At 33.0% G+C, this 72,089-nt stretch overlaps 1 protein-coding gene and 1 non-coding gene across 2 annotated transcripts; one reads left to right on the plus strand and one right to left on the minus strand.

Annotated features, from left to right (window-relative positions):
* Positions 1-3,800: 3,800 nt before the first annotated feature.
* On the plus strand, positions 3,801-3,872 carry TRNAC-GCA (transfer RNA cysteine (anticodon GCA)). The gene has a single exon. It is a non-coding gene; the product is annotated as a tRNA-Cys (tRNA).
* A 12,806-nt stretch (positions 3,873-16,678) lies between these two features.
* LOC142226428 (uncharacterized) lies at positions 16,679-56,936 on the minus strand. Its single transcript, XM_075296446.1, has 3 exons — positions 56,521-56,936; positions 17,582-18,259; positions 16,679-17,507 (listed from the first exon to the last, which is right to left on the minus strand). Exons 1-3 carry the CDS (start codon positions 56,573-56,575, stop codon positions 17,299-17,301), a joined length of 942 nt encoding a protein of 313 aa, XP_075152561.1. The 5' UTR covers positions 56,576-56,936; the 3' UTR covers positions 16,679-17,298.
* Between the last annotated feature and the right edge of the window lie 15,153 nt (positions 56,937-72,089).

The following is a 72,089-nucleotide window of genomic DNA, read 5'->3' on the forward strand; positions in this document are numbered from 1 at the left end:
CAATTTCCTCGATAGGAAACGACCGCTGAGCCACTGTGGTACCGCCAGAACCTGGTTCAACAGTCTGATTTCCAGGAAGATGTGTGTCCAATAGTACCTCCAGCGTCTCCTCATTGGACAAGCACATGGTGGTGAATTTTTCTCTTATTAATGAGTGCTACCCGATTCTATATTTAGCTCAATGACAAGGAATCTTCTTCTTATAGCTGAAGAGAAACTATGAAATATAAAGGAATGTCAGCATCATTACTGAGAGGGATAAACTACCACTGAAAAACTTTTTTGGTGCTCGGTTGAAGCGGTAATCTAGCGTTGAGAGTACATCTATGCCGACAGGAGCAGCAGAGTAATGGTGTATGTAGGACTTTTTAGGAAGATCTTTTGAATCTAACCTAACCTCGATTTATCAAGTTCATAAGTTTTAAAGGATTATTCAAATGGTGCCAACAGGTTCAACCCCTGGTCGGACCGAAAAGGTTTTTTCAAATTGAAAAATTAGATAATTAGAATACAAAAAGTGCAATAAAAATTGATATTGATAAAAATAATATGTGAAATTGGCAAACATGTTTTTTGTCGTATTTTAAATTTCTTCAGTGAAATGAACTTCCAAGGAACAACTTCTAAGGTAATGCAAAAGATCCGCAAACGAAGTACTTCCGTCCTATGACAAACCTATGTAAAATTCATTGGAGATCATCCTAATGTACACTGCTTCCGAATCACAAGGTGGGGACACAAACTGCTTTTATGGATTTTTTTGCTGGGTATACACACCAATTTTTGGTCCTAAAATACCTCTAAATTCTGAATTTCAAGCAAAACGGATAAAAATTGCGGTGTCTAAAACCTCAAGAAGTTAAATTGTGGACCGAATCACACCATATTCGGTACACGTATTTATGCACCTAAAATACCTCTAGATTTCCAATTTCAGGCAAATCGGATACAAAATGAGCTGTCTACAATCCACAGAAGTCAAATCGGGAGGTAAGACAATAGCAAACCATAGATCGATTCACACTACACCTACTTGTAGTCCTAAAATATCTTCAGATTTCCAATTTCAGGCCAATTGGATACCAACTACGGTTTATGGAAGCCCATGAAGTCAAATCGGGAGATCAGGCTATATGGCGCCTATACCATAACATGGACCTAATTTGCACCAAATTTCATGATGATAGCGTCATTATTGATGGATATTGCGTATTTACAATGTGCGGACAGACGGAACTGGGTATATCTTCGCAGATTTTTCCCCCGATCAAAAATATGTATTACATTCTTGATCGGGGTTTCCCGGTTGCCACTTGAGCCATAACTAATCTACCAAAAATTTCAGAAAATGTTACCAAACAAAAAATTTTTTTACAACGCTATATTTCTATAGGTTTTTTTGTTATAGAAAATTTTGTCAAAATTTTATATTTCTATAGAAAACTTTTTTAAAATTTTAATTTCCATAGAAAATTTTGTCATTTCTATTAAAATTTTATTTCTATAGAAAATTTTGTTAAAATTTTATTTCTATAGAAAATTTTGTCAAAAATTTTTATACAGTGCACTCGCGGTAACGTGGACTAATTAAAATCAAGATAGTTCACGTTAGCGAAAATGTTCACGTTAGCGAATTTCAGAACAAAACAAAGCCATATTCGGGAGGTTTACACGTTCTAGCGTGATAGTCTTTTATTTTTGTTATTAGTAATATTAAAAACTTAATTAAATTTTATGAAAAAATTAAAAAAAAAGAAATCGGAAAAATATCAGTGGGTATGGAATTATAAAGAAAATTTAAAGAAGTAATTAAAATTCACGAAAAAAGCCAAACTAGATCACTAAAAAATTCCGCATATGTATTTGAAATTATACTTGGGATTATGAATCTGCCAGTAACGTCAAATTTCATGTTTTCAGCGTTACGGAGTAGTTAGTGTAAGAAAAAGCATATTCACGCTAAGCGGTGTTCACGTTACCGCGAGTGCACTGTATATTGAAAATTTTGTCAAAATTTTATTTTTATACACAATTTGCTCAAAACCTTATTGCTATAGAAAATTTTTCAAAATGTTATTTCTAAAGAAAAGTATGTCAAATATTTATTTCTATAGAAAATTAAATTAAACAAGTATATACGGACGTAAGTTCGGCCAGGCCGACAACATTTTCTATAGAAGTACAATTTGGAAAAAATTTTCTATAGAAATAAAATTTGGAAAAAATTTTCTATAGAAATAAAATTTTGACAAACTTGTCCATAGAAATAAAATTTTGACAAAATATATATAATATATATAATTAAGGGCCGATATGGACCAATTTTTGCATGGTCATTAGAGAACATATACCAACACCATGTACCAAATTTCAGCCGGATCGGATGAAATTTGGTTCTCTTAGAGGCTTCGCAAGCCAAATCGGGGGATCGGTTTATATGGAGGCTATATGTAATTATGGACCGATATGGACCAATTTTTGCATAATTGTTAGAGACCATATATTAACACCATGTACCAAATTTCAGCCGAATCGGATGAAATTTACTTCTCTTAGAGCAATCGCAAGCCAAATTTGGGGGTCCGTTTATATGGCGGCTATACGTAAAAGTGGACCAATATGGACCAATTTGTGCATGGTTGTTAGAGACCATATACTAACACCATGTACCAAATTTCAGCCGGATCGGATGAAATTTGCTTCTCTTAGAGCAATTGAAAGCCAAATTTGGGGGTCCGTTTATATGGGGGCTATACGTAAAAGTGGACCGATATGGCCCATTTGCAATACCATCCGATCTACATCAATAACAACTACTTGTGCCAAGTTTCAAGTCGATAGCTTGTTTCGTTCGGAAATTAGCGTGATTTCAACAGACGGACGGACGGACGGACGGACATGCTCAGATCTACTCAGAATTTCACCACGACCCAGAATATATATACTTTATTGGGTCTTAGAGCAATATTTCGATGTGTTACAAACGGAATGACAAACTTAATATACCCCCATCCTATGGTGGAGGGTATAAAAATTTTGTTCAATTTTTATTTCTATAGAGTATTATGTCAAAATTTTATTTCTATATAAATTATTATGTCAAATAGACATAACAGTTTATTATGTCTAGACATTTTATATCTATAGAAAATTTTGTCAACATTTTATTTCTATAGAAAATTTTGTCAAAATGTTATATCTATGAGAAATTTGTGAAGTACCTCGTAATTGAACAGGTATATTTTGGAAAATCTATGAAAACATCAAGAATTCTATCGATCTACCAAACAGAAAAAAATCAAAAATTTGAGGTAGAATTCTACCAACTGTGGTAACCGCGATTACAAACGGAATGACAAACTTATTATACCTCCATCAGCATTCTATGGTGGGTGGGTATAAAACTCAAATATGAAATAACTTCCGCCTAGAAGTATACAATATTTATTGTATATGTATTGAATTATTCAAATTCGAAATCTAACTCGTGAAATCTAACTACATCCTGAATATATGCTTTAGTTTATTTTTATATTTAATGTGATTTTCGCCGCTATTATTGTAAGCAGTTATCTTTCCATTCCATTCCAAAAAATTGTGTGTGCGGATGAGTGTGTTTTGTCTTCGATATTGGCTTGGAAGAGTAATGTTCAGCGGATGTTCTGACTCATAATAATATGTGCACCCTATAAATGTGGCGAAAAACGAAACAAAAGCAAAGAATGAATAAACATAGAAAGTGTGCGTGTGTATATGATGGCGTGTATGTTATAAAACTATATTGGCCTAGCTTTGAATATGGGGATATAGCTCAGTGGTAGAGCATTCGACTGCAGATCGAGAGGTCCCCGGTTCAAACCCGGGTGTCCCCTTAGGATTTTTTTATTATTTATTTATATAATAGAAAAATATTTACAATTTTATTTAAATTAAATTAATTCACATTTTATACAAACGGGTAATTGTATATGCATATTGGAGTTAAAAATACAAAGCAGAGCAGGAATTAAAATTTACGAAAATCTAAGACGGGTATGGCCAGAAACACTAGGGTTGGTTCACAGAAAGTGAAAAATGCACTATTTCATATCATTTTACAAAGCCCAATCTATCAGTTCAACGGTAATTTTATGGACTATCCAAAAGTCAGCAGATACTATCAGTTTGATGGACATCTGTTAATGAACCCGGAGACTTTGGCCCGTATAAGAGACTCAAACTTTATTTGTTTGAAAACATTTTTTTTTTCTTTTTTTAAGTAAAAGTGGCTACAACGTTTGGAATTCTAGCCGAAAACAAGCTTATTTTGGTTTCCATATACATACATATATTTTTGCATTTTTAATTTAGAGTTTTGATGGAAAAATCGAAAATAAAATCAACCATAACCATTAGCGTAGCTAGACAATTTTCCTAGGGGGGCTATAGCCCCCCTAGCTAAAAATTTATATGAAATAAAACAATTTTATGAAATAAAACAATTAATGTTTTATTTCATAAAATTGAATAAAAAATTAGACATCAAAATAACTCGACAATTAATTTATAATAAAGCAACTAAAAGTAGTTCCACACTTTTCCCAGCAAAAAAAATTGTGAGTTGTTCTAAAGGCAAAACTTTAAAAGTACTTCCAAAAATGTCCTCAATTATTTTAACTACACAGGAAGTTTTTTTACTTCATTTTTTTCATATTTTAATGTGTAATTTTTTGTTTTCTTTTTTTTTCAAATAATTAAAAAAAAAGAGTAAGAATAAATAAATTGGTACAAATTATTCAAATTTTGCCACAAAACTGCTAAACCCATTATAGAAAAATCGTTAATTTTTGAAATTATTCGAGGAAAAACGTTTCAAACAAGCGTCAGAATGCATTAAAAATCATAAAAACAATATAAAAATTATTTATTTGGGAAAATATCACAAAATTTTTTAATTCACATTCAAAACACTGAATTCGGATCTCACCTTAAGAAGTGATGCATATTCATTGCAACGGCTGTTGAAACGGTGGACATTTGTCCTATGACAAGCTCATATTACATACATTGCTTCTCCGCCAATTTTGCACCACTTCTAGACCCAAAAAGAACATTTTCACTTCTTTTTTGGCAATGCTTTTTCGCAGCATTATTAAGATATTACTTTATGGAAGAATAGTTTTAATATCAATTACTATTTTTTTAATTAAATTGACTAAACTAAATCAATCATAAGTTCAACCACAGCTTTATTTCATAAATATCTGACTTCAAACATTGCCATCGGCAACTGCTACCACAACCCAAGTAATTCGATTGTTCATGAAAGTCTTTAGCGGAACTTTGTGCGATTGTATATACTTGTTTAATTTTTATAAATAGAGTTTCAAATTCTGGGGGGGCTAAAATTTTTCTGGGGGGGGGTCTAAGCCCCCTCCCCAGAGGCCTTCCTACGCTTATGACCATAACTGGCGAAAACTACTGTCCAGCCCGGGTCTAAAGTCATTACATTAAAAAGTTTAAGTTTGAATAAAACTTTCTTATAGTGGGGATTTTCCATCTCCAAAATAAATGATTTTCAATGTGAAAAACTCTTATCAGGACAAAGCAAGTAAACTTTTTGTGCGAAATAATATACACAAAGCTGAAACTTTGAAATTGCCCAATTCATACAAAAGTGAACATTCAAATTTCGCGATTTTGTTTTAAATTTTTATATGATTCAAAACGTACTTATGATGTTGATTGCCAAACTCAATTATTATACCCTCCACCATAGGATGGGGGTATATTAACTTTGTCATTCCGTTTGTAACACATCGAAATATTGCTCTAAGACCCCATAAAGTATATATATTCTGGGTCGTGGTGAAATTCTGAGTCGATCTGAGCATGTCCGTCCGTCCGTCCGTCTGTTGAAATCACGCTAACTTCCGAACGAAACAAGCTATCGACTTGAAACTTGGCACAAGTAGTTGTTATTGATGTAGGTCGGTATCGGTCCACTTTTACATATAGCCCCCATATAAACGGACCCCCAAATTTGGCTTGCGATTGCTCTAAGAGAAGCAAATTTCATCCGATCCGGCTGAAATTTGGTACATGGTGTAAGTATATGGTCTCTAACAACCATGCAAAAATTGGTCCATATCAGTCCATTTTTACGTATAGCCCCCATATAAACGGACCCCCAAATTTGGCTTGCGATTGCTCTAAGAGAAGCAAATTTCATCCGATCCGGCTGAAATTTGGTACATGGTGTTAATATATGGTCTCTAACAACCATGCAAAAATTGGTCCACATCGGTCTATAATTATATAGCCCCCATATAAACCGATCCCCAGATTTGCCTTGCGGAACGTCAAACAGAAGCAAATTTCATCCGATACGGCTGAAATTTGGTACATGGTATTAGTATATAGTATCTAACAACCATGCAAAAATTGGTCCATATCGGTCCATAATTATATATAGCCCCCATATAAACCGATCTCCAGATTTGAACTACGGATAGAGAAGCAAAATTCATCCGATCCGGTTGAAATTTGGTACGTGGTGTAAGTATATGGTCTCTAACAACCATGCAAAAATTAGTCCATATCGGTCCATAATTATATATAGCCCCCATATAAACCGATTCCCAGATTTGGTTTGCGGATCTTCTAAGAGAAGTAAATTTCATCCGATCCGGCTAAAATTTGGTACATGGTATTAGTATATAGTCTCTAAGAACCATTCAAAAATTGGTCCATATCAGTCCATAATTATATATAGCCCCTATATAAACCGATCCCCAGATTTGAACTCCGTGCCCACTTGGACGAGCAAAATTCATCCGATCCGGTTGAAATTTGCAACGTGGTGTTAATATATGGCCGCTAATAACCATGCCAAAATTGGTCCATATCTTTCTATAGATATATTTAGCCGATCCCTAATCACACAAAAATTGGTCCATATCGGTTCATAATCATGCTTGCCACTCGAGCAAAAATAATCTAGCAAAATTTTATTTCTATGGAAAATTTTGTCAAAATTTTATTTCTATAGAAAATGTTGTCGAAATTTTATTCCTATAGAAAATTTTGTCAAATTTTATTTCTATAGAAAATTTTGTCAAAATTTTATTTCTATAGAAAATGTTGTCAAAATTTTAATTCTATAGATAATGTTGTCAAAATTTTAAATCATTTGAAAGTTTTGTAAAAATTTTATTTCTATAGAAAATTTTGTCAAAATGTTATTTCTATAGAAAATTTTGTTAAAGTGGTATTTCTATAGAAAATTTTGTCCAAATTTTACTTCTATAGAAAATGTTGTCAAAATTTTATTTCTATAGAAAATTTTGTCAATCTTAATTATATACGTATTTAATGGACCATTTTAAGTTTAATATATGCCACGTATGGACTACGTGGTATATATTACGGTATTAGGAAGTTTTAAGATACCATGTCGTCAGCAAAAGTTACCGCAACTAAAGTAATTCGCTTGTGGATGACAGTCTTCAGTAGGAGTTTCTACGCAATCCATGGTGGAGGGTACATAAGCTTCGGCCTGGCCGAACTTACGGCCGTATATACTTGTTTCTTCTTCATATGGGGCCGTTTTGCCGCGATTTCGACCTTCAAACGCTCCAATAACGCCATATAATAGTCACTGTTAATGGTTTTTCCCTTCTCAAGATAATCGATAAAAATTATTCCATGCGCATCCCAAAAAACAGAGGCCATTACTTTGACAGCGGACTTTTGAGTCTTTCCACGCTTCGGAGACGGTTCACCGGTCGCTGTCCACTCAGCCGACTGTCGATTGGGCTCAGGAGTGTAGTGATGGAGCCATGTTTCTTCCATTGTCATATATCGACGGAAAAACTCGGGTGTATTACGAGCAGGGATGGAAAATGCAGTACTATAGTACTTTTTTCAATACTTTTTCACCCCGGTCAGTACCGTAGTACCCCCGCGAATGATTTAGTACCTTTTGTGTAGAATATCTTTGACAAAATATTTTAATATTTTGAGAAAGTCTTTATCAACCTTATTTGCTAATAGTCTTTTACAAATATGGCAAAACAGACATGTTCATGTGGGAAGAAAATCTCGATTTTGTAAAAGACATAGTCAAAAACAGGATTTTATTGATCTTCAAGAATGTTTTAGTCGAAAAAAGAATGCGATTCTATATTATCGATTTTTTATTTCGGTAGAAAATGTTGTCAAAATTTTATTTCAATTGCAAATTTTGTAAAAATTTTATTTCTATAGGAAATTGTTGCAAAATTTTATTTCTATAGAAAATTTTTGCAAAATTTTATTTATATAGAAAATTTTGTCAAAATTTTATTTATATAGAAAATTTAGTCAAAATTTTATTTTCTTTAAAATTTAGTCTCTTGACAATAATTTTCCAGTGATATTTTTGTAAAAAGTACCTTTCCGCTCAAAAAATACCTTTTTTGTACTTTCTTAAAAATTGTATTTTCCATCCCTGATTACGAGTTAACAGCTGGAAACACCTCTCAGAATCATGAACACGTTGTTGTTTTTGGTCAAATGTGAGCTCGCGCGGCACCCATTTTGCGCAGAACTTCCGCATATCCAAATATTGATGAATGATATGACCACCACGTTCCTTTGATATCTTTAAGGCCTCTGCTATCTCGATCAACTTCATTTTACGGTCAAAATTCAAAATCATTTTGTGGATTTTTTTGATGTTTTCGTCGGTAACCACCTCTTTCGGGTTTCTACTGCGTTCACCGTCCTCCGTGCTCATTTCACCACGCTTGAATTTTGCATACCAATCAATTATTGTGGATTTCCCTGGAGCAGAGTCCGGAAACTCATTATCAAGCCAAGTTTATGCTTCCACCGTATTTTTTTCCCTTCAGAAAACAGTATGTTATCAAAACACGAAATTCCTTTTTTTCCATTTTTTTTTTCACAATAACAAAAGTTGCTTCACAAAAGACGCTCTATCTCACAAACTAATTGACTTACAGACGTCAAATTTACTATATGCATTTAATACTAGCGACGCCATCTGTGTCAGACCAACCTGTTAGACATATATCGTTTTAAAATAAAATTAAAAAAATCAAATTATCAAAATTAAATTAAAATTAAATTACAAATAAAGGGTGATTCTTTTGAGGTTAGGATTTTCATGCATTAGTATTTGACAGATCACGTGGGATTTCAGACATGGTGTCAAAGAGAAAGATGCTCAGTATGCTTTGACATTTCATCATGAATAGACTTACGATCTGCCACAACGTCGAATTTTCAGTGAATGGGCCCTAGAAAAGTTGGCAGAAAATCCGCTTTTTTATCGACAAATTTTGTTCAGCGATGAGGCTCATTTCTGGTTGAATGGCTACGTAAATAAGCAAAATTGCCGCATTTGGAGTGAAGAGCAACCAGAAGCCGTTCAAGAACTGCCCATGCATCCCGAAAAATGCACTGTTTGGTGTGGTTTGTACGCTGGTGGAATCATTGGACCGTATTTTTTCAAAGATGCTGTTGGACGCAACGTTACGGTGAATGGCGATCGCTATCGTTCGATGCTAACAAACTTTTTGTTGCCAAAAATGGAAGAACTGAACTTGGTTGACATGTGGTTTCAACAAGATGGCGCTACATGCCACACAGCTCGCGATTCTATGGCCATTTTGAGGGAAAACTTCGGAGAACAATTCATCTCAAGAAATGGACCGGTAAGTTGGCCACCAAGATCATGCGATTTGACGCCTTTAGACTATTTTTTGTGGGGCTACGTCAAGTCTAAAGTCTACAGAAATAAGCCAGCAACTATTCCAGCTTTGGAAGACAACATTTCCGAAGAAATTCGGGCTATTCCGGCCGAAATGCTCGAAAAAGTTGCCCAAAATTGGACTTTCCGAATGGACCACCTAAGACGCAGCCGCGGTCAACATTTAAATGAAATTATCTTCAAAAAGTAAATGTAATGGACCAATCTAACGTTTCAAATAAAGAACCGATGAGATTTTGCAAATTTTATGCGTTTTTTTTTTTAAAAAAAGTTATCAAGCTCTTAACAAATCACCCTTTAGAAGTTTATTGCGGTGGGCATTAAAATGGATCGATTTAGCCTATCTTCTTGTCTTACATTTTACAAAACATAGAGTAATCTCCATCATTGGAATTTGCAGTCATTGATCGATTGAATGCCAATTACTAATTTTATTTCTTTTTGTTTTACAAATGGAATAAAAAGACTCTAAGAATTAAAAAATTGGTACAAATTATTTAAATTTTACCGAAAATTCTAAAAAATTACAATTTTTTTTAAATATATGAGGTTTACCCAGCAAAAACTCTCATTACCTGGTAATCTTGTAGGTAAGCCTATTTAAAAATTAATAACCACTTATTAATTGGCATCGCTTCAGATTACATTTACATACGCATGTCCTAGAAGGAAAGTACTTCTCCCCAGGCATACTTTAGGCCATAAAATAAGTAGTGCATTTAAAGCATATAATCACCTAATATGTAATGACTTATTCGTAGATACACCAAAGCTAGCAAAATAGCCACTTATTGTCTCAGGCAACCAAATCTCGAAAATATTGATTTCTATCGCCGATTACAATGGATCAAAATATGGCGAGTGATGCTGTAATAGAAGAACTACTTGACTAGAAACGAATATTGTATAAACAAAAAATCTAATAAATAATCTAAATAAGATGCAAATTAATTTCACACTTAAAATAGAAATAAATGTAGGTTGTTTAAGGGAGTTGGATTCGTGAATTACGTTATAATATATGCAATAGCCAATTCACATAAGGTTCGAAATCTACTAAAAGTGGATTTTAAGTCTCTTTTTCATTTGAAATTTAGTTTAAGCGCATTTTGGAAGTGTAATGTGAATGAGGTATAAAAAAGCATTTATTTAAAACATAATATGATAATGTCATTAAACACAATTATTATGAAATATTTGTGACAAAAATTTCTTAAGGGAAAACTTTTCAGAATTACCGTTACATTAAATATTCTTTTTGATTTTTTATGTAAGTGCTCGATTATGTGAACAATTATACCTAATGGTACCATCATTTATTCTATTTTATTAATTCGTTAACTACAACTGCCTAAAAATTTGAGAATAACAATTCGAAAATTACCGAGAAGTATTTATTTTTGTCATTACAAGTTAGTCATTATAACTCGCCGCAATGTAATGCAACGTGTAATGACAGCTTTACTCCTGGTAATGTCAATTGTAATGAGATGTGGTTACCTAGTTTTTGCTGGGTATCGTTTCAGACCAGCATTAGAAATCATAAAACATCATAAAAAAATTATAAAAATAAATGGCAAAATATCAAAAAAAAAAAATAAAATAAATTCACTTCCAAAACACTGAATTCGTATCACACCTTAAAAAGAAATGCAAATTCAGTGCAACGGCTGTCGAAATGGTGGCCATCCATCCTATGACAGAAAAGAACATTTTCACTACTTTTTTGACGAAGTTTTTTTGCAGAGATGTTATTTTTGGATCCGTAAGCGGTGAAAAATTGGCTTAGAAGCAATGAATTTTATATGGGCTAGTCATCGGAAAGTCATCTTTTTAAGCATCCGCAACATTTATTTCGCATTAGCTCTTCAAGTATGATAATATTTCAGTATTTCGGATTTCATTAAAAAAAATAATAAGGAACTTTTTCTGAACTTTTTCTACTTGTGTCTCTACGTAGATTCATTCTGAATAATCCTAGCAAATATTTGATTGCAAATTCCACGTCTGTGCAAAACTGGATTAGTAAATATCCATTACTATTTTGTTTGTCCTTACTGTGCTTTATACCTGGTAAAGTTCCGAAAATTTCTTGTGAAAACTGAGTAAATTAAATGAATTTTATATAACACCCAAAAGAACTTCTGATGAAGTGAAAATAAAGTCCATCTCTAGCAGAGCTGTTTTGGATGTATATTAAAAGTAATGACTTAGCAAGAGTTTCCAAATTTGTATGCTGGGTTATTGTAACATTAATTGTAAGCTATCATGCTATCAATTTAGTTACTCGTCATATCGAAAAGAAAACAAGTATATACAGAAGGAAGTTCGGCCCGGCCGAATCTTAAATACCCACCACCATGAATCATATATAATAGTTTCCTTTGAAAATTTCAGAGGGGGTCGATGACAGATATTTTCCCAAACAGATCAGTTCAACCAGTAGGCTTCCCACCAGCGTTGCCAGAATTGTTTCACCAAAAACCGCTAGATTTGTCCAAAAAACTAGCCAAAAAAAGCTAAAAAATATTAAAAAATAGCTAGAAAAAAAGCTAAATTTTTTTGTATCAAAAGTCACATTTTGGATTGAAATTTAACAAACTTAAAGGCTTTATTTCACTTAAAATGCATATTATTTTAATTGTATTCATTTTATTTCCATTTCTGTGAGACTGTAAGAAAATCTATGTCATATTAGCTCTGTTTGTGTACTCGATACATTTTGATTACTATCACAAATTTTTACTGGAAGTCCTTCATTTATATTTCCTAGTAAAACCTTTTTTCCCGGTAAACTTGCAATTATCAGCTGGTTAATCATCAACAAGTCCAATGTCACATAGAACTGCATTAGAAAATATCAATATATTTCGTTTTAACTGAATTAATGATAAATTCGTGAACGTGTACACTTTTCCTAATATTACCCAAGAGAATAAAACACATTCTAACTGTCTTGCTAGTTTATACTGAATAACTTTTATTCGAAAATTTCCCATACAAACCTATTGTTCAATTTTCGTAAATGTAAATCCATTCCATTAATAAATAGCAGATTTGTTTTGATCCTATCACTACGAATTTTTTATTGCATTTTTTTGATGTTAAAAAAAAAATAATACCACATTCAAAACTTTATTTCCTTAATTATTTCTATGTTCGGTTCCAAAGATTTTGTACACTAATGATTTTGGTATTGATTCAGAGTCAAATTTGAATATATTCGTTTTTTCAGCTTTTTCTTCATGAGCTATCACAGTCAGAGATGGTCTGTATCAAACTTTTTTAGGTTTGCGACTGTCGTAAAGTTGTAAACGTCGTAAATGTAGAAAAAGTAAAAAAAGTCGCAAACTGAAAATACTTTAGTCGCGTCAGCTAGGCAGCGAATGCGATGATATTCAAGACGATGGTATGTGCGAAGAAGTTTCAATTCTTAGGAATATTCACAATTTTCGGTTTTAGTCCCCGCATTTTCCCTATTGCCTTTTGCACGAGTACAGGGTAACCGTGGATTTTCTCGTCCTTTCTTAGCTTTCAAGTTCAGTCTCCTGTCTAATATAACCCCAAGGTATTTTGCACACTTACCAATGGGAATTTCGATACCACCTAAGAAAATAGGTTTGACCATGGGAAAACTTTCACAAATTTCTGCAGAAACTCACAGCGAATGCTGTCAAACTAAATTAAAAAATGTTCAGGATTTCTTCTATTCAAAATTTGGTTTTCTACAGTAGGTTTACGACTTTTGCGACATACGTATTATACCGTCGCAAATGTATGTCGCAAAAGTCACAGTTTGTGACAGGCCAACCCTGATCACAGTGCTTTAAAAATGTGCTAACGACAACTTAAATTTCCAAATTCAGACTCGACTTTAAGTAGAAATTATTCTGTGTATACGTTTTTAAAATAAAATGTTAGAAAACCTCTTCTATTTTTGAACGCTATTTTGGTTTGTGGTCAAGATACAAAAACTCCACAAATTAAAAGACTATTTAATTAATTTTAAGAATTTTTTAGAATTGACCCTAGCCTTCTTTCATGAAAAGATACCCATTTTTACGTTGAATCACTTAACTATAAGGACAAAACGATTTTATCGGCTTTTGGACAAGGAAAACAGTTTATAACATATAAGAGAAATTCACAAATGCTATTATAACCAAAATTCGTGTTCGTATTTTAAAAACATGAAATCTTTGGCCTCATGACAATATTTTTTCAGTATACAAAGCAATTCACATCTACTATTTTAATTTAGTAATATCATAATAACTTTAGAATACGTATTATAATAACATAAAAAGGATAAACGAGTCAAATGCTATTAAACCTAATAATTTACTGACAGTTTATAAGGAATTTGTATGGTAATAGTAGATTTAAAGTTTACGATAACTTTTATGAATACGAGGAAAAAACTTTACAACAAGGTGTATTTTCTGCAAAAATGCCCGCATAATGGCTGGAATAATTATTAAGGCTTCAATTGAGCTTTGAAATATGCGGAAAACCTTATTCTGGCAGCAAGACTTAGATAAAAACGAAGTTTTATCCATATTTAAATAGGAACATGTCGAAAATAAAAAAGCCAAAAATAGCTAAAAGGGTCATGAAAAAAAGCCAGAAAAAAAGCCAAAAGCTAAATGCATTTTTTTCCCGCTAAATGTCTTCAAAAAAAGCCAAATCTAGCGGGAAAAAAGCTAAATTGGCAACGCTGCTTCCCACAGATAAATGTAAAGATTTTACCTATGAAGACTAGATCAGATTCCGAATTTAAAAGAACCATTTTTTGTTTGAGTTTTAGAGGAATCATAAACATCTCTTGTAAGTGTGCAAGAAAATTATGAAATAACGCCTTGATTTGAAATCTATAATCTGTGGATTTTCATCCCAATTATTTAAATGACTAAGAGAAGTAAAATCTGGCAATTTTGCATTCAGTTTCAAGCAATTTTCATGATCAGTGCGCCTTCTATACCCTCAGTAAGTGAAATCGGTCTATATGGAGGCCTTACCAAATGGACCGATAAAACTAAATCATATACACTTTGTTTTGGGTCTAACATGCCAGTATATTTACAATTTGTGGCAAATGGGATAAAAACTACAATTTGTAGAAACTCTAGGTTAGCTTAGATAAGGTGGCAGCCCGATGTATCAGGCTCACTTAGACTATTCAGTCCATTGTGATACCACATTGGTGAACTTCAGTTAAGCTCAATGACAAGGGACCTCCGTTTTATAGCCGAGTCCGAACGGCGTTCCACATTGCAGTGAAACCACTTAGAGAAATTTTGAAACCCTCAGAAATGTCACCATCATTGCTGAGGTGGTATAATCCACCGCTGAAAAACTTTTTGGTGTTCGGTCGAAGCAGGAATCGAACCCATGACCTTGTGTATGCAAGGCGGGCATGCTAACCATTGCACCACGGTGGCTCCCTACCCTAGGAGTTAAATCGGGAGTTCGGTGTAATGGGGGCTATACCAAAACATGGAAAGATACACACAGTATTCAGCACATTTAATTGTAGTTCCAGAATCTAGACCCTAAATCGGAGGGCCGGTTTATAAGGGGGCTATATATATAAAACTGTACCGATACTCAGTACATTCGGCACACCCCCTTTATGGTCCTAGAAAACCCTGTAGATTTCCAATTTCAGGCAAATTGGATAAAAACTACGGATTCTAGAAGCCCAAGAAGTAAATCTGGATATCGGTCTATATGGGGGTTATATCGAAACATGGCCCGATAATCACCATTTTCGGCACATCTCTTTATTTTCCTAGAATATCTCTAGATTTCCAATTTCAGGCAAATTGGATAAAAACTACGGATTCTAGAAGTCCAAGAAATAAAATGGGGAGATCGGTCTATATGGGGGCTATATCAAAACATGGACCGCTACCCACCACTTTCGGCACACGTCTTTAGGGTCCTAGAGTACCTCTAGATTTCAAATTTCAGGTAAATTTGATTAAAACTACGGATTCTAGGCTAGGTTAGGTTAGGTGGCAGCCCGATGTATCAGGCTCACTTAGACTATTCAGTCCATTGTGATACCACATTGGTGAACTTCTCTCTTATCACTGAGTGCTGCCCGATTCCATGTTAAGCTGAATGACAAGGGACCTCCTTTTTATAGCCGAGTCCGAACGGCGTTCCACATTGCCGTGAAACCACTTAGAGAAGCTTTGAAACCCTCAGAAATGTCACCAGCATTACTGAGGTGGGATAATCGACCGCTGAAAAACTTTTTGGTGTTCGGTCGAAGCAGGAATCGAACCCACGACCTTGTGTATGCAAGGCGGGCATGCTAACCATTGCACCACGGTGGCTCCCTACGGATTCTAGAAGTCCAAGAAATAAAATCGGGAAATCGGTCCATATGGGGGCTATACCAAAACATGGACCGATAGGCACCATTTTCGGTACACTTTTTGATGGTCCTAAAATACCTATAGATTTTGCCTGAAATTGCAAAAATTGCAAAATTGATAAAAAACTACAGTTTTTATAAGCCCAAAACCCCAAATCGGGAGGTCGGTTTATATGGGGACTATATCAAAACTTGGACCGATATAGCCCATCTTCGAACTTGACCTGCGTGCAAACAAAAGACGAATCTGTGCCAAATTTCAGGTCGACAGCGCCATTATTGAGGTTGTGGCGTGATTACAACAGACAGACAGACGGACAGACGGACATGCTTATATCGTCTTAGAATATTATACCCCCGTCACCATTCTATGATGGTGGGTATAATGAAATGAAAATTAAATAAAAAAGAAAAGAAAAGCTCACATTATTAAAGTGTTCTTACAACAAACCTGGAACAACAAACCACAAAACCACTATAATAATCAATTTCAGCATTTTCTTATCCCAGAAGGCTCGTAGATAATCGATAATAATATATAGGATTTTTCTTCGTAAGTTTATTATTTAATTTATTTAAACATAATACTTAAATCAATAAATGTTACAACTAAATTTTTACATAAACAATTTAAAGTTAATAAAAACAAATTCATACACATCTAAGTTGATAAGGTTATACATGTATGTATGGGCAAATTAGATTGATAGATATAGACAAGATACTTATGAACGAGTATGTAGGTATGTATGAAACTATTAAGTATATAATTCGAATTGGTTTGATTGTGTTTGTTTTGTTTAGATTTTCTCTGTGTCGGTATAATTGTACAAAAGTGTTAGCTAATTAGTTAACATAAGCCAATTTGTTCAGTATTTCCATCCATCCCCGAATAAAAGAGCTATGATAGAAGTCGAAGGACCATTTTGAATGCAAAAAATCACTATAAGACACCATTGCCTTTTTCTAAAGGGAAATGGTGTAAAATGTATATAGGAATGGGAAGGACTTTTCTTTAAGCAGCAAGGAATATACAATTCAATTTATCTTAAGATGAAACGAATACTTTGTATTAAAGCTTTTGGATTTGATGTCTTCCGATTTGAACTCTCTCTCTCTTTCATCTTATCGCTTATATTAAAACTACTTAAGGTGATTTCTAATGCCGTTGCAGCAGACCAGCTATAAGGACCATTAAAATTGCAGATATTGAGACATTAAGAGTCGCACTACCATTACACTTTGTATTGGAGCAAGGATAACATTTGTTAAGCTCTTCCTCGGGATGTTGTTCTTTCCAGAGACCACAAACGGATTCCATGGTTTTGACACGGGAACAACCACGGTTGGTTATCATGGTGCCATTGACTAAAGGGAAAATTAGAAAAATAAAAGTAAAAATTAAGAAAAATTCGGAAAGCTTCTTCCCTTCTTATACTCACTATTCGCTAAAACCTTATAGCAGTGATAGGTATACTCTGATACAGCTCGCATTTGTCGTACTCTGAATTCCGAAGAGGTAACATAGTTCTTAGATGTTGATCTCTCCTTGACTGTTTCATTGGTTAAATCATCAATGGGATTAGCTGCTCCGGGTGTGGGTGGAGTTGGTACTGAAGATGTAGAAATTGTTGGAGGTGTGGGTGGTGATGGTGGAAGATCTTCGACAGTGGTACTGGTGGTACTAACTGTTGTGGTACTGGCTTCTGTGCTTAGAGTGGGCGTGGGCGTGGGCGTGGGTGCAGTTTCTGTTGTTGATGTACTATCTTCTTCTGTAGTAATGGTAGTATCTTCTGTGCTTTCAGTAGTACTATCTTCTTCAGTAGTGGTGATCATCTCTGTGGTGGTGGTGGTATCAGTTTCTGTACTAGACTCTGTAGAGGAAGGGCTTTCAGTAGTAGTAACAGTGGTTGATGTGGACTCCGTTGTCATAGGAGTTGTTGTAGAAGATGATGACATTGTTGTAGTTGTACTTTTTGTTGTTGTCGTCATCGTCGTCGATGTTGTTGTTGTTGTAGTACTATCGAAGAAACTTTCATCACAAGTTTCAATTGGCATTTCTGCCATTCTGGGATCTGGACAATTTTCACATACATAACACATTAATTGGCCATGGCTCACTGAAAATTGAAAAAGAAATGAGGATTAATAAGATTCGAATTTTTTTTTTTTCAAATATTAAAAGTTAAGAGAGAAACAATGTGTTCCAAGTACTAACAACTCTATCTTAGAGTCTTTAACTTTTCTATATAATTGTTTAACTGATAAATTCTTACAATAACAATTTATATGGATTTTCCGTAGTTTCCATAATTTTAAATGAAAGTGGTGTAAAAGAGCATGTCTTTAATTGTAGCTCCTAAAATTATGCTTGAGTATTTTAACTATAACTGAAATGTATTTCGTTCATCCTAAAAGCATGCTGCATTAATTTGTAAATACACGAATGTTAAGGCACATTCACATTATGTTATGAACTATTACATTACGTTAAGAACTAAAATTTATTGATTGTACTTAACAGAGTAACAGTAAAATCGAGGAGGCAGTGATTTGTCGTGTAAGTCGACGCAAATACATCACGGATCGCCCCGCTGATTTTTGCCACCCACCAGTTTTTGACTGTCGCCGAATATGTCAGCTCATCTCGATTCAAATTTAGCCGAAATTATTCAAAAATATTGATTTACACCAGGAAAATTTATTAATAATTGTTATAGTTTTTGCCAAAATTATGAATTATTTCACCTACAATGAAAATTTAGCTCAGAAAATTTGAACGAAATGTAAATTTTATTCCAAGATTGGTTGTACAACTAATCTCACTAAAATTCGGAAAACTTCAAATGGATTTTATAATGAATAATTGTGCGCCGCCGAATAGACAATTTTATATCGGTTTAGCCGTCAAGCCGCCGCCGCCGGAGGCATACATATAGTGTCAGTCGCCACCAGAGAATGAAGCCGCCGAGTCGCGCCGCCGATTTCAGTCTCTGCCGACCATTTTTTGCCAGTCGACGCCGCCGCCGAATATGTCGACTCATCTCGATTCAAATTTAGCCGCCAATTAATCAAAAATGTCGATTGAAATCAGAAAAATTTATATATAATTGTCGTATTTTTTCCAAAATTTTGAACACAACCAATCATATTTAAGCTGCTATAATAATTTAGCAAAAATTTATCTCCGAAAATTTGAACGAAAAGTAAATTTGTTTGTAAGATAGGTTGTACAACTAATCTGATTAATATTCGATTAACTTCAAATTGATTTTATAATGGATAATTGTCCGCCGACGAGTGAACAAATTTATATCGGCTCAGCCGTCCAGTCGCCGCCGCCGGAGGCAAAAATTTAGTGTCCGCCGCCGCCGACAAAAATTGGTCGGCTTCATTCTCTGGTCGCCACCGACAAACATGTATCCGAACCTCTATAAGATAAATCGTACACCTTATCTATGAAATTTAAATTATTTTCATTCTTGTTCTGCAAAGAATTTTATTAATTAATTTTAGCCACCGCCGACTCATGTCGGCTCATCTCGACTCAGATTTAGCTGCCAATTAATCAAAAATATCGATTTAAATCAGAAAAATGTATTATATGTATATGACAATTGTCATATTTTTGCCACAATTTTGAATAATAATATTGTAAAAATTTATCTCAGAAAATTTTAATGATACGTAAATTTGATTTTAAGATTGGTTGTACAACTTATCACTTTATCATGATTTTTCCAAATTTATTAGAGAATTGTGGCCACCGCCGACCAGTTTTTGCCAATCGAATCCGCCGCCGATATGTCGATTCATCTCGACTCAAAATTAGCCACCAACGAATCAAAAAATATTGTTTTAAATCAGAAAAATTTATTAATAAATTGTTTTAAAACTGAAAAATTTATTAATACGTCAGTATCAAGGCATATTAAAGATGTAAAGTCATGCAATCAGGTGACTAATATCGACATTCATCTTGTCAAAGGCTTTGTTTACGTTTAGTAGGTTTGTTTACATTCTTTGTGTACATAAATATTACAATACAACAACACTACACATACACAAAATGTCAACTGAAGTGACCTGCCATTTTAGTTTGACTTTCTAAATATCATGGGGTGTACACACGTTTGCTCGTGACTTTACCTTTAATTAATATGCCTTGCGTCAGTATCAAGTTGCTATAATAATTTTGCAAAAATTTAGCTCAGAAAATTTGAGTGCAATGTAAATGTGATTTTGAAATTGGTTGTACAACTAATCTCATTACACTTCACTACACTAACTTCAACTTGATTTCATAATGGATAATTGTCCGTCGCCGAATAGACAAACTTATATAGGTTTAGCCGTCAAGCCGCCGGAGGCAAGAAATTGGTGTCAGCCGTCGTCGAAAAAAATGGTTGTGGTATTGAACAAGTTTGGATGAAAGATTTATTTTTTGTAGCAGGAAATGGGAGGTTTGAAGGTTTTTTAAATTTTAGGGATGAACCGACTTAATCGGTTGCGCCAATGGTTAGTGTGTTGGCATACAAAACGAACGGTGTCTGGCTCGATTTTCCGTCCGGGCCAAATGCAAAAATTGTAAAATCTGCTATTTGCTTTTACATTCTTTGCATTAAAGAAGAGAAGTAGGTGAGAGCTAAATAAATCATTCCCTAGAAAGAGAAATGTTAAAGAATGGCATACGCAGATGATGTGGCTCTAGCAGTCAGGGGAAAATTTCCATCCACAATTAAAGATATTATACAGAGTGGTCTAGGGTGAAATTCTGTAGATAGGAATAGTCATGTACTGCAAAGAACACAAAATTCACACGGTTAAGCCCATTTTCTTGCAGAATATTAAAATTTCGATTCCTAAGTGTGTAAAAAACTTTAGGGTTATATTGGACAGAAGGCTGAACTTTAAGCTTAATATTGAAGAATGAGCGATAAAAGCCACGTTAGCCTTGTACCCGTGCAAAAAGGCAATAGGTATTAAGTGGGGACTAAAACCGAAAATTGGGCATTGGCTGTAGAGGGGATTAGTTAGACATATAATGTTATTTGATGTTATATGATTGTCTGGCTGGTAGCTGACAAGTTGAAATAAAGTTCAGTAAACGGCGTGCTTGTGTACCTCAGGTGCTTTCAGTAAGACTGTGACAGGTTCCCTTAGGTTAGGTATAGCGGAAGCCCGAGATTTCAGGCTCACTTAGACTATTCAGTCCATTGTGATACCACAGTGGTGAAATTCTCTCTTATCACTGAGTGCTGCCCGATTCCATGTTAAGCTCAATGACAAGGGACCTCCTTTTTATAGCCAAGGCCGGACGGCGTTCCACATTGCAGTGAAACCACTTAGAGAAGCATTGAAACACTCAGAAATGTCACCAGTATTACTGAGGTTGGATAATCCACCGCTGAAAAACTTTTTAGTGTTCGGTCGAAGCAGGAATCGAACCCACGACCTTGTGTATGCAAGGCGGGCATGCTAACCATTGCACTACGGTGGCTCCCAATTCCCTTAATGTTATGATGCATCTAACAGATTGGCTGATAAGTCCCCGGTCTGACACATGGATGGCATCGTTAGTATTAAATGCATATTATTTTTATATAGTACCAACCTTCAAATGATTCGTGTCAAAATTTGACGTTTGTAAGTCAATTAGTTTGTGAGATAGAGCGTCTTTTGTGAAGCAACTTTTGTTATTGTGAAAAAAAAAATGGAAAAAAGGGAATTTCGTGTTTTGATAAAATACTGTTTTCTGAAGGGAAAATACGATGGCAGAAAAAACTTGGCTTGATAATGGGTTTCCGGACTCTGCCCCTGGGAAATCAACAATAATTGATTGGTATGCAAAGTTCAAGCGTGGTGAAATGAGCACGGAGGACGATGAACGCAGTGGACGCCCGAAAGAGGTGGTTACCGACAAAAACATCAAATAAATCCACAAAATGATTTTGAATGACCGTAAAATGAAGTTGATCGAGATAGCAGAGGCCTTAAAGATATCAAAGGAACATGTTGGTCATATCATTCATCAATATGTGGATATGCGGAAGCTCTGTGCAAAATGGGTGCCGAGCGAGCTGACATTTGACCAAAAACAACAACGTGTTGATGATTCTGAGCGGTGTTTGCAGCTGTTATCTCGTAATACATCCGAGTTTTTCCGTCGATATGTGACAATGGATGAAACATGGCTCCATCACTACACTCCTGAGTCCAATCGATAGTCGGCTGAGTGGACAGCGACCGGTGAACCGTCTCCGAAGCGTGGAAAGACTCAAAAGTCCGCTGGCAAAGTAATGGCCTCTGCTTTTTGGGATGCGCATGGAATAATTTTTTATCGATTATCTTGAGAAGGGAAAAACCATCAACAGTGACTATTATATGGCGTTATTGGAGCGTTTGAAGGTCGAAATCGCGGCAAAACGGTCCCATATGAAGAAGCAAAAAGTGTTGTTCCACCAAGACAACGCACCGTGCCACAAGTCATTGAGAACGATGGCAAAAATTCATGAATTGGGATTCGAATTGCTTCCCCACCCACCGTTTTCTCCAGTTCTGGCCCCCAGCGACTTTTTCTTGTTCTCAGACCTCAAAAGGAGGTCTATTTTGAGGCAAAACCGAAGGAGTACTACCAAAATGGTATCAAAAAAACTGGAAGGTCATTATAATCGTTGTATTTATCGCTCTTGAAGGGAACTATGTTGAATAATAAAAACAACACAATGTGTTTTTCTTTGTTAGCCCGGGGACTTATCAGCCAACCTGTTATTGGCTTTAGACATATTGACCAAACAGTCACCTGTAACAACGGCTGTACGATTGCGGGAGCTATCGCTGTGGTCGAAAAAAAGACACGGTCACAGGTCGGTCCTCAAAATAATGCCAGATGTGTCAAACGTAGTGGATTACTCTCTGGCGAAACCGCTTTTCGACAAAAAATTTGATACTTTAATTCCCAACAATGAGGCGTGCTGCACATAGACTCCCGGAATAAACCTTATATAGATTTCTACACAGATGGCTCCAAATTGGATGGACAAATGGGTTTCGGAGTATATTCTAAGGAACTAGAACTTAAAATAGCTAAAGATCACTGTAGTGGTTTTGGGGTTGAAATATTGGCAATAAAAGAGGTGGCAAATTGGCTGAGAAGTAATGTTCCCACAAATGTTGGTGTATGGATTAATGAATAATCTATATAACACATCAGTATTTTCAGATGTTCAATGTGGGTTTATAAAAAAATCGCTCGACGGTAGGTTAGGTTATGTGGCAGCCCGATGTATCAGGCTCACTTAGACTATTCAGTCCATTGTGATACCACAGTGGTGAACTTCTCTCTTATCACTGAGTGCTGCCCGATTCCATGTTAACCCTCTAATGCCCCAATTTTTTTTGCCAGCTGATTAAATTTTCAATGTTAACGACACAAAAACAAGAGAACTAAGCAAGAAAAATTTATACGGTAAAATTCAACATATGCTGCAAAACCTCTTGAATAGTTTCAAATAAGTTTTCGTTTTATTTTGCCCATTTTTGTAGTCTTAAGGTGTGTTTTACTAAAAGCTTTCTTATTATTGGGCATTACAGGGTTAAGCTCAATGACAAGGGACCTCTTTTTTATAGCCGAGTCCGAACGGCGTTCCACATTCCAGTGAAACCACTTAGAGAAGCTTTGAAACCCTCAGAAATGTCACCAGCATTACTGAGGTGGGATAATCCACCGCTGAAAAACTTTTTGGTGTTCGGTCGTAGCAGGAATCGAACCCACGACCTTGTGTATACAAGGCGGTCATGCTAACCATTGCACCACGGTGGCTCCCTATCGCTCGACGGTAACTAAGCCTTTACGAATTTTTATTTAAATAGTTTGGAAAAGGGGTTATGCAAAGCTTTTGATAAAGTTTCGCATAATATTTTACTGGCAAAGCTTTATAACATTAGTTTACATTCGAATTTACTACAATGGTATTACTTCAGTTTTAGACGTTTTTTTGTTTGTGTGCATGCTTCAATTTCAGAACCATATATAACTACATCAGGAGTTCCCCAGGGTAGTATTCTGTGACCATTATTATTTATTTTATATCTTAATGGTGATTCATTTTGTTGCCATTTTGCAAAGTATTTGATTTATGCAGATGATATTTATATTTAAATTGATTAGCTGATGTAAAATTACTACAAACCGATTTAGATAGGTTATCCACGTGGTGGGAATTAAATTTATTATCATTGAGCTAACCTACCCTAACCTAAATAAACCAAGAAGCCAACTAAAAGAAGTCAACGTTTATCACAAACAATATATACTTTTCTTGCGAACATACTTTTTTATTGCGAAAACTTCCAAACGATGTTTGTTGGTCTGAAGTTTCGTTAAATTGATCTAGCGATAATATTTCGTCAGACGTTGAGGCTACTTACTATCGTACTACCATTTTACTTGGTGGAGATGGATATATTTTGATTGATACGAAGGAGTTTTGGCTCTTCTATTCGGTTTTTGTATAATAAACCAATCGATTTAAAAATATTTTAAAAATTGTATAAGGACCTTATTCCTAGTTATTTTTTCCGTAAAAAAAATCAAAACAAAAAATTTGTTTATTTATTATATTTCATTTACCCCCATTTTCATAAAGCTCCGTTAGTGTTCCGTTAACTAACCAACTTTTAAACCGTATTATAGACGAAGCTGTCATCTTGTCTTTATATTCAATAGGCCAGTTAGGAACTTAACTGACGAAAATTTTTCAGTTAAAGTTAACCGGAGAGAAAATATTTGCAATTTACTTTCTGTTAACTGGCAGTTAAAGCCTAACGGAGCTACATGAAACCGGCCGTTAATATGGTTCATATTATACTAACCACTTAGTATAAGAATGACGGAAATAATCAAACCAGAATATGAAAAAAATAACTGAACCATTAAAGGCGTTAAGTTTGAGTCATACTTCAGTATATGGTTATCTTACTTATCCCCCCCCCAAGCAACGTAGAATTCAAATTCAAATTCGATTTCAATTTTAGGTTTCCAAGTTAGTCTGTCATATCTTTAGAGAGAGGGAGGAAATAAAATTTTCTTATTGTCACCAGGCTATGGGTATGGTAAGATTAGCAAGAACCAGTTTTCACAAGAATTGAAATCAAATATAAAAAATGTATTTTTTATATACAAAAAGAACATTTACATTTTAATCTTTGTTTCTTTGTTGTTGCTAACATTATTGGGTTTGTAGTAAAATTGGATGTTCAGCCATAAAACTGGGTAGAACTCTGTGTGAGAAGAACAAAAAAATACCTTTCAAAACCAACTGCAGACCTAACTGAAAACCGGTAAATACGTCAGTGTTGTTTTTTTTCTTCTTCCCACTTTGTGTAAAAACAAAATTAATTTGAAATTTGCAATTTCTTGTCATTCATGCATTTTTATATGAAATTGCATTTATCTGCTGGCTGTTGTTGTTTACTTTTTTCTGATATTCAATTGTCAGTTAAAAAAATATTCAAATTTTTGATATTTTAACGCTTAATAATAATGGCCAGGTAGAGAAACAGGCAATGAACTTGCAAAAAAAAAAACGAAATATCATTTAAATCAGATTTCACATTGAAATTCATAAAGCATTAGCAGAAATTAGGGATGTGAATGGGGGAATGGAAACTTCAATTGGATATGGGAAGAAGTCGAGGGTAACTTGATGGGTACATTGAAAACAAAGCATGTCCGGTTCCAAAGATTGTGTTTACTCCAATGATTGGAGAATTGAAGTAAGAATAATTTTAATTTCATTAATAATCACAATTCTGTTTAAATTTAACATTTCCTTTAAAAACGTCTTAACAACAACTTAAGTTTTCGAATACAGACCAGGGCAGTCACAGATGGTAGACTTCTATCAAAAATGTTAGATTTTTTTACAGTTTGGTAGATTGGTAGTATTCGTGATGTTTTGGTAGATCTTACCTCTCCACCTAAGGGGTATTTCAATAGTTTTCTACGGAAATAAAATTTTGACAACATATTCTATAGAAATAAAAATTTGACAAAATAATCTATTGAAATAAAAATTTGACAAAATTTTCTATAGAAATTTTCTACTGAAATAAAAATTTGACAAAATTTTCTATAGAAATAAAATGTTGACAAAATTTTCTATAGAAATCAAAGTTTGACAGAATTGTCTATTGAAATAAAATGTTGACAAAATTTTCTATAGAAATCAAAGTTTGACAAGATTGTCTATAGAAATCAAAGTTTTACAAAATTTTCTATAGAAATAAAATTTTGACAAAATTTTCTATAGAACTAAAATGATGACAAAATTTTTGGTAGATTATTTTTGGCTCGATTGGCAAACATGATTATGAACCGATATGGACCAATTTTTGTGTGATAGGGGATTGACTATATATAACTATAGAACCATATGGACCAATTTTGCGTGATTGTTAGGGTTAGACTATTCAGTCCATTGTGATACCACATTGGTGAACTTCTCTCTTATCACTGAGTGCTGCCCGATTCCATGTTAAGCTCAATGACAAGGGACCTCCTTTTTATAGCCGAGTCCGAACGGCGTTCCACATTGCAGTGAAACCACTTAGAGAAGTTTTGAAACCCTCAAAAAAGTCACCAGCATTACTGAGGTGGGATAATCCACCGCTGAAAATCTTTTTGGTGTTCGGTCGAACCAGGAATCGAACCCACGACCTTGGGACCATATACTAACACCACGTATCAAATTTCAACCGGATCGGATGAATTTTGCTCTTCCAACTGGCTCCGGAGTTCAAATCTGGGGATCGATTTATATGGGGTCTATATATAATTATGGACCGATATGAACCAACACCACGTACCAAATTTCAACCGGATCGGGTCAATTTTGCTCCTCCAAGAGGCTCCGGAGATCAAATCTGGGGATCGGGTATATGAGCGCTATAGAATTATATAACGATATGGACCAATTTTTGCTTGGTTGTTAGAGACCATATACTAACACCACGTACCAAATTTCAACCGGATCGGGTGAATTTTGTTCCTCCAAAATGCTCCGGAGGTCAAATCAGGGGATCGGTTTATATGGGGGTTATATATAATTATGGACCGATATGGACCAATTTTTGCATGCTTGTTAGAGACCATATACTAACACCCCGTACCAAATTTCAACCGGATCGGGTCAATTTTGCTCCTCCAAGAGGCTCCGGAGATCAAATCTGGGGATCGGTTATATGGGCGCTATATAATTATATACCGATATGGACCAATTTTTGCTTGGTTGTTAGAGACCATATACTAACACCACGTACCAAATTTCAACCGGATCGGGTGAATTTTGTTCCTCCAAAATGCTCCGGAGGTCAAATCTGGGGATCGGTTTGTATGGGGGTTATATATAATTATGGACCGATATGGACCAATTTTTGCTTGGTTGTTAGAGACCATATACTAACACCATGTACCAAATTTCAACCGGATCAGATGGAATTTTCTTCTCTAAGAGGCTCCGCAAGCCAAATCTGGGGGTCGGTTTATATGGGGGCTATACGTAACAGTGGTCCAATATGGTCCATTTGCAATACCATCCGACTTACATCAATAGCAACTATTTATGCCAAGTTTCAAGTCGATAGCTTGTTTCGTTCGGAAGTTAGCGTGATTTCAACAGACGGATGGACGGATAAGCTTAGATCGACTCAGAATTTCACCATGCCCCAGAATATATATATATATATTTTATGGGGTCTTAGAACAATATTTCGATGTGTTACAAAGGGAATGACAAAGTTAAAGTTAAAAGTCCTATGGTATAAAAATGATTACAAATTTTTTCTCGTATAAAATATCCATATATCAAAGATTTAAATTTAAATTTTCATAAGTTTTCTTACTAACTAAATACAGTGCACTCACGGTAACGTGAACTAATTAAAACCAAGAGAGTTCACGTTAGCGATCTTCAGCGAATTTCAGAACAAAACATGTCCATATTCGGTAGTTTTACACGTTCTAGCGTGATAGTCTTTTATATTTGTTATTAGTAATATTAAAAACTTAATTTAATTTCATGAAAAAATTAAAAAAAAAAGATCGAAAAAATATATTAGCAATTTATATTATATAAAGCAATTATAAAGCAATTTAAATTAATAATTAAAATTCACGCAAAAAGCCGAAATAGATCATTAAAAAATTCCGTAAGTGTATTTGAAATTGTATTTCGCATTGTGAATCTGCTTTTATCGCCAAATTTCCTGTTTTTCAGCGTTACGTAGTAGTTAGTGTAAGTAAAAGTTTGTTCACGTTAGGCGGTGTTCACGTTAGGCGGTGTTCACGTTAGGCGGTGTTCACGTTATGCGGTGTTCGCGTTATGCGGTGTTCACGTTAGCGCGAGTGCACAGTAGTTGTTTTGACTATTAACAAGTAATTCTATATTTTAATTAGCGATAAAAACAGTTTTTTACAATATTATGTTTTTTCGGTGTAACTATTTCAAAGCATCTCAAACTGTAGAAAAACCCTTGATTATATAAATCCTAAATGAATAATTTTGCTTTTACTGAATTACTGAAAGCAATTTTATAAGAGAATCTATATTTTATCTAGCGATAAAAATATTTTTTTTACAATATTATGTTTTTTTTCTGTTTAACTATTTCAAAGCATCTAAAACTGTAGAAAAACCCTTGATTATATAAATCCTAAATGAATAATTTTGCTTTTAAATTTACATAAAAAACATTGTGCTCTTTAACATTTATAGTCATGTCATCAAGTTTTAATACAGCGTCATAAGTGAATACTCGTGCATTCAATTAAACTGAAAACCTAATCCATAAATAATGATTTATTTTGATTTTGGTAATAAAAATGATTGAATAATAACCCTGTTCTACTCGTTTTATTTAGCAATCATTGACGTTATACGATTTTATATAGCCAACCTAATCAAAAAAAAAAAAAAAAACAAAAAAAAACGATTAGGTTTTACAAGACGCTGCAAAGAAAATAACAATCTACTGTAGATAGGAGGGAAATATATAAGCATGATTTTTAATCGATATATGAGAGAATCAACAAAATATGGTTAAATTTGGGAATAATAATTTGAATATGTAATAAAAAATTAGCATATAAGACCCAAACTGAATCCCGCCAGATCTATACTGAATGCTATAGAAATTCGATTTACCATGTGGTGAAACGTATAGCTGGGGTTGTGTAGATTGGTATCTGGCATTTTAATAGTATCAATTTTCTTCATATTCTTGTCCAATAAGCTCGTATAAAAATTGTAATATTATGAAAAAAAAAATATTAATTAAATTTATAACAAAATAATCACTGTTCAACTCTCAAAGAAAAGTTAAAACAAAACAAAAATACTTATTATGGAAACTTACTTAATTTAATGTGTTAACACAAGTTATATAGTAATTAATATTATTTAACATTAAATTGTTTGAATTAATTGATTTAATTTAAATTGTTGTAAACATTGTCCATTACAATAGTAAAATATGTTTATTGCAATGAGAATATATTATGACATACATAGTCCAACTGATGCGTGCTTTAATACCAAATATTTTTTGCTTTTGAGAAATAGCTGTTTTAAGCAAAAATAGACATGTAGGCACATTTCTACACTGAAAAAAATATTGTCGTGAGGTCAAAGATTTCATGTTTTTAAAATACGAATACAAATTTTACTTAGCATAGAAGATGCATTTCTCTAATATAAAGTTTTTTGCCTTGTCCAAAAGTCGATAAACTTTTCAATGAATTCGTATTGTCCTTATAATTAAGTTATTTGACTTAAAAATGGGTATCATAACATGAAAGAAAAAACGTTTGGGCTAAGGTCAACTTGACTTTAATAATTCAGAAAAATTCTTTACTTTTAATGAAATTGTCTTTAAATTGGTTGTCTTTTTGCATCTTGACTACAAAGCAAAAAATCGTTCAAATATAGGACATGTTGTTTCAAAACTTTATTTTAAAGAAGTGTTTTACTTGAAACATAGCATAATTTCTACTGGAAGTCGAGTCTTAATTTGGAAAATAAAGTTGTCGTTAACTCGTTTTTAAAGGACTTTGATAGCATATGAAGAAAAAAAGCTGAGAAAGCGAAAAATTAAAATTTGCTTCCTAGAGGCAAGTACACAAAACCCAAATTTAAAAGAGAATTGTGTCTTAAAAGTATCCTTACTTGTATTCTCCGCTTCTTTGGGTCGGAATAAATACCAATTTTTTTTAAGTAAAGACAAAATCTTTGGAACCGGACATGCAGTTTTTTCAGTGTAGCAATTGTTAAAATTAAACATATAAAATATAAACATATTTTAAGGTAAATTATTGTTCTAATTTTAAAATCAATATTATGACTAAACTGGCTTATTTCTGCTATTAATTAGTTTATGTCAGTGTGACAAAATCAATGTGATTCGAAGCGGAAATTGATATATTTGCTTTATAGAGTTTTAATTTTAAATAACAACAGCCTAAGGGTCGTTCGGTGTAGGCTCAACAGTTGGTGTATTATTTTTGTACTTTTCAAATATTTTTGTCATCTCTGCTAAATTCATCTGCTAAAATTATAATCGTTACATGGATTCATATGAGAACAGAGTTTTGTAGCCTTAAAAAACGGTTCAAAATTGCTACTTCGGCTGTGCGAACAACAAATAAGTGAACAGAAGGACGACTCAGGAACACGGTAGCCACAGTTGGTAGAATTCTACCAAAAATTTTAGATTTTTTACTGTTTGGTTAATTGGTAGAAATTTAATATGCTATTTTGGTAGATTTTCTATAGAAATAAAACATTGGACACAATTTTCTATTGAAATAAAAATTTGGACAAAATTTTCTGTAGAAATAAAATTTTGACAAAATTTTCTATAGAAATAAAATTTTGACAAAATTTTCTATAGAAATAAAATTGTGACAAAATGTTCTATAGAAATAAAAATTTTGACAAAATTTTCTATAGAAATAAAATTTTAACAAAATTTTCTATAGAAATAAAATTTTGACAAAATTTTCTATAGAAAAAATTTTTTGCAAAATGTTTTCTATAAAAAGAAAATTTTGACAAAATTTTCTATAGAAATAAAATTTTAACAAAATTTTCTATAGAAAAAAAATTTTAACAAAATTTTCTATAAAAATGAAATTTTTGACTAAATTTTCTATAGAGATAAAATTTTGACAAAATTTTCTATAGAAAAGAAACTTTGACAAAATTTTCTATATAAATAAAATTTTGACAAAATTTTCTATAGAGATAAAATTTTGACAAAATTTTCTATAGAAATAAAATTTTGACAAAAATTTCTATAGAAATAAAATTTTGACAAAAATTTCTATAGAAATAAAATTTTGACAAAATTTTCTATAGAAACAAAATTTTGACAAAATTTTCTATAGAAATAAAATTTTAATAAAATTTTCTATAGAAATAAAATTTTGACAAAATTTTCTATAGAAATAAAATTTTGACAAAATTTTCTATAGAAATAAAATTTTGACAAAAATTTCTATAGAAATAAAATTTTGACAAAAATTTCTATAGAAATAAAATTTTGACAAAATTTTCTATAGAAATAAAATTTTGACAAAATTTTCTATAGAAATAACATTTTAACAAAATTTTCTATAAAAAAAAATTTTTGCAAATACACACTGAAAAAACAGTGAACCCACCAGGAAGAAAACTTTTGGTCAATTTTAGAAAAATTTGGATATTTTTAGAAAATTTTAACTAAACAGTATTACAAACGCTGGCATCATGCCGATATCACAAAAATAAGTAAATATTTTTCGACAAATTCAAGAAAATTTATTAGACATAATTAATTTTTTTCACTTGTCAAAGAAAATTTTGTAGTTTGAAAGAAAAAATTGGAGTTCAAAATTGCAAGAATGTCTTTAGTGACATACGAAGTTCATGATGGACGCATTTGTAGTAAAAGTTACAAATTTAAAGAAATAATGAACTATTTTGTGAGAAATACGAATTTAGTAAATCTTTATGCTTAATTTGTGTATAATTTTTTCCCCTTTTTTAGTTAATTCAACTAATGTATGCAAAAAATTATTAGAGTGAAGGAAACTTTCTCCAAACGTAATAATTCCATGAACTAAAATAAAGTTAAATTGGCTTTAGTGAAATAGAGAGTTCACTTTTTTTTGAGTGCAGATAAAATTTTCGATAGAAATAAAATTTTAACAAAATTTTCTATAGAAATAAATTTTTTGCAAAATGTTTTCTATAGAAATAAAATTTTGACAAAATTTTCTATAGAAATAAAATTTTAACAAAATTTTCTATAGAAATAAAATTTTGACAACATTTTCTATAGAACTAAAATTTTGACAAAATGTTTTCTATAGAAATAAAATTTTGCCAAAATTTTCTATAGAAATAAAATTTTGACAAAATGTTTTCTATAGAAATAAAATTTTGACTAAGTTTTCTATAGAAATAAAATTTTGACAAAATTTTCTATAGAAATAAATTTTGTGCAAATACAGATAAAATTTTCGATAGAAATAAAATTTTAACAAAATTTTCTATAGAAATAAATTTTTTGCAAAATGTTTTCTATAGAAATAAAATTTTTACAAAATTTTCTATAGAAATAAAATTTTGACAAAATTTTCTATAAAAATAAAATTTTGACAAAATTTTCTATAGAAATAAAATTTTGACAAAATTTTTTCTATAGAAATAAAATTTTGACAAAATTTTCTATAGAAATAAAATTTTGACACAATTTTCTATAAAAATAAAATTTTGACAAAATTATCTATAGAAATAAAATTTTGACAAAATGTTTTCTATAGAAATAAAATTTTGACAAAATTTTCTATAGAAATAAAATTTTGACAAAATTTTCTATAGAAATAAAATTTTAACAAAATTTTCTATAGAAATAAAATGTTGATAAAATTTTCTATAGAAATAAAATTTTGAGAAAAATGGAAGATTAAAATAAATCCCAGTAAAACGCAGGCGATTATTTTTCCTTATAATAAATCCCCTAAAAGGAAGCCGAATCGAAGGCTTAAGTTTGGAGATGAAACGATTGCGGTTGCTGATAGAGTCAAGTATCTGGGGGTCACGTTAGATAAAAAATTAACTTATGGGAAACACTTAGAAGAGATCCGTAACAAATCGTTAAAATCGTTAAGGGCGTTGTGGCCGCTTTTGTGTAGAAAGTCTCTGCTGAATCATAAAAATAAGAATCTTCTGTTCAAAGGTATCGTAAGACCTATTTTAACATATGCATGTCCATTTTGGTACAAAGCTGCAAAGACCCATTTGGAGAAGTTACAGATTGTACAAAATAAATGTTTAAAAATTATCAATGGAAAGAATTGGAGATACTCTACTTCATTACTTCATAATGAAACTGGATATGAGAAAATTTGTGATTTCATCTAAAGGCTAAATTTAAATTATTTTTCCAAAATTGAAACTTCCCCTTATTGTTTGATAAGGTCTTGTGTAGAGCAAGTATATTAAAATATTTCTTTTTTTTACTATTAAATTATCAAATTGAAAATATATGTTTGTTTTCGGTTATTGAGTTAGATAATCTTCTGCATGCATGTTAATTTTCAACAATATTTGACTTTTGTTTAATTTCATATAAAGGTCTTTAGCCTGTTTTTGCCTTTAATAATATGTATCTTAAATGACATAGCTTATATTGCCAGCCAGAGTCTCATTTGTTGTAATATCTACTGTGATAAAATCTCATTAAATGAATTGTATTTAAAAATCAAATTAATAAAGAAGAATTTGAAAAATGAAAAAAAACAAAATTTTCTATAGAAATATAATTTTGACACATTTTTTTGTAGAAATATAATATTCAAATATTTTTTTTTTTGTTTGATAAATTTCGTGTTCTCCAATCTCGTTATAATCTTCCTAAGTACTTTTTTTTCAATCCAAAATTTCTCCTCTGTAGATAGACTTTATTTTCACCTTACAATATATTCTTTTTAGGTGATATATAGAAATTACACAGTTTTCGCGATAAATTGAATTTTTCTGAATTTGACGAGATATAGGACATAGTAAAGGCAAATAAAATAATGGAAATTATCAACAAATATTTTAAAAGTGTACCGATCCATTTCTCGTTTTGCAAGAAATTTGTCATAATATATTGACCAGTATTATTTGGAGGTAGAAATCGAAAAAGTAAAGAAAAACTCTAATTTTGTAATAATTTTTTTAATGATACCTGAAATACTGACACTATCATTGCTCTTTGATGGGATTGCCACAATGTCGTTTTGCGGACACCGGACAGAAAATTGTTTGTAGATGGTGACCTGAATTGTCAATTTAAGGGAGTGAATTTCGGTAAATTGGAAATAAAATTGTGGTTACAGCTTTAAAGTTTCATAGAAAGTTCGTTTAATTCGTATTTTTATCCTTATAATAAGTGCCTTTTTTAATTTAGTGTTCCACCTTAATACGAATGACATTTTTAAAATATTTCAAAGGTAAGCATAGTAGTTTGCAAGATCCACACGACAATCGAAAAATATGTACAAAAATTTTAATTAATTTTCGTATATCATTTCAATTCATTTAACTTTATATAATTTAAGAAAATCATAAATTCAATATCGAGCATGGAATATTTTCAATGAATGAACACGTTTTTGGAAAGCCGAAAGCTTTTAGATGGTGTATAGTCCACATGAAAATTTTATATGGTGTCATCAAATTTCATGGCCAAAAACAAAGTCAATTATTGACATACAAATCGGTTCAATTAGCATGCCCCTCTGAAGTTTATTATATGTTTTTTTTTTATGCTACTTTTAATACAAAAAATATTGTTTTTGTTGTAAATTGACACTCTGTGAAATCGTCGTATTTTTTATTTGTTTTATTATTGTTATTTTTTTAGCAATCACTAACCACGTTTTCCATTCAATATGGGCACATGACTACAAGGTGTAATAAATGATTATGACCTTGAATAAAGGTAGTGAACATAAATACATACTCCAATTATTGGTAAGTGGTGATGGAAAGTAAATATGAAAAGTGTTTTTCACCATCACATGCAGTTGAAAGTAAAAAATCTTCAATTGGGAAAATTGAATTAAAAAACATCAAAAAAAAAATTAAATGAAAACCGAAGGAACATTAAAAAATGATTAAAGTGTCAAAAAATCTATCAAAAGTTTATTTCTATAGAACATTTTGTCAAAATTTTATTTCTGTAGATTATTTTGCCAGAATTGTATATCTATTGTAATTTTTTTTAATATTCTATTTCTACAGAGAATTTAGTCAAAATGTTATTTCTAAAGAAAATTTTGTCAAAATTTAATTTCTATAGAAAAATTTGGCAAAATTTTATCTCTAAAGAAAATTTTGTTAAAATCCTATTTCTATAGAAAATTTTGTCAACATTTTATTTCCATAGAAAATGTTGACAAAATTTGCTCTAGGCATAAAATTTTGACAACATTTTTTACAGGAATAACATTTTGAGAAAAAAATAAAACTTTTAACAAAATTTTCTATATAAAATAATTTGACAAAATTTTCTATAGAAAAAAATTTGACATTTTGCTTTGATTTGACAATTTGATAAAATTTTCTATAGAAAAGATTTTTTACAATCTTTCTTATAGAAAAAATTTTTGACACAATTTTCTATACAAATAAAAAATTGGGAAAATTGAATTAAAAAACATCGATAAAAAAATTAAATGAAAACCGAAGGAAGGAACATTAAAAAATGATTAAAGTGTCAAAAAATCTATCAAAAGTTTATTTCTATAGAACATTTTGTCAAAATTTTATTTCTGTAGAATATTTTGCCAAAACTGTATATCTATTGTAATTTTTTTTAAACATTCTATTTCTACTGTCGACTGTTTTCGGAAAGGGAATTTTTTTCCTCATCTCATAATCTTATCTAAATCTATATCAGTCTCTACCGGTATTGGCCAGACACAGAGAGATACAAATAACTTTAACCATTTTTAGTCTCGTCTAGTCTAGTCGATGTATTGTTTGGTTATGGAAATGAGAAATAGAACTGGTTTATGCGTGATTTAAATACCAAAAATAAGTGTTAGAACTAGATTTGACATTGAAATATTTAAGTGTTCAAGTTGACTAAATCTCTCTTTTAAATGTGGTCTAGGTTTAGCATATAATTATTTTCGTTTTTATTAATTTTTTGTTTTTATCATTATTTCATTTATTTAATTAAACCGAACCCCGATTGGACTATATATTGCTAGATGAATAAATATTGTTAAATAATTCAAAAATTTGATAAAATAAATAAATAATAAAAATTTTGAAATAATAAGCCTTGCTTAAGATCCTAACAGTCGAAGCTTACAATTATATTTATAATGTATTTAATCAATAAATATGTTTTTAATCAATAAATAAATACATTAAAAATTAAATAAAAAAATAAAAAACAAAGAGAAAAAACAATTTTCGCATAAATTAAGGCGATTACCTTCACTTACTTTCATGTACATGTGTTCATTACTATGGAGATTGTAACAAATGGATTATTTCCACTTGAAACGAGGGTTTTTCCAATTTATATCGAATGCTTAAGTGAAAGTTATATTTGCTTAATAAAATATTAATCTTTACGTCTAGCTTCTCCTATTGTTGTTCGAGTGACATTCTATAGTTAATTGAATTATAGGTTTTGTGGCTTAGTTTAACACATTCTCAATATCGGAATTTCCAGACAATAGTTTGCAATATAACACTTGTTATAATAATCACATCGCACGAAGAAAACTAAATATTTAACTTGGTAAATAATTATCATACACAAAAAAAAATAATTCTTTTCTGCGAAACGAAATTTCGTACCAACGATTTTCTCTTTTTTTATTAAAATTATCTTTAAAAGTTGTCATTAAACCATTGAACTGAACGAACGTTTTCTAAATCGGATTATTTCAATTTACACTAATAAGTACTTATTACGGATTTCAATACACTGGGCTGCCAACTTCAGGGCCCAGTGGACGGGTTGCAGCTAAAGTTCCCATTTTGGGCAATTAGGCCTCATTAGTAGACTTTGTAGACGGGTCGACAGACTGTGACACCTCTTTGACATTTCGAACTTTTCCTAAGGTAAAGATATCAAAAAAGGTTTAAAAACTGATCCTAAAGAAATAAGGTACCTACACACAAAAAAATTTCACGAACATTTTTTTTACCCTCCACCATAGGATGGGGGTATATTAACTTTGTCATTCCGCTTGTAACACATCGAAATATTGAAATTCTGAGTCGATCAGAGCATGTATGTCCGTCCGTCCGTCCATCACGCTAACTTCCGAACGAAACAAGCTATCGACTTGAAACTTGGCACAAGTAGTTGTTATTGATGTAGGTCGGATGGTATTGCAAGTGGGCCATATCGGTCCACTTTTACGTATAGCCCCCATATAAACGGACCCCCAAATTTGGCTTGCGATTGCTCTAAGAGAAGCAAATTTCATCCGATCCGGCTGAAATTTGGTACATGGTGTTAGTATATGGTATCTAACAACCATGCAGAAATTGGTCCATATCGGTCCATAATTATATATAGCCCCCGTATAAGCCGATCCCCAGATTTGACCTCCGGAGCCTCTTGGAGGAGCAAAATTCATCCGATCCGGTTGAAATTTGGTTCGTGGTGTTAGTATATGGTATCCAATAACCACGCAGGAATTGGTCCATATCGGTCCATAATTATATATAGCCCCCATATAAATCGATCCCCAGATTTGGCTTGCGGAGCCTCTATGAGAAGCAAATTTCATCCGATCCGGTTGAAATTTGGTACGTGGTGTCAGCATATGATATCGGTTCATAATCATGGTTGCCACTCGAGCCAAAAATAATTTACCAAAATTTTATTTCTATAGAAAATTTTGTTAAAATTTTATTTCTATAGAAAATTTTTGTTAAAATTTTATTTTTATAGAAAATCTTGTCAAAATTTTATTTCTATAGAAAATTTTTTCCAAATTTTATTTCTATAGATTTTTTTGTTCCAAATTTTACTTCTATAGAAAATGTTGTCAAAATTTTATTTCTATAGAAAATTTTTGTTAAAATTTTATTTCTATAGAAAATCTTGTCAAAATTTTATTTCTATAGAAAATTTAGTCAAAATTTTATTTCTATAAAAATTTTTGTTAAAATTTTATTTCTATAGAAAAGTTTGTTAAAATTTTATTCCTGTAGAAAATTTTATCAGTGTACGGTGGCTTGCAGAACGAACAGCATCACACGAACTCACATACAAAATCCCAGAAGATGGTTAGTGGCACTAACCGAAATATTGGAAATAAATATTAAAACAAATCAATAATCGATTGTTTCTATGACCTCAAGCCGAACAAAATTAATAATCAGAATAAACATAAAATAGGTCAACAACACTCAAAAATATTTTTAAAAAATTTTCTTTCTATAGAAAATTTTGTGAAAATTTTGTTTCTATAGAAAATTTTGTTAAAATTTTGTTATGTCTATAGAAAATTTTGTCAAACTGAATTATATACGTATTTGATCGATCTTTTTTTATTTAATATAACCACGTATGGACTTACATACAATTTAGAAGACGGTGTTAGGAGGTTTTAAGATACCTTGCCATCGGCAAGCGTTACCGCAACTTAAGTAATTCGATTGTGGATGGCAGTGTTTAGAAGAAGTTTCTACGCAATCCATGGTGGAGGGTACATAAGCTTCGGCCTGGCCGAACTTACGGCCGTACATACTTGTTAAATAGTATAATATAATGATTTCCATACTCGCTTGATATAAAAATCTTATTGGATCTACACATTTAGTGAAGTAAAATTACCAGAATAATCTATTGTTAAATAAATTTCAAAAGTTTTTCATTTCTGGTGCGATTCGGATAACCAAACTGAAACAGATTCCTCTATGGAGTGCTACTACTAAAATGTCCCAGGACGTGTCCTCAGGATAGAGTCCAAGACGTGTCCTAAAGTGTAAATTTACCCCGTCAATGACAAACCCATGTTAAAGTGACCGGTCCCTTCCATACGTCTGGACCAGAACTAGGACTGGTCCATGCACACCAGGGACTAGTCTTGTACCGGTTCTGTGATTGATCCATTTCCCGTAGGGAAAATACACATCCGATCGTTTATTTAAAAGAATTACATATTACTTTGAATATCAAAATAACACATCTGGTTGGAAAACTCTTTATGCTGATATGGGAAATTTTGGAGTATTTTTTTTCTTTATCAGCTTCACATATTGTAGTTGGAAGTCAAAATTGAATCTTTGAACTTAGAATCATATATTTAGTAAATAAATATACGATTGCAATCAATTTTTCCATTTTTATAGCCAGTTTGGGTATGGTATTGGTGTGAATTCATCAAACATTTTGCAATATTAATTGATTGTTTTATTTATGACATGTACAACAAGAATGTTAGATTCTTATAATTACAGTTACATGTTACAATTATCCATTTAAAATAAAATAAATAACATTATAATACTTAAGAATACAAGTTTGGTAAATTTACATTTGATATTGTGAATCCATGAAGAAAAAAATATGTATATAAAAATGGAATAGAAAAAAAAAATGAAAGAAATTATATAAAATAAGTAGTAGTTAAATTAAATCAAAAAAATACATATACGATTCAAATTGAATTGGTATAAAAATTACACTGTTGTTATTAAAAAAATTTAAAGGTGTAAGATATGGGGTAAAACAAAAAAAAATAAGCATAAAAGGAAAATAAATAAATAAATAAACCAATAAAAAATGAACAAATATAAAAAACAAGAAATTATTAATCAATAGATGAACTAAAAGAAAAATAAATAAATTTAAATAAATTTAGCATTCAATAGAAATTTATCCTCTGCTATAACGAAAATAATCAAATAATATCTTTTTAAATTGCAAAATGTCACTTATTGTTTGAATATTATGTGGAAGTGTATTCCAGAGACGTATGGATGATATGAAAAATTGCCAATCAGAGACCAATGTACGATGCACCAGTGGTATAAGTCTTTTTCCTCTGTTAGAACGAGCAAATCTAAGTCTATCGAATAAGTATGCCGGAACTTCCGAGTGTACTATCTTGTGTAGAAATAAAAGGCTCCTAATTGACATTAATTCATCCAGTGAAACTCCATATAGCGTGCGAGAGAACTGTGTGACAGAGTCGCGTCGTCCCAATCCATAGACATAACGCGTAACGTTATTAAAAAATACATTCAATCTGCGCCTACTAACCGAATCGCAGCTTGCAAAGAGTTCAACGCCATATAAAATCCCCGGTATTACATAACATTTAGCCAAGAGACACCTTACCTTAAGTGGAGTGTAACAATGAGACGACCAAAGTATCCTCAGCTTCGAATAACCCTGTCCGATTGCAGCACTTATGTGATTGGACCAGGTGAGGGTGTTGTTAAACACAATGCCAAGATTCCTAGCAGTCGTAACATTTAAAATGCGTTCATTATTGACCCTAACATCTAGAGAAGGTATTGAACTAGAGAGCCTCCTACCAATCGCGATGTATTTCGATTTCGAAGGATTGAGGCAAAGTCCGTTCGCCGTCGCCCAAGTGTATATTTGAGATAAGTCAAAGTTCAGTTTGCAAATACAATCATCTAGTTCCGCAAATGGGCTCGAGATATATAGCTGGACATCATCCGCATACAGGTGTACCCTACTGAACGAAAGTTGGCGCGGTAAATCGTTGGTGTACATGGAGAATAGTAGTGGACCCAAAATTGACCCCTGTGGAACCCCTTTATTTATGGACAAAACCTCTGAAACTATCCCATTACTACAGACAGATTGCGTTCTATCACATAAATAAGACCAAATAAACCGTGTCGCACAAGACGAAAACTTAAAAATATTCAGAAGTTTGGCGCACAGAAGTTTGTGATCAACGGAGTCAAATGCCTTAGAGTGATCAAGCAATACTAGGATCGTCACCTCATTTTTCTCCATGTTACATCTTATGTCCTCTGAGACATCAGTCAAGGCAGTTATGCAGCTATGATTGGGTCGGAACCCAGATTGCCTCTCAAAGAGCAATGAATTGTCAGAGAGATAATCAGATACCTGCTTATACATAATCTTTTCAAGTACTTTGGAAAGAAAACTTAAAATAGATATCGGCCTATATTCGTTGCAATTCTTCGGTAATGGGATGATCTTGCTATGTTTCCATGCTGTAGGAAATGAACCCGTGTAAATAATCCTGTTAAACAAGTTTGTTATATATGGTAATAAGGTCGGTAATAATATTTTCAGAAACCGGGGGTCAATGCCATCGTAACCCATAGCATTCGATTTCACAAGTGTGAAACTATGTACAACATCGCCTGCATCAATACATGAAAATTCAAATCCGCTATCATTCGCACCAAAATCCAATGTGTCAATGTCAAAATCATAAAAATCGCGCCCGATTGGAACGTTCGGAATGTCAATAAATTTACGATTAAGTTCATCGACGTCAACAACGTCATCGCTGCCTGAGTCCTTGCCTAATCCAATCTCCCGTATTATCCTCCATGTATGTTTCGATCCCAAAGCCGAGGAGAATTTGTCATAAAAATAACGTGTCTTAGCGCGTCTTATCACTACATTCGCCCGTTTCCTAAGCACACGAAATTCCTCCCGCAAAGAGGACGTTCTAAACCGTTTCCATCTTGAAAAGGCTAAGTCTCGTTCCCTTATAGCTATCCGGGCCTCATCATTGAACCATGGCCTTGAGTTCGAAGTGACCCTCTTTGTCTTCAAAGGCAATAACGTGTCCTGAAGACATTTGACATTATCCTGTAGAAAAAATAGTTGGTCATCCACGGATACCATATCGTTCATAAGATCCCAATTCACACACGAAGCCAATGCTTCCAAATGGACATAATTAATATTCCTAAAATCCCTAAAGGTATATGTTGTCTCTTTCCTACGGACCTGAAAGCGATATGACATAAAAATCAAATCGTGCTTTGAAAAACACGAGGCAGAAATCTGATCGTAAAACAAAACCTTGGTGGGCTCACTAACGAAAAAAATATCTATGAGTGAGCTGTTAGTATCAGTATAGTGAGTAGGATTAGATGAGTTCGTTGGTAATAGTCCCAAAGTCAACATAGGTGCCGTGATGTTACTATCGACTATAATATTTGAGTTAAAATCGCCAGAGATTACAACATCACTATAAGGAATTAATATACTATCAAGCATATCAAAGAAAAACGTCATATCAATAGAGTTGTTAGGTCTATAAACACAACCAATCAGAATCCTGCTCAAGGAGGAAATAATTTCCACGAAAACATATTCAATTGGCTGCCCATCGCCAGATTTCATACGTAAATTGCACCGTAGGTAATCCCTGACATATATTGCGGTTCCCCCACCACGACTAGATCTGTCTGCCCTAAATACCTTGTATCCCTTCAAACCCACGAGAGAGTCTGGTGTCGAACTCCTAAACCATGTTTCCGATACACATACAATATCAATGTCTGAGTTATTAAAAATATATCCAAATTCATCAATTTTGTTATTGAGACTCTGGGCATTAATATGACATATTCTCAATCCGTCTCTCTGTTTGGCTAAAATTCGCACCATATTTGCCGTAACGTCTCTGGAAGACTGATCATGAAAAGAACTCATAATGATCGAACAAGAAAAAACTACAAAACTCCACAGTGACATAATGTGTGACGCGGCTATTGAATGCTATAAGAGTATTAGTGAAAAAATAAGTGGTACTACTATGTATAAAAAATAATAATATAATAAAAAGAAATAAAGTTAAGATTCTTGATACTTTGAAAAATCTTGATACAAATTGGCCTATCTTAATGATCCAAATTATCACCAGAGGGGTTAGCAACATGAGTAATAGTTTCTTGGGCAATAGTTTCTTGGGCAAGTCGGCGAAACCCATCCAGGACATCTATATGCTCAATGCACAGCGGGGTATCATCCTGTAATCGCTTTATGTACACTAATCCTTTAAACGTGTAGGCAGACTGTATGATTTTTTTCCTTTTTAGACTCAAAGCACATTGTAGAATTCGATAATTAGTGTTGGATAAGTTTTCGTTGATGTAGTACTGCCTGTTGGAGTCGAAGCCAATTGAGCTGAGTAGTAGACTGTTATTGTTTCTCTTTTTGAAGATTGACAATGATTTCAAGAAGTAGTTCTTGTCATAGGGAGACATAAGTGTTGCTATAACGACAGCATCAGGCGAGTCTCTCTCTTTTGTATTGTTTCTATTCTGTAGACGATGAATAGATTTTAAAGATGGAGCCTTTATATTACAGCTATTACATATATTTATAAAGGTTCTATGCAGATTTTCATTTTCCATAAAGGGGATACCACTAATACGAAGATCTGCTGAAAAAGGGGCATTCTCCTGTATTAAAGCCTGAAGTTTTAATTCCTTTATTTGGCATTTCATCACTTGAACTTCATTCACCATTGCTTCCATTTTTGAAACCCTTTCAGTTACATCGTTCAAGTCAGTTCTCAGTTCAGTGAGCTTCATTTCAAGTTTTTGTACGATGCGGTTTTCAGATTCTTCAATCAGCGAACACATACGATCTTCAAGTCGTTTAGCCATTTTTTCAAAGCGATCATCAATGATCTGTAGCAGTCGTAGTGGAGAATCAGAGAGCCTAGGGGTTTTGGACATATTACCAATTAATGAATTTCGGACGTCGCCTCTTAGCCTCTTCACAGGTTTGGAAATATGGCATACACTCTCTTCATTAATCGCATCTTCAACCAACGAGATGCCCAACTCTGAGATTTTGTTTGATTCGAGATCCATAGTTTATAGGATTAAAGATTAAGTTAAGTGGCTATTGAATTTTTTAATTAAACAGCTTAAATGAATGTATGCTTTTAGGGTTTGATTTAAGATGAATGAATATATGACGACAAAATAACGTATGTTGATTAGGTTCCAGTACTAGTTAAACAGCTATTTCAATAGCATACTTTGGGGATGCAACGGAAAATTACTTGAGGATCCTGTGACGTATCAGGTTTGGAACAACGATAACTACGTTGGTTAGGTTCTGGTACTGGCTAAGCAGTTTAAACTATAGCATACTTTATGGATGCAACGAAAATTACTTGATAAACTTTCAAATATAGTTTTCTCGTAACTGCCGAAATTGCGATGGTCAGATAAGGGTTTGTGGCAATGATAAAACTGAATATGTGTTCTAAATCAATATAAAAGCTTTAGTTATTGATTGAGAAATATCGATATCACGTTGTATGTGTGGCGAGAGCTTTTTCATATGCACTATTCTCTTTTTATTGTTGTTTTTTGTAGTTTGTATTCTTGTATTTTGCTTTTTTACTTTGGCACCAAACAATTATTGTAGTTAATAGTTTGCAATAAAACAGCTTTTAGACGTAGAAAACACAAAAACCGAAAGACAGGGTGATTAGAAATTCGGTATTTACAAGATATTTTAGAAATATTTTAATTTGACCAGGCAAAATATCGTTTTACTACGAGCTCAAAGAAAACACGTCCGCACTCGTCAACAACTGGATTGCAACCTAAATTGAGGAATAATATATAACTCGTGATAACAAATCACATTCTAATACCATCTAAGATTACAAAAAACCAACCAATAAGAAAGCTCACAGCTGAAGTATTAGCACAGATAACGAACAAACATTTAATTGGATTGGACAAATATTTCTAGAAATGGTCTCCACGCGACATTTTGAGGAATGTTACTTGATATAGATGTTGGAAGGCTAAAATTATGATTTATATGAATATTGATATTTATGGAAAAAATATTATAATTTAATTAAGTTGCATTAAATTTCATTACGAAAAAAAAACAAAAATTTAATTAAAACCAGATCGGTGAAAAATATATATGGCAGCTATATCTAAATCTGAACCGATTTATTCCAAAATCAATAGGGATCGTCTCTGAGCCGAAAGAGGACCCTATACCAAATTTTAGGACAATCGGACTAAAACTGCGAGCTGTACTTTGCACAAAATCAATAGGGATCGTCTCTGAGCCGAAAGAGGACCCTATACCAAATTTTAGGACAATCGGACTAAAACTGCGAGCTGTACTTTGCACACAAAAATACATCAACAGACAGACAGACAGGCAGACAGACGGACATCGCTAAATCGACTCAGAATTTAATTCTAAGACGATCGGTATACTAAACGATGGGTCTCAGACTTTTCCTTCTTGGCGTTACATACAAATGCACAAACTTATTATACCCTGTACCACAGTAGTGGTGAAGGGTATAAAAATTAAATTAAATTTAAGTTAAATGAAATTAAGTGAAGTAAAATTAAAAATTAAATTAATTATAATATTTAAATTCATTAAAGAGATAGCAACCAAGCGATCTGAAACCTTAGTTGCTGTGTACAACAGCTGCCTACTGGGAGGTATCTTCCCTAAAGTGTGGAAGAAAAATTATTAGTTGTAATCAATAAGGTAAAGAACGACCATGCGTCGAAATCGTCGGAAAAACCAGTGTACATGCTGGATACAGCTGGATTCGAACGGCTCTTCAAACCAACACTAGTCGAGACTATCAGAACTTTTGGAGGTCTGTTCGTGAGACAATACAAATACAGACCTGAAAATTAGAACCCATAAGGAAGTATTAGATCCCATACAAGCAGCACAACAAGGCAACAACGTTTCCGAATCTATTAATATAGAGACGATTTTGTGCCCAACAAGAATTGAAGATACCTCAAATGCTTAGGCTATAAAAAGTTGATCCCTTGTCACTGATCTAAACATAGAATCAGGCAGCACTCATTGATAAGAGGGAAGATATCACAATGGACCGAATAGTCTAAGTGAGTATGAAATAATGGGCTGACACAATACCTAACCTAACCTCAAAGACTCAATCCTCTGACCAGATTTCTGGAATACTGAAGATACCCATGTCAGACGTCCTATGCTGATGATATAGTCACTGCGATAAAACCGAGAAACATTGAAGAGACTTGGGAGCCACCGTGGTGCAATGGTTAGCATGCCCGCCTTGCACACACAAGGTCGTGGGTTCGATTCCTGCTTCAACCGAACACCAAATAGTTTTTCAGCGGTTGATTATCCCACCTCAGTAATGCTGGTGACATTTCTGAAGGTTTCAAAGCTTCTTTAAGTGGTTTCACTGCAATGTGGAACGCGTTCGGACTCGGCTATAAAAAGGAGGTCCCTTGTCATTGAGCTTAACATGGTATCGGGCAGCACTCGGTGATAAGAGAGAAGTTCACCAATGTGGTATCACAATGGACTGAATAGTCTAATTGGGCCTGAAATATCGGGCTGCCACCTAACCTAAACCTAAACCTAAATTGAAGAGACTCAACGTACAATTTGCTAAATTATGATACGTCCGAAGGACTGATTGGACACGTATAGCTTGCAATTAGCCATGCAAAATACCGAACTACTACTACTAACAAGATGATATCTTCCTATGGAAATAGTGATGAACGTGGACGATATGGTAATCCCAACAAGGCAGCCAATCAAATGCATGGGAATAAGGCTGGACACAAATCTATTGTACTCTAAGCAGATGGAGTACGTAACCGAAAAATCTGTTATGATAACGACACGACAGAGCAGGCTAATGGTAAATATAGAAGACCCTCTTCTAAACAGAAGAAGAGTACTTATAGAGATGAGTAACAGCATACTCTTCTATGGATGCGAGATCTAAACGTCGACTCTACAGAGACGAACTAGAGCAAAAAGCTGATACGATAACGACACGACTGAGCAGGATAATGACAAACATAGCAGTCACTCTTCTAATCAGAAGAAAGATACACGAGGAGATGAGTAACATCATACTCCTCCATGGATGTGTGATCTGGGAGTCAATCCTACAGATACAAACTAGAACGAAAAGGCTGATTTTAGTACATATAATGGTAACTCTGAGAATCACTTCAGCATAACGCACAGTATCAGAGGAAACCGCATTAGTAATAGCAGGAACGATCGCAATAGACCTCCAAGCGATTGAGATGAAAAAAGTATTCGAGACAAGAGACCAAAGATAAATGGCGGGCACGATGGAGGAACGAGATAATGGGCAGATGAAGATACCGACTTATAATTATGGCTGGAGAGAAAACATGGTGAGATGACGTACTATATAACACAGGTACTTCCTGGACATGACGACTTTTGAAAGTATGTGTACCGTATGGGGAAATGCAGGCAGCTGTATTTACGAAGAGAAAGTGGTCACGGTTGATGATGAGCATACATGCCTTAGATATAATCGGTGGGCAGAACGGCGGATAAAGCTTGAAAATGAAATGTGCCCCCGAGAACGTTTGAAACGTTTTGTAGAATAAGTTCTCCGCAAGAAAGGAACAAAAGATATGATATGAGTAATCAAAGATTTAGTCTGGAAAGATTCCAATATACCTCCACGCGATTGAGCGGAAATTGGCGTGACAAGCTTGATACCGAACATTTAACAAGGGACCAGAGCAGGGCTGCCAATTTTGCCGATTTATCGGCATTTTGACGATTTTTTACTCAAAAAATAGCAAATGCCGATTTTCCGATTTTTTCCCAAAAAATGACGATATTAGCTCCGTTCAAAAATTTTGACTGGAAGCAGTTCGTTTACACGGTTAGAACCAGCAAAAAAGAAAATGCATTTGTCAGATAGGTAAATTTCAAGTTTTTGCTGATTTTGCCACTTGCGCCAAAAATAATCCACCAAAATTAAAAAATTGAACAACTTCAAAATATTTTTAATTTGCAAGTGTATACTAACCACAATACTCGTATACTAACCACAATTATTTTTTTTTTTAATTTTTGTGGTTAGTATAAGTAAAAATATTGTATTAATCAAAATAAATGCTTTATATTGAATTTATAGAACATTTTGTTAAAATTTTATTTCTACAGAAAAAGGTGTGAAAATTTTATTTCTATAGATATTTTGTCAAAATTTTATTTATATGGAAAATTTTGTCAAAATTTTATTTCTATAAAAATGTTGTCAAAATTGTATTTATATAGAAAATTTTGTCAAAATTTTATTTCTACATAAAATTTTTCAAAATTTTCGCACATTTTCATTTTTACAGAATTTTTCTATAGTAAATTCTTGCAAAACTTTTTTTTTATGAAAAGTTTTGCAAAATTTTATTTCTTAGAAAATTTTTGCAAAGTTTTATTTCTAAGAAAATTTCGTCAAAATTTTATTTCTGTAGAAGATTTTGTTAAAATGTTATTTCTATAGAAAATTTTGTCAAAATTTCATGTCTATAGAAAATGTTGTCAAAATTTTATTTCTATAGAAAACTTTGTCAATATTTTATATATGTAGCAATTTTTGCACATGTTTATTTCCATAGAAAATTTTATAAAAATTATATTTCTATAGAAAACTTTTGCACATTTTTATTTCTATAGAAAATTTTTTGTACCTCTTAATTTTATGGTAAAATTTTGGAAAATCGTGCAACATATACGTAAATATTAAAGATCATTTTTTTTATTTTTAAATAAAAATCTTACTGAATTAATAACTATACCCAGCAAAAAAAAATTGGAAGTTATTCCACAAACTTTTCTTTTAAAGCCCATCCCAGAATCCCCCATCGAGTTTTTTCAACTTCCGATGCAGTCCTTTTGGACAAGTCCACAAACATTTCTTCTAAAGCGCATCGTGGGATCCCCCAATAATTTTTTTCCACTTCCGATGCAGTCCTTTTGGACAAGTGCACAAACATTTCTTCTAAAGCGCGTCTTGGGATCCCCCAATGATTTTTTTCTACTTCCGATGTAGTCCTTGTGGACAAGTATTTGAAAGAACGCAATCAGGCTATTTTAAGTGCAAATTTTGTACAATTAAATTTTACAAAAAAATAGAAAACTAATAAAAAAAAACTAAAAAAATAGAAATTAATAAAAAAAGTAAAAAAATAATAAAAAAATAAAAATAAAAATAAATTTCATCCCAGCTGGGATTTGAACCTGTGCCGTTTGACTTTTTCGATTCCATGGAAGTTCTTTTGAGAAGGTTTTGCAAATTACGAGAATTTTTAATTTTTTTTGTTGATTTGTAATGGAAAAAATATATTTATACGAAAATATATGCCGAAAATAAAAAATAAAAACGATGCATGACATAAAAAATAATTTTTTAGAAAAATATTTGATAAAAAAAAATTGCCGCTGGTGAGATTTGAACCTGCGTTTCTTATTTTTTCGTTCATACAAATAAAGAACATCTCGAGAAGCAATTAACATGTTATTCCTTGGTGTCGTATTACGATCATATCACAAACATTTGAATTGACCTTTCGACGCTTCATGTTCAATGGCGTTTGTGGCTGAGTATGCTAAGGCGTTCTGTTATGGTGCCAGCAAACCCAGGTTCAACCCCTGTCGGAGCGAAAAAGTTTTTCAAATTGTAAAAATTAGATAATATGAAAATAATTGTGTAATAAAATATATGGATGAAAAAAAGTGAAATTGGTTAAAAAAAAAATTTTTTTTTTCGCTTTTTAAATTTCTTCATTCAAATTAACTTCCAGGGCACAACTTCTAAAGCAATGCAAAGGATCCAAAAAGGGAGTACTTCCGTCCTATGACAAGCCCATGTAAAATTCATTGGAGATGATCCAAGTTTGCACTACTTCCGGATCACAGATTGGGGATCCAAACTACTTTTTTGGAAGCTCCTTTTTTGCTGGGTATATATTAAAAAAAAAAAATAATTTTTATATTATTTTTGGAATAGCATAGCATTACATAAAATGTTTTTTTTTGTTATTTTTACACAAAACTGAAGTCCTTATGCTTTTGTTGTTGAATTGCATAGTTATGTATATTCATTTTCTTGTCTTTATATGAAATAAATACTTTTGTTTTTATCCAAAAAATTAGTTTGGTTTTAATATAATTCACATTGCAGATTTTTTTGACGATTTTTGAAATGGAAATGACGATTATGACGATTTCTTCGGAAAAAAGTGACGATTTTTCTAGAAATTTTATTGGCAGCCCTGGACCAGAGATAAATGGAAGGAACGATGAAAGCACAACTGACAATTATTGCGAGAGAGACATTGGGAAGTGACATACTACATAACTCAGATTCTCTCAAAATCTGTGAGAATACATTCTCCGCAAGGAAAAGGTTACATGGAAGTGATGACCGAAGCTTTTGTGTGGACTCAGACTAAAAGGAGATGGTGACGGATCACATGGGAGTCCATCTCAAATTAAGGCAAAAAAGGCCGATTGTTATGGAGTCCGGCGTAAAGGTGGACGCACTGTCTGGAGCATAAAGCATTTTCCTACCCTTACCCGCAAAAAAATATTAAATTAAATTAAAAAAAAAAAAAAACAATAACGAAACTTGCACTTATTCATATCTAATGTTTATATTCTTTATCCTATTTGTATATATTTGTTTATTTCTAATATACACGCGAGTTGGCGACCTTAGAGCTTTGCATAAAATACTTGTCCAGATATCAAAAATATAAAAAAACAACATCAAATTAACGTTTTAATATCAATATCTGGCAATAGCATGATGACTTGGAGGGCCCTAAATTAGAAATGTCAAAAAGCTCTAGATAACTCATGGTCTACGTCATTTCATATCAAAAAACATTTAATATTTTCCTATTTTGAAAATATATTTATGGAAGAATACAGGTAATTTTAACAAATTGAGGGAAGAGTTTATTCTGTCTTTGATTTGTATGCAATGTAATTAATTTGAAGGATTTTTTTTTAGTTTAGAGATATTATATATATATGAAGATTTATATATGACAAGCCCATCAAATAATGTGAGATCTTTTATTTTATCTTATCCAATATGCCATATATTGCAAAATTATTTGATTACAAAATACATGTGCGTTATTATAAATCAAAGGAGAAATACAAATTATTTTAATCATAAATACATCATGTATGCGACAAAATTTAAAGGCTTCTGAAAGATGAAATCATCCATAGGGAATTTCTTACCGTAAGGTTTAACAAAATTTATGAATGTTCTATGGTGAAAAATATGACTTGTGCTAATAAAAAAAACCAAAAACAAAAAAATTGTCTCGTTTCCTATGTCTATTTTATTTTTACGCTACACACATGAACCTGCCATAATAATGATAAGAACGCGTGATAAATGACATAAAAAATGTTTACCTTAAAAAGTAATTAAATTAGAAAGTCATAAATACATAATTAATAGAAAATACAGTGGAACAATAGCAGCCATAATTTCTTTCAGTTTCATGTTGTGAGAAACCTATTGGACGGATTGGAAAAATAGTAAATTTTGAATACACAGAAACAAATATGTGGAAATCACCAACGAAACGTCGGATGCAAATATTAAATAAATTCTTTTATTTGCATATTGGGAGACCTTGAAAGCCCATTTAAAAATAACTAAAAATTTTTTGGTTTCAATTACCAAATTAATTGGCCCAACTAATTTTCATAGTTTCAATCACACAAATAATACTCAACATCATCCAAAACAGTATGAATAGTCAACAACACCAATTAAAATAATAATTTTTGTGATTGTGTTTTATGTTAATTAAAAAATTAAATTTATAATACAATTTTTATTTTATTTTTGTTTTCTGTATATGATGATCTTGATTGAGTGTTGGATTATCTTTATATTATGCATATTATATTTCCCCCATCTCAAATATCTCATATCTCCAATAAGAGGCATTCCTAGGGTGATCAAAACCGGTGTCTTCTTACACCGATTGTTGGTTTTCGTGAAAATCCCATTTTCGGGGAACCGATAGAACCAGCTTTTTCAAGGCCAAAACAACCGGCTTCGGTGTTTATATTTACATTGTGAATATAGCTCCCATATATATATTTCGCCCGATATGGACTTATATGGGCCCAGAAGCCAGAGTTTTACCATAATTTGCTTAAAATTTTGCACAAGAAGAACAATTAGTACTATAGTCAAGTGTGCCAAATTTTATTGAAATCGGTTCAGATTTAGATATAGCTCCCATATCTATCGTTCGCCCGATTTACACTCATATGACCACAGTGGCCAATCTTTTACTCCGATTTAATTGAACTTTTGCACAGGGAGTAGAATTAGCATTGTAGCTATGCGTGCCAAATTTGGTTGAAATCGGTTCAGATATAGATATATCTCCCATATATATGTTTTTCTGATTTCGACAAAAATGGTCAAAATACCAACATTTTCCTTGTAAAATCGCCACTGCTTAATCGAAAAGTTGTAGGAATGACTCTAATTTTCCTCAACTTCTAATACGTATATATCGAGCGATAAATCATAAACAATAAAGTTTCCTTAAAATTGCTTCAGATTTAAATGTTTCCCATATTTTTATACCCTCCACCATAGGATGGGGGTATATTAACTTTGTCATTCCGTTTGTAACACATCGGAATATTGCTCTAACACCCCATAAAGTATATATATTCTGGGTCGTGGTGAAATTCTGAGTCGATCTGAGCATGTCCGTCCGTCCGTCCGTCTGTTGAAATCACGCTAACTTCCCAACGAAACAAGCTATCGACTTAAAACTTGGCACAAGTAGTTGTTATTGATGTAGGTCGGATAGTATTGCAAATGGGCTATATCGGTCCACTTTTACGTATAGCCCCCATATAAACGGACCCCCAAATTTGGCTTGCAGACCCTCTAAGAGAAGCAAATTTCATCCGATCCGGCTGAAATTTGGTACAAGGTGTTAGTATATGGTCTTTAACAACCATGCAAAAATTTGTCCACATCGGTCAATAATTATATATAGCCCCCATATAAACCGATCGCCCGATTTGGCTTTCGGAGCCTCTAAGAGAAGAAAATTTCATCCGATCCGGCTGAAATTTGGTACATGGTGTTTGTATATGGTCTCTCACAACCATGCAAAAGTTGGTCCACATCGGTCCATAATTATATATAGCCCCCATATAAACCGATCCCCCGATTTGACCTCCGGAGTCTCTAAGAGAGGCAAATTTCATCCGATCTGGCTGAAATTTGGTGCATGATGTTAGTATATGGTATCTAATGGCCATGCAAAAATTGGTCCACATCGGTCCATAATTATATATAGCCCCCATACAAACCGATCACCAGATTTGACCTCCGGAGCCTCCTGGAAGGCCAAAATTCATCTGATTCAGTTGAAATTTGGTACGTGTTGTTAATATATGGCCTCAAACAGCCATGCACAAATAGGTCGAAATCGGTCCATAATTATATATAGCCCCCATATAAACCGATCCCCAGATTTGTCCTCCGGAGCCCCTTGGAAGATCAAAATTCTTCCGATTCGGTTGAAATTTGGTACGTGATGTTAGTATATGGTATCCAACAACAATGCAGGAATTGGTTCATATCAGTCCATAATTATATATAGCCCCCATATAAACCGATCCCCAGATTTGACCTCCGGTGCCTATTGGAGAAGCAAAAGTCATCCGATCTGGTTGAAATTTGGTACGTGGTGGTAGTATATGATATTTAACAACCATGCCAAAAGTGGTCGATATCAGTCCATAATCATATATAGCCCCCATATAAACCGATCCCGATATTTGGTTTTGGAGCCACTTGGAGGAGCAAATTTCATCCAAGTCAGTTGAAATTTGATACATTGTGCTAGTATATGGCCGTTAACAACCATGCCTAACTATGTCCATAACGGTCTATAGTTATATATAGCCCTCAGATAAATCGAAACCCAATCACAAAAAATTGGTCCATATCAAGTTCATAATGTATATAGCCCCCATATAAGCGACCCCCATATTTCAATTCTGGCTCTCTACGTACCGTGCAAAAGTCCATATAGAGTCGTAATTATTTGTAGACTCACACTAACTCACAATTTAGAAAACGATGTTAAGAAGTTTAAAGATACCACAACCCAAGTAATTCGACTTTAGACTTTCCTTACTTGTTTTTTAATAAAATACAATGAACCCACTTCCAAATAGGTGCAACGTACATTTGAATAAAAATTATTGTGTCCAACTTTTAATAAATTATTGAATCAGTTTTTTTAAATTATATTTTCCTATCTATTTCTATGAAAACCGGTTCCACCGTTTATTTATTTAAAAAAAACGACGTCCAACGGGCTTGGAAAAAAATTCCGGTGTTATAACCGAGAAAACCCGACTTTTAAAAAATTTTCTTATAATTTATCTTCTCACAGTACCGCTGCTAACGTTTATGACTGTTGTAAAGCATCTCTAAGGGGTTTCAATTGTCGTTTACAAGCCCCTTTCTAGAAACTATAAGCATTGCCGTATCTAGACATTTTTAACCAAGGGGGCTATAGCTCCCTATCTATGCTACAGTAACAATATATAATGGAAAATCATATATAGGTTTTCACATTCTAGGGGGGGGCTAATTTTTTCTGGAGGGGGCTAAGCCCTCCCTCCAGAGGCCTTACTACGCTTATGACTATAAGAATGCAGTATTCTGCGTTTATAAATAAGCCATTATATTAATTAGTTTTAGTTCCAAACATTTAATTATTTTAATTAAAAATAAATTAAGGAAATTCATTTTATTATATTTAAATTCAATTAAAGTCTGTTTATTAAAATTTGGATTAATACTTTATTAATTAATTAATATAATTATCAATTTGTTAAATTAAAATGACATTATTTTTGAATTTTAATGTATTTAATTTAATTTATTTTATAATTATTTATATTTTATATTTTATAAAGCTTCTTATTGGACAACCCTTTATAATAGGATATTATTCAATATAGTTTGTTAAATGTAATTTAAAATAATTCTGGTTTAAATACAATTCCATTCGGCAGCAAATTAAATTATGTTATGTGAAATCATGATAAATTATAATAAAAATTATTTTTGTTTTTATTAACAAAAATATTTATTTATTTTAATTTGGGTTATTTTAATTTATTTAATAAAAAATTTTTACATTAATTTAATAATTTAGTTTTACCTATTTGGACATCATAAATTTCATTCATTAATATTAGTTGCGTTTTAATATGATTCACTATGTTCTTCACCTCAACACCCTATATGACAATAGACTTTCATTACGGACTTTGTGCTAGGTAATATCGAGGAGTTTTTTTGTACTTTTTGGTTTTAATACGGGGGGAAAAACAATTTCAGATTATTTGTTTAATTAGATAATAATTTCGGTCAAAAGACATATTCATTGGGGTAATTGATCACTTGTTTAATGAACATGACTGACTTGCTCAAATAGGAACTTTATCATTTCTTAATATCTGCAAAATAAACTCGCTAAAAAACGTTGGGTTGTTAAAAAAACGAAAAAAGAATTTTTTTTTGGGTTTTTTTTTATCGATGATTATAAAATTTCAATTTTTATTATTTTATTTTACAAGCAGGAGGTTTTATGGCATATTATTGAATGAAAATGGGTTAATAGTATTGTGACACAGGTCAATTGAAAACTTAAAGTTTGTAGAAGTATTTAATTTTTTAAGTATTTGTAATAGTTTAAATATATATTTTTTTAATAAAAAATAATAATTTTAAAAATTTTTAATTCTAAAATAATAATATTCCTACAATAGTATTATCAATCAAAAAACCATTATTGCTGTGAGATAATTAAATTAATGACATATCTAAACATCACAGTGGACTATATATTGGTTGGATTTATACACAGAAAATAAAATATACATCGTTAAAAAAATTTTAACTTGCTTGTTTATTACAAAAAAATTATTTGGTTTGTTTTATTTTTTTAAGGATTAATCCACAGCCCAATATAATTTTCCTTATCCCAAGAATGTCACAAGAATTTTTTGAACTAAACATGGTTATAGTATTCAATAATTGCAATTTTTATGCCGCAATTCACAGTGATTATTAATTATTATTTTTTTAATACTATTTGTTTATATGTATTAATATTATTTGGTATTTAGTTCTTTTTCTGTTTTAAAAAATATTTTTTTTTAACTTAGAGTTTGTCAATTTCTGTAAAGTTATATAGAAGTTTATAATTGTCACAATATTCCAATGTATTGAAATTTAGTATTAATTTTGTTTTAATGTATTAATATAATTTTTCTATACTTTTTGCCAATAGTATCCAGTTTAATAAACTCTCTTTCAGAGATTGTTTTATTGTTTTTAATTTTTATTTTTTCGGTTTCAATTTTTTTCTATAAATTTCATTTAAATTGTAATCACCTTGAAATATGCTTAAAATCACCAAAAGGCTCCATAAATTGCTTTTTAATTCCATTTTGTCTGATTACAAATTTGTTCGATTTCCAAATTTTCTTTTATCAAAATCAAGTTTTAATCCAATTTAATCACCACGAATTTTCACAAATATTTCTCTTCACAATGTATTATCCATTAATCTAACGAAGATGATCGTTCGTTTTTCAACCGTTACGAAACGCGATTTATTTTCAATAGCAAGATTTCCGTTTCCGTTCACTAAGGTTTGATCGATTCTTAATCCCTTTAGTCGCGATTAAGATTTGAGAAGTGTCGCTTTTAATTTTTCCAAATCAACTGAAATTCATTTGAATCCGCTCAAATGTTTTATATGTCACACGACAAACTATACGCTGAATTAGTGACTAAATTAAATGGCTATGAACGTGAAATGGTCGAAGTGTTACGGGCAGCTGAGTTTCTCACCTAACAGCCGCCGCTGAATAAGCGAATAAAATGTTCTGTTCTGGTAATAGAACTCAATTGTTGTTAATGGTGTTTTTGTTTTGGCCAAAAACAATAAGAAACACAACAACAATAAAACCTGGTCAACACTCTCAACGTGCCAAGTTTATCGTCGGCGTCGTCAATCGTTTATATAAAAATGTTAACATTTTGCCCAACACTGAGTTTATGAGAATCGCGGTTATTGTTGTTATTGTGTTTTTGCCTCTTCAACACAATTTGACTGCCGATGAACTCTCAATTCGCTTTCGATCATTTTATGGTGGCTGACTATTATTGCCGACGATCGTAAGCCCAAGCTGAATGGGGTTGTATGATCGGCATGAGAATAATATGCTCTATCTTAAATAGGATTATAAGTGTGTGTGTGTGTAGAATGTTTTTTGTTGTCTTTCTATTTAACATTATTGTTTACCGTTAATAAGCATATGTAACACCTAGTTAGTTAAGCATTCGGTTTACTGTTATTTGGTTTTTATATTAAGAGAGTTCAAAAGAGAGAGAGAGAGAATATTCTGTTATCGATTACATTGACAATTCTATTCATATGTTATGTTGACTAGTAATTGTAAATCTCCATTCTTATGAGTAAACAATGGATATTTAGTTTACATTGAATTATAACAACTATGCTTTGTTTTACAATTATGTATCTGAATTAGTCTACTTTCAATTGATCATAATAACAGTTCAATTTGTAAACAATTTTAATTATATTATAGTACGGTGATTGAATATTTTCTGTACAAAAAAAAACTTAAATAATTTTTCCCAACGACAAATAACTCCCTTCTTCAATAGATCATATTTAAAATTCATTCATTATGAAATGGTCAACAGATCAAAATCGTATAGCTGTTGTTGCTCTCTTCAAATGTGGCATGAAGAGAACGGATATTTATAAAACCCTTTACCCGCTAGGAGTTGATCGTTTATTTGTTTATAAATGCATACAATTATTTGTGGAAACTGGAGATGTAAAGGATCACCAACGAAAGTACCATCCCTCTTGTACGCCTCAAACCAAACAAGTTATAAAGGCTCTGAAATCAAAAATACATGGATATTCTCTTCGTAAGAGAAAAACCGCTGAATGTCGTAGAAAGGATACTACTCAAAGGGCCAAAGATCGACGAAAGCAAATTATGTTGGGAGCTTTCAAATATTGTACCAGAAATTTGTTGAGAGGAACTCTAAAAAAACGAAAGAATGCATAAACATAGTGCTTTTTTATGTTTATGCATTGTTTTTCGAAAATAATAAAGAATGTAATAAAATTTTAATAGAATGTAATAAAATTTTAATAAATAATATTTTTTTTTATTAAATTATTAAGTATTGTTTTCATTTTAGATTTGTAATTTAAAAATTTGGTGCAATGATGAAATTATTTACTTTGTTTGAGTATATTTCTGCATCTGCTGTGTGTATAATTTTAACCATTAACACAAAGAGGTGTTTTCCTATCAGTGTTATGTGTTATTGGTATTGAAAGTTTTCACCACTGATATGTGAAATTTGAATGTAGCTGCTAAATCAGTACACTGAAAAAAAAGCATGCCCAGTTCCAAAGATTTTGTCTTTACTTTAAAAATTTGGGTATTGATTCCGAGCCAAAGAAGCGGAGAATACAAGTAAGGATACTTTTAAGACACAATTCTCTTTTAAATTTGGGTTTTGTGTACTTGCTTCTAGGAAGCAAATTTTAATTTTTCGTTCACTGTGGAACAGGGTATTATAAGTTAGTGCATATGTTTGTAACACCCAGAAGGAGACGAGGTAGACATATGGTGTCTTTGGCAATAATGCTCAGGGTGGTTCCCTGAGTCCATATAACCATGTCCGTCTGTCCGTCCGTCCGTCTATCTGTGAACACATTTTTGTGATCAAAGTCTAGGTCGCAATATAAGCCCAATCGCCTTCAAATTTGGCACGTGTTCCTTTTTTGGGTCAGAATAGAATCCTATTGATTTTGGAAGAAATCGGTTCAGATTTAGATATAGCTCCCATATATATATGTTTCGCCCGATATGCACTTATATGGCCCAGAAGCCAGACTTTTCGCCCAATTTGGTTGAAATTTTGCACTAGGAGTACAATTAGTAGTATAGTCATGTGTGCAAAATTTGATTGAAATCGGTTCGGATTTAGATATAGCTTCCATATATATCTTTCGTCCGATATGGACTTATATGGCCCCAGAAGCCAGAGTTTTGAACCAATTTGGTTGAAATTTTGCACTAGGAGTACAATTAGTAGTATAGTCATGTGTGCCAAATTTGATTGAAATCGGTTCAGATTTAGATATAGCTCCCATATATATCTTTCGCCCGATATGGACTAATATGGTCGTAGAAGCCAAAGTTTTGGCCCAATTTGGTTGAAATTTTGCACTAGGAGCACAATTAGTAGTGTAGTTAATTGTACTCGATTTGATTGAAATCGGTTCAGATTTAGATATAGCTTTCTCCCGATATACACTCATATGACCGCAGAGGCCAATTTTTTACTACGATTTAGTTGAAATTTTGCACAGGGAGTATAACTAGCATTGTAGCTGTGCGTGCCAAATTTGGTTGGAATCGGTTCAGATTTAGATATAGCTCCCATATATATGTTTTTCTGATTTCGACAAAACTGGTCAAAATACCAACATTTTCCTTGTAAAATCGCCTCTGCTTAGTCGAAAAGTTGTAAAACTGACTGTAATTTTCCTTAACTTCAAATACATATATATATCGAGCGATAAATCGTAAATAAACTTTTGCGAAGTTTCCTTAAAATTGCTTCAGATTTAAATCTTTCCCATATTTTTATACCCACCACCATAGAATGGTGACGGGGTATAATAAGTTTGTCATTCCGTTTGTAACGCATCGAAATATCGATTTCCGACTATATAAAGTATATATATTCTTGATCAGGGAGAAATTCTAAGACGATATAAGCATGTCCGTCTGTCCGTCTGTCTGTCTGTCTGTCTGTCTGTCTGTCTGGCTGTCTGTTGTAATCACGCTACAGCATTCAATAATGGAGCTATCGAAATTTGGCACAGAATCGTCTTTTGTCTGCGCGCAGGTCAAGTTCGAAGATGGGCTATATCGGGCCATGTTTTGGTATAGCCCCCATATAAACCGACCTCCCGATTTGGGGTCTTTCGCTTATAGAAACCGTAGTTTTCATCCAATTTGCGCGAAATTGAAAATCTAGAGATATTTTGGGACCTTGAAGAGGTGTGCCAAAAATGGTGAGTGTCGGTCCATGTTTTGGTATAGCCCCCCATATAAACCGACCTCCCGATTTTACTTCTTGGGCTTATAGAAACCGTAGTTTTTATCTAATTTGCCTGAAATTGGAAATCTAGAGGTATTTTTGGGCCATAAAGAGGTGTGCCGAAAACGGTTAGTATCGGTCGGTATTTTAGTATAGCCCCCATAAGAACGATTTCCCGATTTAACTCCTTAGGTTTCTTGAAACCGTAGTTTTTATCCGATTTGCCTGAAATTGTAAATATTCTCGTATTTAAGGCTCACAAAAACGTGTATCGGATTAAGTTTTTATTGGTCCATTTGGTAATGCCTCCATATAGACCAATTTCACTTCTTGTGAGTATAGAAGGCGCACTGATCATGAAAATTGCTTGAAACTCAATGTAAAATTTCCAGATTTTATTTTTCGGGTGAAAATCTACAGATTTAAAATTTCAAATCAAAACGTTATTTTATAATTTTCTTGCACACTTACAAGAGATGTTAATGATTCCTCTAAAACTCAAACAAAAATGGTTCTTATAAATCCAGAATCTGATATAGTCCTCATAGGTGAAATCTTTAAATATATCTTCGGGAAGTGTCCTCAAGTCTTCAAGCCCTCCTGAAATTTCAAAGGAAATCCTAATATTTGGTTCATGGGGGTGGGTATTTAAGATTCGGCCCGGCCGAACTTACTGCTGTATATACTTGTTTTTACTAACATTGCGTTTCACCCTAGTGCATTAGCCGACTTAAATTTTGAGTCTATAGAATTTGTAGAAGTCTATCAAATCCTGTCCAGATCGAGAGATATTAAAATGTATGTATTTCGGACAATAGAATATATAGCATATATAGCACCATACACAATTGACGGATGTGGTATGGTATCGAAAATTTAGATCTACGAAGTGGTGCAGGGATAATATAGTCGGCCCCGCCCGACTTTAGACTTTCCTTACTTGTTTTTATATAGTACCAACCTTCGAATTATTCGTGTCAAAATTTGACGTCTGTAAGTCAATTAGTTTGTGAGATAGAGCGTCTTTTGTGAAGCAACTTTTGTTATTGTGAAAAAAATTGAAAAAGAGGAATTTCGTGTTTTGATAAAATACTGTTTTCTGAAGGGAAAAACAAGTAAGTAAAGTAGAAAGTCGGGCGGGGCCGACTATATCATACCCTAAACCACCATTAGAGAATTAGTAATCATAAGCATTTGTGGGGTACCATATAGGTCTGGGAGATAAACCGTAGTTGCATATTTTAGAAAATTAAGGGGTACATGTCTATGGGTGCTTTGTGTCAATCTGACTATAGCTCATAGTCAATGTTGGCAGGAAAAATGTTCGGTTTATCCTACAAGGACAAAAAAAGTTCCCTACATTCCCAAACAATTTTCCCTACTACATTTTTCGTTAAATTTAAAAAATTTTACAAAACAAAAATGATTCTAAGTACTTTATGATCTTAAAACATGAATATGCAACGTATATAACTTAGAATATATATTGTTATTACCACCACGGTTGCCACAGTTGGTAGAATTCTACCCAAATTAGTAATATTTTTTGTTAAATCCCTATAAAAGTAAAATTTTGGAAAAAGTTTCTATAAACAAATTTTTTTGAGAAATTTTTCTATAGAAATAAATTTTTGACAATAAATTCTATAGAAATAAAATTTTGAGAAAAAATTCCTCAGAAATAAAATTTTGAGAAAATTTTTTATAGAAATAATATTTTGAAAAAAATTTCTATAGAAATACAATTTTGACAAAATGTTCTATAGAAATAAAATGTTGACAAAATTTTCTACAGGAATAAAGTTTACCACACATTGTTAAAGATCAAACCTTTCCTCCTCTAGAGCCACCAAAATGTAAAAATTATTACAAATTGTGTTGAGTGAAAATGTCCCTACATTGTGGCCCTACGTCCTACAAGACGCTAAATATTAGAAAAAACCTACATATAGGGAATTTTCCCTACTTCTCGCAACACTGGCTGTAGTTGATATTGCACCTACGGAGTTAGTATGCCACTGATATTGAGCTCATTATTAAAAAAGAGAAAATCGTTAAATTAGTGTGGGTAATAAATCCAAATTTGTAAAAATCGAGCAATATTCTTATGTAAGAGCTACAAGTACGTATAAGTACGATCGGCTAGTACATCAAAATTTGAAATTTGAGTAACATTGGTTAATAAATAAGAGTACTATGGCCAAATTTGGGAAAATCGAGCGATGCATATATATGGAAGCTATATCTAAATCTGAACCAATTTGCATAATATTTTGCTGGTTTGATTAATACCACCAAAGGTTACCTTGTGCAAGATTTGAGTAAGATCAGTTAAGAAATGAGGCCTGTATGGTCAAACATAAGGTTATTAGGGGCGAATTTTTCAAAATCGGGTGATACATATATGGGAGCTATATCTACATCTGAACCGATTTCGATGAAATTTTGCACATATAGTTAGTACTATAGAGGACTGGATCTAGCCAACTTTTGGTAAGATCGGTTAATAAATAAGGGTTCTATGGCCAAATTTGGGAAAATCGGGCTATACATATATATGGGAGCTATATCTAAATCTGAACCGATTTCGACGATTTTTTGCACATATAGTTAGTGCTACAGAAGACTACATTTAGCCACATTTGAGTAAGATCGGTTGATAAATAAGGGTTTTATGGCCAAATTTAGAAAAATCGGGCGGTACATATATATGGGTGCTATAGCTAAATCTGAACCGATTTCGATGATTTTTTGCACATATTGTAAGTGCTATAGAAGATTATATTTAGCCAACTTTGAGTAAGATCGGTTGGTAAATAAAGGTTTTGTGGCCAAATTTGGGAAAATCGGGCGATACATATATATGAGAGCTATATCTAAATCTGAACCGATTTGGATGAAATTTTGCAGACTTGAAGGGCGATGGGAAAGATTACCTTTTGCCAAATTTGGTGACGATCCGTTTGAAAAAACGCGCACCGTGACCCCATTTGTCGAAATCGGGCGATACATATATATGGGAGCTATATCTAAATTTGATTCGATTTCTTCCAAATTCAATAGTGTTCGTCCTTGTGCCCAAAAAACCCCCTGTACCTAATTTCATCAAAATCGGTTAATAATTGCGACCGGACTCCTGTGAACAACAAATACATGGACAGACGGACGGACGGACGGACACCAAGCGCTAGATCGACTCAGGAGGTGATTCTGAGTCGATCGGTATATATTTTATGGGGTCTAAAATCAATATTTCTGGTAGGCACATTTTTTGGCCGATCAAACTTATTATACCCTGACCACTATGAGGTTTAGGGTATAAATACGGTGGAAGCAAAAACTTGGCTTGATAATGAGTTTTCGGACTGTGCCCCAGGGAAATCAACAATAATTGATTGGTGTGCAAAATTCAAGCGTGGTGAAATGAGCACGGAGGACGGTGAATGCAGTGGACGCCCGAAAGAGGTGGTTACCGACGAAAAGATCAAAAAAATCCACAAAATGATTTTGAATGACCGTAAAATGAAGTTGATCGAGATAGCAGAGGCCTTAAAGATATCAAAGGAACGTCTTGGTCATATCATTCATCAATATTTGGATATGCGGAAGCCCTGTGCAAAATGGGTGCCGCGCGAGCTCACATTTGACCAAAAACAACAACGTGTTGATGATTCTGAGCGGTGTTTGCAGCTGTTAACTCGTAATACACCCGAGTTTTTCCGTCGATATGTGACAATGGATGAAACATGGCTCCATCACTACACTCCTGAGTCCAATCGACAGTCGGCTGAGTGGACAGCGAACGGTGAACCGTCTCCGAACCGTGGAAAGACTCAAAAGTCCGTTGACGAAGTAATGACCTCTGTTTTTTGGGATACGCATGGAATAATTTTTATCGATTACCTTGAGAAGGGAATAACCATCAACAGTGACTATTATATGGCGTTATTGGAGCGTTTGAGGGTCGAAATCGCGGCAAAACGGCCCCATATGAAGAAGAAAAAAGTGTTGTTCCACCAAGACAACGCACCGTGTCACAAGTCATTGAGAACGATGGCAAAAATTCATGAATTTGGCTTCGAATTGCTTCCCCACCTACCGTATTCTCCAGATCTGACCCCCAACGATTTTTTCTTGTTCTTAGACCTCAAAAGGACGCTCGCAGGGAAAAAATTTGGCTGCAATGAAGAGGTGATCGCCGAAACTGAGGCCTATTTTGAGGCAAAACCGAAGGAGTACTACCAAAATTGTATCAAAAAATCGGAAGGTCGTTATAATCGTTGTATCGCTCTTGAAAGGAACTATGTTGAATAATAAAAACGAATAATAAAAAACAAAAAAAATGTATTTTTCTTTGTTAGACCGGGGACTTATCAGCCAACCTGTTAGGACCACAAACAGGTGTGCCGAATATGGTCCCATATAGCCCGATCTCCCGATTTTACTTCTTGAGCTCCTAAAAACCGTAGTTTTTATTCAATTTGCTTGAAATTTGAAATCTAGAGGTTTTTGAGGACTATAAATGGGTGTTCCGAATAAATTGTGTATCGGTATAGAGTTTGATATATCCTCCTTATCAACCCGCCCTTCCAATTTGGGGTCTAAATTCTGTAGGATTTTCAGAACCACAACTAGTTGTGCTGAATTTTGTGTATCGATGCATATTTTTGGCATAGCACCCATGTATACTGATTTCCTGATTTAACTCCTTGGTCTTACATAAACCGTAGTTCAAAAATTTTTTTCCAAAACGAACCGCAAGCCCAATCTGGTGGTCCATTTATATGGAGCATATACCTTAAATGTGTCCGATATGGCCCATTGGAAATACCATCCGACCTACATCAATAGCAACTACTTGTGCCAAGAGGGATAGCTTGAGTCGTTCTAAAATTAACGTGATTTCAACAGACTGAATTATAAAATTATGGTTGAGGGTATATTAATTGGATCATTAAATTTCGTGATTGAATTCAAAAATATTTTTTTCAGTGTAGAACACTGTGCTTAGTCTTAGTCCATGGTGGATGGTACATAGTATATAGACAGTAAATACTTGTCCCTATAAATAAAATTGCTACTGGTGTACACATTTTTGAGTTATGTCAACAAATAATGCGTTAATTTTAAAGTAAATAAATTACACGCAAAAATACAAAAAAAAAAAAAAAAAAACAACAGGCAATTGTGTAAATATATGTTATAATGTCACCGATTGATATCACGCGCTGTGATTAATTCCCTTGCATTTGCTAATTATTAATATTTAATTATCGCATAAGCCATAAATAAACAAAAACACAATAAATGAGTAAATAAGTCAAATTTTAAAAGTCAGGTAGGCAAACAAAGAAGAGAACATGGTTAAAAAAAGTGCCCACAATAGAAATTAATAACATTGGATAGAAAAATTAAGTTGAATTAAACAAAATTAAATTAATTGAATTAAAGTATATTAATTCTAATAATCATATTAAAAATAATTTTCTGACAGTTTATCAAAGAACTTTATATGATAAAAGTAGACTTAAAGGTTACGTTAATTTTTTTGAATATGAATGTGAATATTCATATTTAAACTTAAATATTACGTTAAATTATAATAAATTATATATTGTATTAAATTAAATTTAGGTAAATTAATTTCAATGAATTTTAAATAAAAATAATTTAAATTCTTAAAAGAAATTTTATATATTACGAATTCTTAAATTATATTAAATTAATAGTTTTAAATAATATTCACTGAAAAATAAAACCAAACAGTGAACCCACCATGAAGAAAAATTTTGGTTAATTTTAGAAACATTTTAATTATTTTTAGAAAATTTTAACTAAATAGTATTAGAAACACTGACATTACGCCGGTATCACAAAAATATAATCAAGAAAATTTATTAGACATACTTAATTTTTTTCACTTGTTAAAGGAAGGAAAAAATTGGAATTCAAAATTGCGAGAATGTCTTTAGTGCCATACAAAGTTCAAGATGGGCGAATTTGTAGTAAAATTTACAAATTTAAAGAAATAATGAACTATTATGGGAGAAATATGAATTTAGTTAAACTTTATACTTAATTTGTGTATAATTTTTCCCGTTTTTTAGTTCATTGAAGAGTCGTGAGTAAAAAATCATTAGAGTAAAAAAACTTTCTCCAAACATAACAATTCCATGAATTAAAATAAAGTTAAATTGGCTTTAGTGAAATGGAGGGTTCACTTTTTTATACCCTCCACCATAGGATGGGGGTATATTAACTTTGTCATTTCGTTTGTAACACATCGAAATATTGCTCTAAGACCCCATAAAGTATATATACTCTGGGTCGTGAAATCACGCTAACTTCCGAACGAAACAAGCTATCGACTTGAAACTTGGCACAAGTAGTAGTTATTGATGTAGGTTGGATGGTATTGCAAATGGGCCATATCGGTCCACATTTACGTATAGCCCCCATATAAACGGACCCCCAAATTTGACTTGCGATTGCTCTAAGAGAAGCAAATTTCATCCGATCCGGCTGAAATTTGGTACGTGGTGTTGGTATATGGTCTCTAACAACCATGCAAAATTTGGTCCATATCGGTCCATAATTATATATAGCCCCATATAAATCGATCCCCAGATTTGTCCTCCGGAGCCTCTTGGAGGAGCAAAATTCATCCGATACGGTTGAAATTTGGAACATGGTGTTAGAATGTGGTCTCTAACGAACACGCAAGAATTTGTCCATATCGGTCCATAATTATATATAGCCCCCATATAAACCGTTCCCCAGATTTGATCTCCGGAGCCTCTTGGAGGAGCAAAATTCATCCGATCCGGTTGAAATTTGCAACGTGGTGTTAGTATAAGGCCGCTAATGACCATGCCAAAATTGATCCATATCGGTAATAATTATAATATATAATATATATAATAATTATATATAGCCGATCCCCAATCACACAAAAATTGGTCCATATCGGTTCATAATCATGGTTGCCACTCGAGCCAAAAATAATCTACAAAAATTTTATTTTTATAGAAAACATTGTCAAAATGTTATTTCTATTGAAAATTTTGTCAAAATTTTATTTCTATAGAAATTTTTTCCAAATATAGGCCCTTGCCATCGGATTCAGTAGAAGTTTCTACGCAATCCATGGTGGAGGGTACATACGCTTCGGCCTGGCCGATCTTACGGCCGTATATACTTGTTTAGCGTTAAATTCATTAATTAAAATACATATATTTAAGATTTAGCTTAACCTTTTCAGTACTAAATAATAATAACATTGACTTAGATCCCTTTTTTTAGGAACTCAACTATTTCTAACATGTAAGGAAAGTCTAAAATGAGGCGGGGCCGACTATATTATACCCTGCACCAATTTGTAAATCCACATTTTCGATACTATATCAAATCCGTAAAATATGTTGAGTGCTATATAAAAAGGTTTTTGTCCCAAATACATACAGTTAAATCTGAGTCCAAAATTTATAATCTATAGACTTAAAATTTAAGTCGACTAACGCCCTGGGATGGTACACTATCCAGCTAAAACTAGGTAACCACACCTCATTACAATTGACATTACCAGGAGTAAAGCTGTCATTACACGTTGCATTACATTGCCGCGAGTTATAATGACTAACTTGTAATGAAAAAAATAAATACTTCTCGGCAATTTTTGAATTTTTATTCTCAAATTCACATAATTGAGCACTTAACATACGACCAAGTGTTATGTTTTTGAAAAATTTTCAAGCAAATCAGGGTAAAACTCCGGCTTCTGGGTCCATATAAGTCCATATCGGGCGAAAGATATTTATGAGAGCTATGTCTAAATCTGCATATATTTCAATCAAATTTTGCACACTTGTCGATATCGAGCGAAAGATATATATGGGAGATATGTCTAAATCTGAACCGATTTCAATCAAATTTTACACACTTGATTATACGACCAAGTGTTATGATTTTGCAAAATTTCAAGCAAATTAAGGTAAAACTCTGACTTCTGGGTCCATATAAGTCCATATCGTGCGAAAGATATATATGGGAGCTATATCTAATCTGAACCGATTTCTTCCAAGGTTAGGTTAGGTAGGTGGCAGTCCGATTTATCAGGTTCACTTAGACTATTCAGTCCATTGTGATACCACATTGGTGAACTTCTCTCTTATCACTGAGTGCTGCACGATTCCATGTTAAGCTCAATGACAAGGGATCTCCTTTTTATAGCCGAGTCCGAACAGCGTTCCACATTGCAGTGAAACCACTTAGAGAAGCTTAGAAAACCTCAGAAATGTCAACAGCATTACTGAGGTGGGATAATCCACCTCTGAAAATATTTTGGTGTTCGGTTGAAGCAGGAATCGAACCCACGACCTTGTGTATGCAAGGCGGGCATGCTAACCATTGCACCACGGTGGCTCCCAAAATCAATAGGGTTCTATTCTGACCCACCCTGAGCATTATTGCCACAGACACCATGTGTCTATCTCGTCTCCTTCTGGGTGTTGCAAACATATGCACTAACCTGTACCACAGTGTGGCGCAGGGTATAACAAAATATCTGATTTAGGTTAATGTCTGGGATTGAACCCATAACATACTGTATTTACTATACGCACAAATGTTAAACATTGCCCTACTGTAACTGATATCTTATACAGATTTTATTCTCTTATATGTCCTCCATACACTGAAAAGATTATTTACGTGGTATTAAATATTACCCAACCTAAATTTATTGGAAATTTGAGTCCCTCTGTTAAATTCGTATGTCTTCGAAGTAAGGAAAATTTTCCTTAAAATAAAGAGAATCATTTTTGGTTTAAAGAAATTGTCCTTTAATTAACTGAAATATACAATCTTCAGATTTAAGGTAAACAGCTTCAAATATAGGCTAAGACTTATTTTGAGGATGTTGTATCTTTCGTTTAACGTTTATTTTTTATTTTTTGGAATTAAGGAAACATTCTTACTTTGAATAACTATCGCAAAAATTGAATGAAAATTCCATAAATCAGATCTGTATCCTAATTTTATTATTACGGATCCCAGATTTAAAACTACTTAAAGCTACAAAATGTCCTTATTTTAACGAATCTATACCAAAATCCTGAAGGAAAGATTAAAATCTTTGGTTCCAAGTAAACTATTTTTGAGTGTTTACGATTTTTTCCAATAATCTACTAGAATGCAATTAAAATAAAGCTGGACATACTACGAGCCTAATTCCTTAAACTTCTCGATTTTCTTCGCTTCAAATACTTGGGGCATTGTTCATAATAATTAGTTGTAGTGGCCTAATTAATTCTACGAACAAAACTGTTTTAACATTTTTTTTTTAATGTTATACAAATGCTGACAAGAATTCGCTTGGTTTCAGTTTTGTTTTACGATGTTCTAATTCATTAGCAAATATGGCATAGTTTTCCTCATTTTTCTAGACATTTTTCAAAATTGAAATGTTGCTAGTTTCTAATGTAGTTCGCACTTCGGGTATATATCCCAAGCACAATGGGAGTATTTGAAGCATGAAATGTTATGATCAATTTTCGAAAGACACAATGCTCTGTGAACACATTACCTCTTTATCGGAGAATGAAATCGACGAGGCGGGCTACCATTTCTAAGATATGAGCCGGCATAAATGGTCATGGTATCAATCAGAACAAGTATATACGGCCTTAAGTTCGGCCAGGCCGAATCTTATGTACCCTCCACCATGGATTGCGTAGGAGCTTCTACTAAAGGCTGTCATCCACAATCGAATTACTTGGGTTGCGATAACACTTGCCGATGGCAAGGTATCGTAAAACTTTTAAACACTGTCTTCTAAATTGTAAGTTAGTCCATAAGGGGTATATATTAAACAAAAAAAAAGTCCGATTAAATACGTATATAATTCAGTTTGACAAAATTTTCTATAGAAATAAAATTTTGACAAAATTTTCTATAGAAATAAAAACTTTACAAAATTTTCTATAGAAATAAAATGTTGACAAAATTTTCTATGGAAGTAAAATGTTGACAAAATTTTCTATAGCAATAAAATTTTGACAAAATTTTTCTATAAAAATAAAATGTTGACAAAATTTTCTATAGAAATAAAATGTTGACAAAATGTTCTATAGAAATAAAATGTTGACAAAATTGTCTATAGAAATAAAATGTTGACAAAATTTTCTACAGAAATAAATTTTTTACAAAATTTTCTATAGAAATAAAATTTTGACAAAATTTTCTATGGAAATAAAATGTTGACAAACATTGCTATAGAAATAAACTTTTTACAAAACTTTCTATAGAAATGAAATTTTGACAAAACTTTCTATAGTAATAAAATTTGACAATTTTTACATGGCTGTTAGAGGCCATATACTAACGAAATGTACCAAATTTCAACCGCATCGGATGACTTTTGCTCCTCCAAGAGGCTCCGGAGGTCAAATCTGGGGATCGGTTTATATGGGAGCTATATATAATTATGGACCGATATGGACCAATTTTTGCATGGTTGTTAGAGACCATATATTAACACCACGTACTAAATTTCAATTGGATCGGATGAATTTTGCTCATCCAAGAGGCTCCAGAGTTCAAATCTGGGGATCGGTTTATATGGGAGCTATATATAATTATGGACCGATATGGACCAATTTTTGCATGCTTGTGATACCATATACTAACACCACGTACCAAATTTCAATCGGGTAGGATGAAGTTTGCTCCTCCAAGAGGCTCCGGAGGTCAAATCTGGGGATCGGTTTATATGGTAGCTATATATAATTATGGACCGTTATGGACCAGTTTTTGCATGGTTGTTAGAGACCGTATACTAACATCAGGTACCAAATTTCAACCGGATCGGATGAATTTTGCCCCTCCAAGAGGCTCCGGAGGTCAAATCTGGGGATCGGTTTATATGGGGGCTATATATAATTATTGACCGATATGGACCAATTTTGGCACGGTTGTTAGAGACCGTATACTTAGACCACGTACCAAATTTCAACCGGATCGGATGAATTTTGCTGCTCCGGAAGGCTCCGCAAGCCAAATTTGGGGATCGGTTTATATGGGGGCTATACGTAAACGTGGGCCGATATGGACCATTTTCAATACCATCCGACCTACATCAATAACAACTACTTGTGCCAAGTTTCAAGTCGATAGCTAGTTTCGTTCGGAAGTTAGCGTGATTTCCACAGACGGACGGACAGCCGGACAGACGGACAGACGGACGGACGGACGGACATGCTTAGATCGACTCAGAATTTCACCACGACCCAGAATATATATACTTTATGGGGTCTTAGAGCAATATTTCGATGTGTTACAAACGGAATGACAAAGTTAATATACCCCCATCCTATGGTGGAGGGTATAAAAACAAAAGGCGCCACCGATGAGAATTACTAAAAAGTGGCACTCGCAAAAAAAGTTGCACAGTTGTATTAAAAAAGTGTGGCATAAAGTAGTAAACATTTGTATACCCTGCGCCACTTTGTGGAACCGGGTATTATAAGTTAGTGCATATGTTTGCAACACCCAAAAGAAGACGAGATAGACACATGGTGTCTTTGGAATTTGTATTTCTATATTTCTACAATAATTGGAGTTCGGTTCTCCTTTTAATGAGTGTTTCATTCGAAATGTATGTGTTTCTTCGTGTCAGACTATCCCTTAAACAGTCTATAGCTCCGTTCGAGAACCCGATAATTTTTGATAATAGTCACACATTTTTATTGTCACACGTTTACACCAAAAAGCCAGCAAAAGTGAACCGGATTTTCCCC

Source organism: Haematobia irritans, chromosome 2, assembly GCF_050003625.1.
Source record: "Haematobia irritans isolate KBUSLIRL chromosome 2, ASM5000362v1, whole genome shotgun sequence".
Classification (NCBI taxonomy): Eukaryota; Metazoa; Arthropoda; class Insecta; order Diptera; family Muscidae; genus Haematobia; species Haematobia irritans.

Bases quoted from the DNA above. Each gene is read 5' to 3' on its own strand.
- LOC142226428 (XM_075296446.1), bottom strand. From the start codon at position 56,575: ATGGAATTAAAAAGCAATTTATGGAGCCTTTTGGTGATTTTAAGCATA. The intron at 18,260-56,520 runs GTGATTACAATT...TTCAATTTTCAG, and splicing joins GATTTTAAGCATATTTCAAG to TGAGCCATGGCCAATTAATG. The intron at 17,508-17,581 runs GTGAGTATAAGA...TTTTCCCTTTAG, and splicing joins CTATAAGGTTTTAGCGAATA to TCAATGGCACCATGATAACC.